The following is a 72,089-nucleotide window of genomic DNA, read 5'->3' on the forward strand; positions in this document are numbered from 1 at the left end:
TCGATGCTTATTTCAGACGAGTTTGCTTCGTCTTCATCTTCTTGGTGACTTGCTACTAGTGCAAGTCCGGCGAGAACTTCTATCTCCGATTCAGATGATGTGTCGTCCCACGTCGCCTTTAGATTAAACTTGGGTCAGACTGACTTCTTGTTCTTTTCCAAGTCCTTGTCCTTACTCTTCAACTTTAGACAGTTATCTTTTTTTTCATGCCCTTCTACATTGCAGTAGTAGTATCTTACTTTCCTTTTTATTTTTGTACCCTACACTTGATTAAATTTATTAGATTTAAATAATTTTTAAATTTTCTTACTATGAGCGTTGTTTCATCGTCATCGAGAGACGATTCAAAATCTCGTTCATCCATCTTTACCTTTAAAGTAATGTTGTACTTTGGCTCTTTCTTCAGATCTATACATCTTGTTTCATGGACTTCAAATGTTGAAAATAATTCTTCTAAAGTAGTTAATTCTAAATCCTTAGATGTATAATAAGCATCTACTAATGATGCACATTCAATATTTCTAAGGAATGCATTAAGCGCGTAACTTAGCGAATCTTGGTTGTTTACCTTTTCTCCGAGATTCGTGAGTCCGGTGATGAGCTCCTTGATCCTTGAGTGAAGGTGTGCAACGATTTCGTCTTCTTCTAGTTTGATGTTGCTGATATGGTTTCTAAGTAGATCTCATCTCGCGAGTTTCGCCTCCGAGGTTCCTTCGTGTTGTTCCAAGAATTTCTGCCAAAGCTCCTTGGCAGACTCGTAGGCTCCGATCCGGTTGACTTCTTATAGCGGTAAAATGCTTAACAGATAGAACTCTGCTTTGTCATTTGCCACGAAGTCGGCTTACTCCTTCTTAGACCATTGATATTTTTCTTTGCCTTCGGGTGGTACAAAATCAAATTCCATTATTAAGAGTAAATCAAAATCTGTCTTGAAGAATACCTCAATCCTTTTCTTCCAGCTCATGAATTTCTCCTTGAACTTTGGTGGGAAGATGCTCAGACCGGCCATCTCGAGTGCTTCGTTTGGCGGTCAGTTTTCCTGAAGTTGTTGGTCTCTGATACCACTTGATAGTCCCTTGGCGACCGGCTAGAGGGAGGGTGAATAACCTGCACAATAAAACGAAAAGACCTTTCTCGACTTATAACTTTATCAAAATAAACACTCGCATAAAAAGTATTAAAAGACTAAAAAGGGAAGAGGCTCAGAAAGAATTACTGGATTACAACCGGAGAGGTTGTTAATCCAAGGGAAATGAAAAAGCTCAGTAAAAATCTCCTTTGGGTAGAGAAGCCTCTTACAGCAATTAAAGTTGTCTATAACTTCTAGGATCAGGGTTGTATTTATAGCCTTGATCGGAGAGCCTGAAAGGGTTCCAGACACCTGGGGGGATAAAACTTTATCCTTATCGCAACGGATCGCGTTTGACGTGTTCCGGATAAAAATCCTGGTCCGGGCACCCGGACCAAGAAAGTCAACATCCTATTGACTTTTAGTCCTGGTCTTCGGCTCCGGTTCCGCTCAATTTGGTCCGAGTCTTCCGCTCCGGCTTCACTCGCTTGGGTGATCTCGACCTTCGAACAATCTTTCGCTCAGACTTCTCGTCCCTCGAAAACCCCACGCGCCTCCTTCTCGTCCGCTTGCGTACTCTTCCGCCACACCTTGTCCCTCAAACACACCGAGCTCGTCGGCTCTCTTCCGCATCGTTCTTCTCGCTAGCTGCGTCTTTTGCTTGACTTCCTGTGCTCATAAATTTCTATACACTTAAGACACAAATTAAAAATCAATAATACTTAACATGACTTAGTTGATCATATTAAAATTATCTTATAGTATCGTTAAGAGCAATTTATTAAAATCGATGCAAATCGATGCTAAATTCATTCGAAAAGATATGGCAATAGAAATAATTTAGGTCAGATGAATTCTGTTATTAGATTTTCAAGAAGTTAAAACTGCTCCTAATAAATCCCTTCTAAAATCACATGTTCTTTTTAGTGATATGATCGAACGAAACAAGACAGGCTCGATTAAGAAGAGAAGTTACAAGATCATTTCCGACTTGCTCCCTCTTTACATGGCTAGAACTTTAGAGACTCGTAATGGAGGGAACGCATGAGCTTGTGCTTTATCTAAACCCAAACAATAACCTGGGTCATAAACGAGCTATGAACATACAAATCGAGATACTCTTCGCCGTGGGCAAATTCATGCACTGTCAATCTCGAGGCCGCTCAGCGAGTGACTGAGCCCATTCCGGCGGTCACCGATCTTGTGCAGCTCCGTCTCGATGGTCTTGACAATCTGGATCCCTTCTGGGTCTGGCTCAGGCACGTCTACATGAAAAGACCCTTGCTTTGACGGTGGGACTAGGTTGTCCGTCGCGGCTTGCTGCTTGATGTAGTCGTAGAGCTGTTGGTGGAAGGGATGGTCCAGGGAGAAGCAGTCGTCAGGACCGGAAGATGAACGACGCGATGAGCCGGAACCCTCTCTCGTGCAGAAATGGGGTAGAGATGCATAGTCCATTATCTGCATTGACAGAAAAAAATGGACTTTCTAATCTGAAATCTGACCAAATCCGAGCCATCATTCAACATAATAGAACCTTCTCTTACCTTGAGCAACTCATCTCTGCCACAGCCTTGCAACACTTTCACTTTCCTTCTGGTTCTTTCTTGCAATAGAGGCTTCACCACCTGACAATTCAAAAGAATTCAAATATGCAGTTAAGGTATAGGAGGTAAATAAAAATGTCTTTTTGTTATAAAGAAAAGATGAAGATATATAGTATTCTGAAAAGAAATCTTTGATCTTTTACCTTCCAACACGCCGAGAATATATATGGAGCGTTGACGATGTAATAAGTCTCCGTCTTCTCCGGATAATTTAGGTCGTCAATAGTGAATACGGTGGTTAGTAACTGGACGCAAATACACAAACAATGTGAGGCGGAAGATTGTGTTAATTAGTAACAAAAATACCTACTTAAAGAAGCACTAAGCAGTTAATATACCGTTTACAGTTTTGACATTTACACTTGGAAGAGTTGCCATAATCCAATTGACTGTGTCTTAAAAACTCATAACTCCATAATTTCTCAAGCCTATATAAATGAATAAGTGTAACGCATCTACAATGTTTGATACTTTGATTTGTGAAATAGAATTAAGAAAGAATAATAACAAATTATTTTTTAAATATGATTTAAGAAATAAATAAAACATAATTATTTTCTTAACTTGCTCTAACTTCGACCAGTTGGTTCACCTGACTAGCCCAATCAAAAGATCTGACCCCCATTGGCTGCCTCGATTGATCATTGATCCAACTGATTTAACCAGATTGTTTGACGCAACTGACACATCCAAACTGATCGACCAATCGAGTATGTCTAGACTGATCAGCTAAGTTGGCCTATTCAAAATCTAGCCGTCCAACTGATAAGCAAATCTGGTATGCCCGAACTGATAAGGCAATTTGACCCTGCAAACCAAACATGTCTAGACAATCTGACATGACTACTCTATTAAGGGCAATCGAAATGTTGTCTAAAGGATGAAATAGTTAAGAAATAATTATTTTATGAAAATTTATAGAGAACATAGCAGTTATTTTTATTTAAGGAGTTTAACCCTAAGTATTCCCCATGTTCCCTAGCATAATTGTATTTCACATTTAGTTAAGGATTTGCACACCACTTGCCAGTGTTTGTGAAGCAACCGTGGGTGGAAGATTCAACTGTATATAACTCACGGCAACTAGAATAATTGTCATAAAAAACCCAGATTTGACCTGAAACAAATAAACAAAAATAATGCAAGAGAAGAGGACAATACCTTTATTTGACTCAAAGCTGAAAGTTTTAAACCAGTCATATCCAAAACTTTCACACACGTCCCAATATGCCGCCCGTACTTCTTACTTGCAACAGGCTATAAGAGAAAAAAAGTAGTGAACATGAGTAGGATAGAGGGTTTTTTAAACAGTCAGAATAAAATAACAGCTCACCAAGATAACGCGATCCCGATACTCATTCATTTGAAGGTGTGATTGCACATAGTAATGAACCTACATGGAAATGACATGAATACTAAGCGATTGTATTTGTAATCTAGAATTGGAATTTTTTTGGGTAAAATATTATATTAGTGTAAAATATATTTTTAGGAAAACATTCACAAGAAAACCAAGTATTTTTTACTGTTTGGTATCATACAAGAAAAATAATTTTCTATTACTCATTCTTCTCCAATCTTGATCTTGGTATAGGCCGCAGTGTGCTCAAATAACAACCATTGACTCCATTGCCTAAAATCACCACCGCCCACGTACTAATGTCATACTATCCAACACACCTATCTAAGAGCATCCACAATGGTTGGAGCTCTCGAAGAGTTCCTTTGTTGCCACATTCCCACCGCGTCAAAAGTAAAAAACCTTACACATCTCTCCACTATAAAAAAAAAAAAAAAATCTCTCAACTCCTTCATGGGTCTCACTTTTTATTATATATATTTCTTCTCTCCTTCATATTTACATTTTATATAATTAAATTTTATAAAATTTAAATTCATAAATTGCTAACATGAAATAACATTAATAATTAAAAAAATTACATAAATATTACAGTACATCAAATAAAAAGACATAAATTATAATAATATATAAAAATAAACTTAAACACATCTACACCAGGCTATGTCTCTGTTTAATTTTTAACTATTTTCTCATGTAAATGAGATTGTTCTGGTGTCATCTGACTAGTATCCTTCATAAGAATTTCATAATCCTTATGAAAGATCTCGGCTTCCTGTAAAATCATTTTTTGCATTTGATATTCTTTAATATCTTGTCATTCTTTGTCGATGTTATGTTCCATTGTGTCGCCCTCTTTGACTTTGGATTTGTCCTTCCTCTTCGCTGCCTTTTGCCCTATCGAACGAATGTGGATTTCAAAGTCATTCAAATCAACACTCGAATCTAGATTTGATGTTGAAGTGTTTCCCCTTGATTTGGATGTCCTTGCCTTCTTGTTAGAGTAATGAGCTATTGATTGTAGAGTATATTTCTCATACTCTCTGAAAACACTCCACACATGCATATCCTTGAAATTCTTATTATTGTTGTTGACTTTTCACATATTTAGTACATTCTCAAACACATTCTCGTCACTCCAACCGTTTTGATGATGAGCATAAAAATTATTATAGGTTGCAGAAATTCATTTACCATCGGTGCAAACCTATAATAATGTGATTCCAACCACTGATAGCTTCTTATCATAGATCCAGTGGGTTGATGCTTGTTGTAGTAAACAACTATATGTTTTCAAAAAACTTGATCCTTCTAGCCATTACCAATGATTGCATCAGTGTTAATAGTTGCCCATGACTTCACAAAGACCACATCAGAGACCAAAATCTTCATTTCGATTCATCTTTCTCCGGTTCAACTTCACGCTCTTCTTGTGATGAGTGTGGTGGCCACTGAGTTGCTGGAACAAATGATGACGTTAAAGATTCTTTGTCGTTGATAGATGGATCAATAGTAGCCCTTCCTGATTCATTTGAAAGTATGACTGGTGGTTGAGTAAAAGAAAATACGTAAGGATAAGGCATCCCAAGTTGGCTACTCATGGCTGACCAATTTTGGGATAGATACATACCAAATGGAGCTGGAGCGGCGTTATTTGGATTCATCAAAAAATTTCAAGAACTTTGGGAATTTGGGAAATTTGGAGGATATTGTGGAACATATGAAATATTTTGAAAATTTAGAGGATATTGTGTGTGAGAAAACAATTGAGGATATTGGACATTTGGAGAAATACGAGTATTTTGAGAAGATGCATTTTCTTCCGTATTTGAAGAATTGTATTGAAATTTTCATCCATCTCAAATACAAATTGGGAATAAAAGGAAGAAATAAGAAGTAGAGAGCGAAGATAACGATGGGATGAATGAAAAAAATGAAATCGATGATATATTTATAGATTTTTTTTAAAAATTAAAAATTTTAATTTAACCATTGAACAACAGCTAATTTTATTAGCCATTGTCTGTTTTTTTAACAAATATTAAAAAAAATATATTTTAATATTAAAAAAAAACTAAAGAAGCGGCTATGTAACCATGGAGCCGCTTCTTCAATTAAACCGAAAAAGCTCCCTCCAACTACAGGAGAGAGCTTTTTCGGCATTCCCAACTCCATAGACCCGGCATGGCTACAGAGTCAACACAGCCAACAACTCCTTCCATCGAGTTATAGCATCAGAGGCCAATAAGAGCAAAGTGCACATAAGTAAATCTCTTTGATTCCTGTGTTACTTCCAATTCCAAGCTAAAGAAAGCTACGGAATTCCCAGAATTCTCCCCTTTTTCTGCATTTTGAGGTCCACTCTTATAGGGAGTAAATATACAATTGTGTTTCTTCCAAATAATATATATGTCGAAATAGGAAAATAAACAATAACTGGATTTATTTTCTTTATCTGCCTGCTAATTCTACACTTCTGTTAGTATGTTGGGTTGATGTTGCCATTTTAGATTCAAAACAGAAGTATCAGTGGAGAATGATCATCTTTAACAATTCATGTTCGTCATTCATTTAATTTTAGAGCTAAAATTAACAGATGTCCATCTCCCTGCCTCTATTCTACTGTGAAGATTATGAAGCAATTAATCAAAAATTGATTGCAACAAAAACATTTTACAGAACTTACTGATGCTTTATCGTATGTGCTAAGGCCAACTCCTATTGCAAAAACAGGATGACCCTGTTCAACAGGAAGGTAATAATAAAATTAGGAAAGCATCATTATACAAACAAGTTAACTAAAGCAAAACCACTTTTCCTCAGTTTAAGACAATGCAATTACCAAGTAGCTAATGAATGAAGCAACAGAAGACAAGGAAGAAGGAACATAGCACATTCAAAGGAAAAAATATATTAGATGGATTTTAACTTATTCTTTATACTCTGAACAGAACACACTTACAATATTGTAGTGACTCTTAATTAATACTACTCAATGTGCAAATAAATAATCAGTTTTTAGCATTGACTTGTAATCCAAAACTAAACCTATTTGATAAAGTTCCCCCTTTATAAAAAAATAAAGATAAAAAGAAGTGATCTTCTATCCACTCGCAGACATTGAAACTAAGGAAACAAAATGGAGAGAAAAAAATGTAATGCATCTACAGATTTTATTCCTTCATTATCCTTTCGAATAGCATTAGTCTCCCTAAGTAGACACCTCTTGATGAAGGAGCTGCCTCTAATTTGCAATGACACATGTTACAAACTAAAGATAGACAACTCATCCAAAAAAAATAACCACCAAAATATTTTTTTCAGACTCTGTTTCGTTAAATACAGATGCTTACCCTTTTACAAAATGACTACAAAAATGCAGGAAAACATTTGGCTTGACTCTTTCTATTACAGATGTTCTTCATGTGCCGGACTTGCATTCTTGCAATTATTTGATATACAGAAACAATTAACCTTAAATAAAAATGCCTAAGAAACTAAAGAATGACATTAAACAAGGTTTTCAATTATTGAAAGAAAAAGATAAACAAACATGAGTGCTTGCCAAAAATCATTAATAGGTGGGTACTTAGTCCAGCATCTGATAGTAAAAAGGATTAATCACTAGGAAGGCACTACGTGTGCCAGGAGAGATGGATCTGTAACTGACTTTGGCAGAGACGAACAACAATTAACTAAAATAGCAGTATTTAGTGTGGATAAATGAAACCAATAATAAAAAAAAATGTAGTCACAGAAAATGAGCATTACCTCCTTAGTGTATCCTGGCATCCCTATAAGCTGTGAATCACGAATCTCTCTGTACAAATCAACTGGAGTTATAGGTTTCTGCACAGTAAAAAAATCATCAGAGAATGGGATCATATTCGCAGCAGCATATTTAATTTAGTGCAGTTGGCATTTGAATGCTTTCTTATATGAACCTTCCAGCTCATAAAGGCTCTTGTTGTTCTCCTAGAAACTATTTATTTCATCCTGTAAGAATCATGAGTGTGGCATGTGAGAAACTTACAGACAGAATGTCATCAATATGATTCTGGATTCTCCAGCTTAAAGAATCTACCAGCTGCAATAGAAGTGGACAACTTGAAATTCAAAACTGACAAGAGGGTGTTTTTACTTGTGCAGATAAAAGAGAATAAATATGCATGCAGTCATTATACTGAATACCATCTTCTGTGCTTTAGGAACACTCCACTCTCTGGCTTTAAGAAAGCGTACCAGGGTTTCATTTGGATACCCTTGATGCACATTCTGCAAATTGAAAAATGCAAGAGTCATGATCTTATGGAAGAAAAATTTTAAAATTGTACCACTGCCAAATAAAAACACTACCAAAGGAAGAAAAGGCTGAAGAATTTATGAAAAGGGGCATCAAGAAATATGGATTTCCATCCTTAAGAGGAAACAATTAAAGGATAATTCATCTTGCTCTTGATGTCGTTGATCATGGTTTGGAACTGAATTGTGGAACAATATTAACCATTTCTCTGGAATTTCTTCTCGCATTGTAGGATCTGATGGTTTTGTATTATGAATTAAATGTAGCACATGTCAAGAAGTTACTTATTCTCAGTTGAGAAAAGGAACTTTGTCATCCATACATCTGAGAAAATAGAGAACTTGCACGACACATACAAGTGGTTTAACTTTTTTTTTTAAGAAAAATGCAAACATCCTACTCAGAGCCTCTTTAAAGAACATACAAAATTGTCCGACACGTCCATTAGTAAGCACAGCTAGAGACTTTGAAATGTAATAGTATGAACATACATGACAATTTCATGCAAAACTCCTTTTCTCCATAAGCAGGAATTTTATAACTTAATAGAAATACCCCCTTGGAAGTAACACTACAAAAAAGAACATGTTCGCTTTAGAACTTCGCAAGCAATTAGACTCGTTTCTAGACTAGGAGAAAACTCGCAAGAAAAATATCTAACACGAGTGCCATTTCAATCCATCACCTTTGAGGATACAATAGAAGCTACAAAACCAGAATATCCAAAAATTTGATTTCTTTTTTATCATATGAAAGATCTAAATAAACCGCAAGTCATTCGATATCAACTGATAAAAATCCAAATTACTTTGCAGATTATTCTAATAAGAAAAAATATCAGAATGAAAAGCGCAATTCCCTCTCATGTCCATTAGTGTTCATTTTTAAAATAAAGACTCGTATATTTCTTCGTAGCCAAACTGTTAGTTTCGTTGAAGAGGCTTAAGATGAAGTAAAACTACACATAGATCAAACGCAGACAGTAAAATTCCATTGAAACCAACAAAGGATCTACGCAGATCTAGAGAGACACGTTCAAACCTGAAATGTAACCTTCAACGGCTCCTCCGCTGCCAAATCCCAACCAGTTCAAGTATCAAAACCAGATCAGAACGAGACGATTAAGGAAGAAAGAAAGGGAAAGACACAGACCTCCGTCTACCACCCGGGATAGCTGCGTGATCGCGTCCTGGGAGACGATCCCCATTGTGATGGCTACGGATCCGATGGAGGAGGAAGAGCTAAATCTAGGGTTAGGGTTCAAATCGGCGACGGAGTGAGCGATTTCGAAGTTAGTAGAAGTAGAATTCTTCGTCTTCTCCTCGTTTCTTCTCAAATTTCGGCAGTGTATTTATAATGGAAAATGAGAAAGAAAATAGGATTTTTTTTTTATTTAGAAAAATATCATATTTACTTATATATTTTTAATATTATTCCATAACAAGCTTTATAAATATATTATAAAAAATATCTACTTTATCAGCCGTTGGCGGTGCGCAATACGAAAATAGAAAAATGTGATTATTACCTTTGTATAAGAGCATGCCACCATGAAATAATATTTAAATAAAAAAATATTCAAAATAATCAAAAAATATAAATAATTTATATGATAGTTGATTTGTAATAGTAATGATTAAATTTGTACGGATATGTATTTTAATTTATCAGTAAATGTATAAAAGTTTATGAGTTAATTATAAACACTCAAGCTAATACGATATTATATTATTTAACTTTTTTATATATATAATTTGTCATTATCATACAGTGACAAAACGAGTGTGCATTAATTCTTAAGAAAAAAAAAGAGGGAAGGTGTAAATATATAGAATATTTAGCTAAAAAATTTGTGATGATTAAACTTTGCAGAGTGGCCCCCATATTTTTTTAAATTTGGGTGACGTATAATTGAGTCAACTACCACTTATGATGGGAAATGGGAATATTCTTCCAGCTTGGAAGTGGATACCTAACTTTGAGGGAGATTAGTTAATATTTAATAAGAACTAAACCCCTAAACAAGAGTGGTGATTTTGAGATTAAGTGGGTGTTAATATGATTAATTAAAATTATAATTAATTTAATGCTATGACTTTTAATAAGCATCGAAGACATTTTGTCAAACAACTCTGAGGCATATTTCCGTATGAGCATTATCATTATTATTATTTAGTAAATAATTAAGATATAGGCGATAGAAGATATAGATTCCATTACGTAAGATCCGGAAGCTTTCGGCCGAGAGAATGGTTGACATCAGCTCAGCGTGGATATATTCTTATTCACCATCTACTAAAGTGAACCATATCTGTCTCTCTATCTTCTTATTTTCAATGGAAAAAAAATACTTAAGATTTAAAAATATACATTATATATAATTCAAGGGCACTATACAAAATGTGAAATTATCTCTCTCTGGAATGCCTATTATGCGACAATAAAAAAGAGTCTATCTAATACTGATCAATTATTATGATATAGGTTAAATTTATGATGGTCAATTCCATGACTTAAGTTAGGCCGACTTGAACGGGAAGTGACTACAACATTCAATTGGAGAAATCATTGTTTGATCGACCGTCTGAATGAATTAGTGTCTAGTCAATCCAGTCGGCAGGAGAATGGGCCGAGCGGGTCACCCGTCCGGCTCGAGGTATGGTGTTGGCATTGTACATATTAATAATGAACCGATAAAATAATAAAAGAGAAAAAAAATAGATACTTAATAAGAGGAAGAGAAAATAAAAAAGAACACTCCATCTAACATTGAATGCGAAAAAGTCAAAACAAATATGTCTTCTGTCGATAATTAATATCATTAAACAGAGAAAGATAGAGAATTACTAAAAAAGGTATAAAAGAGTATGTTAGGTATAAAGAAAGGCAAGATTCATCTCTATTGCTATTATTTTTAATTTCTCTTCCTACTATTGTTTCTAACTTGAGCGTTAGAGGGTCAACACAAGGGACCTCTTCCCTAGTTTGGTTTGTTTTACAGAGAGGAGCGAGATCTTCATCCAGTTAGTGAGCTGCCACATCCCCAGCTTTCCAACTTCACACTTATGGACAAGATCATTTTGCCAACACCAGGGACCTCTTCCCTAGTTTAGTTTGTTTCGTAGAGAAGAGCAAGATCTTCATCCAGTCAGCGAGTTACCACACCCTCGGCTTTCCAGCTTCACGCATTTGGACAAGATCATTTTGGCGCCGTCTGTGAGAATTGTAACCTGCATCCAAACGCGAAGATGGAAGACGTTGGACGATTTACAATGGTGACGCTAATGCAAGAGGAGCTCGACACGTTGCTATTGGCCCGAGTGGCGAAGATAATGGAACAATAGTAACAACAGGTGTTAGTCGAACGCCAACAGGCACTGGCCGAACGCCAAGCACAGGACCCTACAGCCTCAACGGTAGGTCGCCAGGATGAGCGAGGAGATTGAGCGGAACAAATTTCCACTCGAGAACCGAACAAAAAGCCGATCAGCACCAATGGAGAAGTCCCTAATGCGCTGGTCACATACCACCGATCACTGTTATGGACTCCAGCAGAAGAAAGGGGTTGAGCGGATAGAGATCGGTATCTTCCTCGGATGAGGCGCCCGCTCGAGATGTAAGGAAAAGGAAGGCACCCAGAGGATGATTCGCCCGAGTGGGTCAATCAGCAATTTTCGGAGGGGATTCTAAATAATCCTCTACCGAAACATTACATCCCACTAACGATCAGAGAATATAATGGAGCGACCGACCTTGACGACCACTTGCCCAAGTTTGATAATGCAGCCACACTTCACCAGTACACGGATGGGGTGAAATGTCGAGTCTTCCTCACTACGCTAGTTGGATCAGCACACCGTTGGTTTAAACGATTACCGAGCAACTCGATCCATAGCTTCAAAGACTTCTGAGCGACCTTCCTGCATCACTTCGCTAACAATTGCCGCCACCAGAAGACGAATGTGAATATATTCTCGCTGAAGCAGGGGCCCCGAGAGGCATTGAGGGCTTATATCCAACGCTTCAATCAAGTGGTGATGGACATCCCGGCGGTCTCCTCGGATGTATTGGTGAATGCTTTCACCCAAAGGCTCACCGAAGGAGAGTTCTTCCGGTCGCACATTCAGAGGCCGCTGAGGGACTTTGGCCACCTACAAAAGAATGTCAACGAATACATCAACGTGGAAGAAACCCAAGCATCAAGGAAGAAGGAGATGCCCGCCAAGCCTACAGGATCGTTTGAACGGCGGTAGCCAAGCAGTCATCAACCCCCCCAAGGGGTCTCGATCAGGAGGAGCCCTGCCACACGAGCCCAAGACATATATTATGCAGCATGTGGCGACCGCTCGTCTAAAGGCTGCAAATGGCAAGATGTGGGCGTCGATGTTCTGCTCCTTTCACCAATCAACGACGCACAACACCCGAGATTGTTGTGACTTGACAGCTAGCAAGCTGGCCCCGCGAGGATATCGTCGTCGATCTCCATCACCTGATCAGTGACAAAGGCGTTGATCAACTGTCCGAAGAGAAGAAGAAAGGACAACAGCCGAACCACGCTACCATCAGCCTCAATATGGGAGCAATCAAAGTCCCACCCGAGTCTTTGTCGAGTGGAACAAACCATCAGCACGGGAGGAAGAGAATCGGAGCAACACCACTCAAGGAGAGATAGGAATGATCGTCGGCGGGCCGACCGACGAAGATTCTAACCGAACAAGAAAGTCGCATGCTCGACGACTCGATATCCACACTGTTGGCTACAGCAGGGAGAAAGCTGAAGGACCTGAGATTAGTTTCGGCCTTAGAGATTTAAAGGGAGAGGAAATTCCTTACGACGATGCACTGATCATTCCAGCGGTAATTGCTAATTATACAATCCATCGAACTTTTATTGATACAGGGAGCTCAATGAACATCATATACAAGAAGACATTCGATCAGTTGTAAATCAATCAGAGTGAACTGCTGCTAATGGCAACTCCGCTCTATAATTTCATAGGCAATGAAGTGTTGCCGATTGGCCAAACCAAGCTGCCATCTCACTTGGCGAAGAGCCCTTGAAGAGGACAAGGACCACAAACTTCATTGTGGTAGATGCACCGTCGGCCTACAATGTTATATTAGGTCGACCGACCCTCAACGAGTTCCGAACAGTAGTGTCCACCTACTGCCAGAAGATTAAATTCTCGGTGGACGACAAGGTGGGAGAAGTCAAAGGTGATCAATTGGCTACTCAACGATGCTACGTCGAGATGGTCAGATCAGAGGCAAGGACCGCTTTGAAAAATCTTCTCTTGGAGGTTAACGTCATCATTGAGAGCCCCCAGAGATGGTTTATAACGAAAAGGAAGAGGTTCAGATTCACCCGAGCCAGTCGGAAGCGACCACCTTCATTACAGCTGATCTGGAGAGTGAGAGAAAGGCAGAACTGTCCGCGTGTCTTAGGCAGAATCATGGCGTGTTCGCCTGGTTAACTCACGAGCTCCTCGAAATCTTGCCAAGCATCGCCTAGCATGAGCTTCATATTTGACCAGATGCTCGATCCGTGAAGCAGAAGAAAAAGGATTTCAGTGCAGAGTATAACCTAATAATCTGAGCAAAAATAGAGAAATTACTAGAGGCATGCCACATCCGGGAAGTCCAGTTCCCTAGCTGACTGGCTAATGTCGTGTTAGTCTCCAAGCCGTGTTGGTTGCTACTCGGAAAACCTAGAGGTTCCACTGTACAAAAATTTTGTACAAAGGTCTGAACCTTTTCCTAGCTACCATGTGTTCTTTTAAATTAAATTTTGGATCGCCTGCGGAACTTAACACGTTTGATCCAAAACTTAATCTATTCGTTCTTTTAGGTTTTGACTTGGGTCTCCTGCAGAACTTAACACGTTCGACCCAAGTCACCTTAAGTTATTAATTCCATTAAATATTAATTTCCATAATCGGTTCCCAGTACTGACGTGGCGAGGCACATGACCTTCTTGGATATGGGAGCAACCACCACCGACTAGACAAAACCTTTTATAGAAAGCTAATATTTAATTTCCTAAAATAACTTTAGGTTAACCGAAAAGAACAATCAAATCACAAGGAAAAGAAAAACAAAAGAACACTATATCGAAAACGAATTCGAAACTCTAGAATCGTATGCCTCTTGTATTTAGTATTATTTCCATAAATAACTAGCATGATGCGGAAAGGAAAAATTACTAGTTATACCTTCTAAAAGACCTCTTGATCTTCTACCGTATTCCTCTTCTAACCTCGGACGTTGTGTGGGCAACGATCTTCCGAGATGAGAACCACCAAGCACCTTCTTCTTCCTTACAAGTTTCGGCCACCACAACTTCTCCAAGGAAGTAGAGGTCCGGCCACCACCACCAAGCTCCAAGGGATGCAAGAAACAAAACCACCTTTCTCTCCTTCTTCTCCTAGCTAGAACCGGCCACCATCAAGAGCTCCAAGAGAGGTTGCCACCGGCCATAAGAAGAAGAGAAGAGGAAGAAGCTAGGGCCGGCCACCAAGGAGGAAAAGAGAGGAGAAGAATAATAGAGTTGATCACCCATGAAGGCACCTCTACCCCCTCTTTTATAATCCTTGGTCTTGGCAAATAAGGAAATTTAATTAAAAACTTCCTTAATTCTTTTGCCATGAAAAGGAAAAATTTATTTAATTAAAACAATTTTCCTTTTCTCAATTTACATGGTCGGCCACCCCAAAGCTACAAACAAGGAGAGTTTTAATTAATTAAAACTTCCTAATTTGTCTCCAGAAATTTATAAAATTTCTTCAATAATTTAATCCCTTCATGATTGATTTATAAAAAGGAAATTTAATAAATTAAAATCTTTCTTTTAAACATGTGGATAAAAACCAAAAGGAAAGTTATCTCTTAAAAATTAAAATCTCTTTTCAATCTACAAATAAGGAAAGATATCAAATCTTTTCTTAATCTTTTGTAGAAACTAATAAAAGAGAATATTTAATTTTTAAACTTCTCTTTTAAATTATTATCATGGTTAAAAATGAAAGTTTTTCTTAAAAATAAAATCTCCTTTCAATCTACAAATAAGGAAAGATTTCAAATCTTTTCTTAATCTTTTGTAGAAAGCTTTTAAAAGGAAAGATTTAATTTTTAAACTCTCTTTTAAAACTATGATATCCACATAAGAAATAATTTTAATAAAAAATTCTTTTTAATATGATGTGGCCGGCCACCTAAGCTTGGGCTCCAAGCTATTGGCCGACCACCTTAAGGCCAACTTTTAGGCTTGGCCGGCCCTAAGCTTGAGCTTCAAGCTTAGCTTGGCCGGCCCCTATTGGTTGGGTAAGAAGGTGGGTATGTGGTGGTATAAATATCTATATACAAGAGGCTATGATAGGGACCGAGAGGAGGAATTGGTTTTGGTCTCCCGATAAAATTAAGCATCCCGTGCTCGCCCCGAACACACAACTTAATTTTATCAATAATAATTCATTCCACTAGAGAACTATTATTGAACTACCGCACCAATCCCAAATTACATTTTGGGCTCCTTCTTATCATGAGTGTGTTAGTCTCCCTGTGTTTAAGATATCGAATGTCCACTAATTAAGTGAGTTACTGACAACTCATTTAATTAATATCTTAGTCCAAGAGTAGTACCACTCAACCTTATCATCATGTCGGACTAGGTCCACCTGCAGGGTTTAACATGACAATCCTTATGAGCTCCTCTTGAGGACATTATCAACCTAGTATCTCTAGGACACAGTTTCCTTCTATAATCAACAACACACACTATAAGTGATACCATTTCCCAACTTATCGGGCTTATTGATTCATCGAACTAAATCTCACCCATTGATAAATTAAAGAAATAAATATCAAATATATGTGCTTGTTATTATATTAGGATTAAGAGCACACACTTCCATAATAACCGAGGTCTTTGTTTCTTTATAAAATCAGTATAAAGGAAACGACCTCAAATGGTCCTACTCAATACACTCTAAGTGTACTAGTGTAATTATACAGTCAAGATAAACTGATACCTAATTACACTACAACCTTCTAATGGTTTGTTCATTTCCATTTTGGTCGTGAGCTACTGTTTATAATTTATAAAGTACTGATAACATGATCCTCTGTGTGTGACACCACACACCATGTTATCTACAATATAAATTAATTGAACAACTACATTTATCATAAATGTAGACATTTGACCAATGTGATTCTTATTACTAGATAAATGTTTATACCAAAAGCTAGGCTTTTAGTATACACCCTAACAATCTCCCACTTATACTAAAAGACTAAGCTGTCATATCTGCTGCCATACATCTGATTCCTAACCCTTCAACATGTCCATCAAAAGCTCTTGCCTTAAGGACCTCGGTGGAAGGATCTATAGGTCATCACCTGATGTAATCTAGGCAGCAACAACTTCTCCTCGTTTATACGATTTCTCGTATTGGGTGGTACTTGCGCTCTATTGTGTTTACTTGCCTTTATAGATTTATGGTTTCTTCGAGTTTGCTACTGCACCAATATTATTACAATAAATTGTAATAATCTTTGGACAAACCAGAAATCATATCTAAGTCTATTTTGAGATTATTGAGTCATTCAACTTTTATAGCTACCTCAGAGGCTTGCCATATACTAAGCTTCTATGGTGGAGTCCAGAAAAACACCTATGCTTATCACTCTTCCATAGTTATGACTTTACCTCCTAAAGTAAACACAAAACCCCGAGGTTGACTTATTATTGTCCCTATCCGATTGGAAGTCAAAATCCATGCAACCCACAAGGACCAAAATAACTGTCTTGTAAGCTAGCATATAATCTCTAGTGCCTCTAAGGTACTACAATATATGCTTTACTGCAGTCCAATGTCCTTGTCTAGGGTTACTTTGATATCTGCTAACTATGCCCTTGGCAAAACAGATTTCTGATCTCGTGTATAGCATACATTAGGTTGTCTAACTGCCGAAGCATAAAGAACTGCCTACATGTCCTCAATCTCTTTTGATGTCAACGGAGACATCTCTTTAGATAGAGACACTCCATGCTTAAAAAGTAAGAAACCTTTCGAGGAGTTTTGCATGCTTAAAACGAGCAAGGATTTTCCGATGTATCAAGCTTGGGATAAGTAAAATATATTTTTCTTTCGATCCCTTATTATTTTGATCTCAAAAATATATACATTCTCCCAAGTCCTTTATATCGAATTATTTGGACAACCATACCCTTACTTCTGACAACATTTTGATATTGTTTCCAACTACCAAAAATGTTATCTACGTATAGTACAAGAAATACCACCACGCTTCCATCACACCTTTTGTATACACAAGACTTATCCAGTTACTAAATAAATCCATAGATCTGGATTACTTTGATAAACCGGATGTTCCAAGACCTTGAAGCTTTGCCTCAGTCCATAGACTGATTGAGCTTACACAAGATGCTCTTAGCCCTTTGCAATGAACCCTTCTGGTTGCTTTATATGGATGCTTTCTTCAAAACTTCCATTAAGGAATGTTGTCTTGACATCCTCTTGCCAAATAGATAAAAGAATCCGGATAGACTTAAGCATGACTACCAGTGAAAAAGTTTCCTTTTTCATCAAGCCTTGCTTTGAAAGTTACTACCTTCCTGTCTATCCTCTTTCCTATTATAGACCTTTTTATACCCAACGGCTTTTACACCATTTGGTGATTCTACAAGCTTCCAGATTTTATTAGAATACATATATTCTAATTCTTTTATTCATTACTCTTTGCCAAGATGCTGCATCTTTATCTTGGAGTGCTTCATCATATGACCGGAGATCAGGTTCATGCCCTCCAGGGATCGAGTCCAAAAACTCTCCCAAAACATGAACCTATTTAGGTTGCATAACAACCCTCCCACTACAATAAGACACTTTCTATAATTGTGTATCAATTTGTAATACGTGTTGCAGTTTTCTTGTGGTATCTCATCTTGTACAGTTGGTACTAGGTTAGACATGTCCTTTATTATTTCCTTAAGAACAAATTTACTTATGAGCACGTGGTTCATTATATAGTCCTTTTCTAAAAAATCAATCATTGATGCTAACAATGACCTTCTATTTTTAAGACTATAAACTTACTTTTGTTTATCTAGGATAACTTACAAACAAGTGAACTCCTATCCAACTTATCATTGTCTCTCTTTAACATATGTGCTGGATTACCCGAATCCGAATATACTTCAAAATAGGTTTTCACCTATTCAGCAATTCTATATGAGTAGAGAGTTCTAACTTGGAAGGTACTATGTTCACTTTTGTTATCAGAGTTTATCCTTAAAATAAATTTGGTAATTTTCTAAATAACTCATCATCTATCTAATTATTTCATAAGAGTCCTTTACCTTCTTTCTACTACACCATTCTGTTGGGGTGTACCAGGTGCAGTTAGTTGGGATTGAATCCCTACTTTTGATAAGTGACTCCTAAATTCTCCCAAGAGGTACTTGCCACTACGATCTTACCATAGTGACATTTACTTTAACATTTCTCCGCATCAGCCTTGTACTCTTTGAACTAATCAAAGTACTTAGTCTTGCGGTACATTAAGTAAATTTATTTGTATCTTGAGTAGTTGTCTATAAAATAGATGAAATATTCAATACTACCTCTTGTCTGGATAGTCATAGGATCACACAAATCAGAATGAACCGATTTCAACATATCTTTGACTCCATACCCCTTGGGCTTAAAAGCTTCTTGGTTATTTTCCTTCCAAGTAAGACTCGCAGGTTGGAAAGATTTCCACTACTAATGAACCCAAAAGTTCATCAGCTACCAATGAATCCTACTTAAGTTAATATAACCTAGCCTTAGATGTCAAAGATATAATTGGTTCATTTTCGAAGGTTGCTTTCTCTTAATTGGTTCATTTTCGAAGGTTGCTTTCTCTTAAGATATAATTGTCAAAAGTTCATCGCTCGGTGCTTGGCGTTGATTGTTTCTTCAAGAATATGCAGCGGAAAATACAGAAACAAATACACCCACGCTAACACTAGGATTTTACTTGGTATCCACCTCCAAAGGAGGTGACTAATCCAAGGATCCACACCACGCACACACCCTCCACTATGAAACACTCCTTTTCGGTAACTACCGAGGGCGGAGAAGCCCTACAAGACTCTCGGTACAAGAAGAAGGAAAGGGAAACAAAATACAAGCACAAAGCTTACAATGAATGCAGAAAACCCTAACCCTAGCTTCTCTTCTTGCCTTTGATTCGCCCCTTGACTCGGAGAGCTTCCAAGAACCTTCAAGAACTGGCGATCACAAGCTTTGAGAGTGCTGTGGAGGAGCTGGCGAAGATCTGAGATGAAACCGTGAAAAGATATATCGCAGCCATCACACGCCTGCAGCTATAAACGACGCCAACGGTCGGATCCCGATCGATTCGAATATTCCCAATCGATCGGGGAGGCTTTGGATCGATCCACGGATCGATCCAGAGCGCCTCTGTGCTCTGGAAAAGCGCCTGGATCGATCCACGGATCGATCCAGCGCTTATCGCGCGAAGCAGCCGCGTCCCAATCGATCCACTGATCGATTGGGACCTCTGGATCGATCCACGGATCGATCCACGGATCGATCCAGAGGCTCTCTGTTCGCTGGGACAGGTCTGGATCGATCCACTGATCGATCCAGCACTTGATTTTTGTCCAAACCAAGTCCCAAACCTCCCAAACCAACATCCGGTCAACCTTGACCTGTTGGTATATCATGCCTAGCATCTAGTCACTCCCTTGACCTGCTAGGACTCCCTTACCAAGTGTCCGGTCAATCCCTTTGACCCACTTGGACTTTTCTCTGTGCCAAGTATCCGGTCAATCCCTTTGACCTACTTGGACTTTTCTTTCATGCCAAGTATCCAGTCAATCCTTTGACCTACTTGGACTTCCCAACACCAGATGTCCAATCATCCTTGATCCATCTGGATTTTTCCTTGCCTGGCTTCACTCACCAGGACTTTCACCTAACTTCACTCACTAGGGTTTTCCATCTGCCTAGCTTCACTCACTAGGACTTTCACCTGGCTTCACTCACCAGGATTTCTATCTGCCTAGCTTCACTCACTAGGACTTCCTTCTGCCTGGCTTCACTCACCAGGATTTTCCATCTGCCTAGCTTCACTCACTAGGACTTTCACCTGGCTTCACTCACCAGGATTTCCATCTGCCTAGCTTCACTCACTAGGACTTCCTTCTGCCTGGCTTTACTCACCAGGACTTTTCTTCTGCCTGGCTTCACTTACCAGGACTTTCCTTCTGCCTGACTTCACTCACCAGGACTTTCATACTGCCTAGCTTCACTCACTAGGTCTTTCATTTTGCCTAACATCCCAGTTAGGACTTCCCAGTCAAGTATCCGGTCAACCTTGACCTACTTGACTCTTCTTCAATCAATATCTTATTGTCAAACATCTAAACCCAAACCAAGACTCAGCTTGGTTACCCAGGTCAACCTTGACCTGAGGGATATTGCACCAACAATCTCCCCCTTTTTGATGTTTGACAATACCACAATAACACTTACAATCTCATATGTAAGTTAGGCTAATCCCATAGCCTCCTTCTTCATGCCACTAGGTAATGAAAGCATAAATTAAGCTCTTCATTCTCCCCCTAAGAGGGCAAACTCCCTCTAGGTAATGAAGGCCTAACTTACTCCCTTTCATGAGTCCTTTCATTCTCCCCCTATGACCTTCCCATAGGTAATGAAGGCCTAAGCTTAACCATACATTCTCCCCCTATTGGCACACATCAACCCATCGTTGGACACACATCAACCTATGCTCTGGGCACACTTCAATAAATCCATTTGTTGAAAACTCTCCCCCTGAAGAGTTGCTCATCGTGATCACAACTTCACTCATTGTGATCACCCGATAATGAGATCCCATACCCGTCATTATCACCTTAACTTCTCCCTCAATGTTGACAAATACCCAACCTTGAGCATTTTCAACCACTTGAGTGTCCACTTGAAATAATGAGGATATCCACTCCCCATTTCTCCCCATTTCAAGTTTAAATGCTCAACCTTGAGCAAGTTCACAACAGAAGGTTAACCACCTTCCAAGGTTCATGAAAAGTAATTTTTCATGTTCTTTAAAGAGTCCCTCCCCCTAAAGACATGGTGGTAACTTCTGTCATTGCACCAACAATGACTTGGAATTCCTAAACTTTTAGGAAACCCAAATTTTAGAAGTTTTGAGGTTTAAATGTTCAATAATTGAACCAACCTCAACCTAAACTTCTACTTAGTCTTCGTTAACCAATCCATCCTTGTTTTCAACATGAAAACACCCTTTGTATGTATACAAATGTATTTTAGGGGTTTGGAATGGTTACCTAGACTCAAAGAGGTTCAAAGATGCTGAAATCAAGCCTTCCCAGCCAAAATCAGCAACTTGGATCGATTGGAGTTGGGTTCCAATCGATTGAACCTTTCTGAATCGATCCACTAATCGATTCAGACTACCTGGATCGATCGGCTGATCGATCCAGCGAGCTTCTGCTCGCGGGAGACTCCATGGATCGATTCAAGAACTCCAATCGATCCATGGATCGATCAGAGCTCTGATAGTTGCTGAAATTCCATTTCAGTCAACTTCAGAAACCCCTAGAAAATTCTACAAAAATCCAAAAATCATGAAATTTCGTGTAGACATTATTTAGGGCATACTTAATCATGGAAAAATAGCTTTCTATGAAAATACATAATATTTTCAAAGATTGACACAAACTTGAAAACTTGCAAAACTTTAGTGTTTTTCTTCAAGTTTGTGTCTAACTATTCAATGGTGATTACTATCAAAAGATAGCCTTCACCAAGGTTTTCCAAAAACATTTTAAAAACATTTTCAAAACCAATATCCCATCATGTTCCTTGGGCATAATGCACATGACTTGTACATTAGCTTTCCCAATGATGAGAAAACACATAACTATGTGTTTTGATGAACCTAAAACTTAAAAGAATGCACTAAATCAACATCTTGAGTTTTGTTCATCTTCCTAACATCTCACTTGTATCTAATGTGCACTAATCACATACAAGTCACCTTATAGTCTTTGTGAGATGTAGATTTTGGTTTTTGCCCTAATCTAGGGATCATGCATATCTATCTAGGCATTTTAGAAATATTAGACATCCACCTAGGATGTCACTTGTCAATAAGTGTCGTTAAATGCCATTTGTCCTTAATTACAAGGAATTAAACTTAATGCATGATTATGTTATGGCATACATCAAAAGAAAATATCCTATTACTACATGATGTATGAATGTCATGACATGGTATTTTTGGATTTTTCATAATAAAACATGAATGCAAAAACTAGACATGATGTCATGGCATATGATGGGCAAACAATCATGGCAAGATTTAGCATAAATAAAATATACCTAGATTAACTATCTAAGTATCCTTAAAGTCTTAGCTAAACTTACACCTTAAACCTAGATTGCCCTAAAGTGCTACAAGAGAATGCCAGAGCCTAAATTGGCATTTCTAATTTCCTTGATTTAATGTATGCCAATTGAAAATAAACATGTCCTCAAATGTTGGCATATTCCATTTTTCCTCAAGAGTAGCACTTTTAAATTAAGGCCCGGATTGCCTTAAATTTCCAAGAGAATACCAAAATCCCAACTTGGTATTTCTCAAGGTTTTCCCAATTTTTACCATTTTAGATTAAAGTCAATTCTTCCACCATTAGGCACATTTTACTCTTTCAAGGAGTAATCAATAATTCCATTTCATTTTCAAAGGTTAACTAAAACCTTGAAAATGCTCCTTGAGTGTCAATTTCCTCAAAGTTGGGTTAACTACCCTTCTAATCGGAGTTGACACTCTCTAACCCATCTATGGGGTAGAGAAGATGCTCCTAGGAACCCAACACCTATTGGTGCTCCTTGGATGCTCTAGGTACTTACTAGGGATAACTTCCCTAGATACCTTCCTAGTGACCTTGTTGGGCTTCTTAGAAGCCTTGGTCATATTTTCTAAGTCAACTCTAGGGATAACCTCCCTTGTGACCTTGTTTGTGACTTTCTTAGACTTCTTAGAAGTCTTAGTCACATTTATTGCAAAAATACTCTTAGGGATGACTTCCCTAGTATTTTTGGCTTGACCACTAGACCTAGGGTTTGTTCCATAACTATATGGAACTCTATGGTAAGAGGGCACATCCTTCTTAGCCTTTGGTTTGTATCCCAAACCTCTATGGCCATTGGATGGCTTTTGTACCCCTAACCCTAGGTTATGCTCATTTTGCCCTAATAGGATATTTTCCATCCTTTTTAGGGTCTTTTCCATTTTATCAAGCCTTGATCTCAAGACTTGATTTTCTAACACTAAGTCCTTAGTTTTAGATTTTTCATTTGATTCATGAGCATATTTGTTCTTGGGATTGTATCTAAAATCTTTAGAGTTACTGCCCAGACTTTTACCTACATTCCTAGCCTTAGGTGTAGTGGTTTTAGCATGAAAAGCTATATGTTTTTCTTTAACGCTATCATGCTTTCTATTTTCATGGTAAATAGCATTAAAATGATATAAGTTAGAACTATCATGCTTTTTACCATAATGTAAAGGGGTAGGCTCAATAAATGTTACCTTCTTCTTTACCTTGGAGGCTCCCCCTTGACTAGTGCCTCCTTGAGCCTTGACCACCTTCTTCCCCTTGGGGCATTGACTTCAGTAATGCCCCTTTTGATTGCAAGAGAAGCATATAATATGCTCCTTGCTCTTCTTTGTGTTGGGGATGATCTCCTTGGGCTTCGCCTTGCCCTTTTGTGCCACTTGGCCCTTCTTCTTGGCCAATTTAGGGCACTTGCTCTTGTAGTGCCCATGTTCCCTACACTCAAGGCATATAATATGATTTTTATTTTTAATTGAAATATTTATACCTTTGCTTGTAGGGGTGGCATCTTTCCCTTTGGATCCGGAGGTAGAAGCTTCCTCTTGATCCGATCTTGATTCTCCTCCATTTGATTTTTCTTGACTCGTGGAGGTAGAAGCTTCTTCAATCTCTTCATCTCTTGACCCGGATGTAGAAGCTTCTCCTTCTTCTTGATCCGGTGTCACCAAGGATTGCTCCCCCTCAATCCTAGAGGTGGAGGCTTCATCATCTTGAATATGAAACAAGGAGTATGCTCCCTCCTTGTTCCCTTCGTTGCATTCCCTTGAGGATGAAGCTTCTTGGATTTCTTCTTCTTCGGAGGTTGAGCATCTCTCAACCTTGGAGTCCTCCTCTTGATCTTGCTCCAAAGAGTCACCCTCTCCGGATTCTTCATGATCTTATACAGTGGAGGAGATCTCTTCATGAAGCTTGGCCAATTTGCTCCATAGTTCCTTTGCATCTTCAAATTCTCCAATTTTGCAAAGGATGGTGCTTGGCAATAAGTTGACCAAAAGCTTGGTCACTTTGTCATTGGCCTCGCATCTTTGGACTTGCTCTTGGCTCCACTTGCTCCTCTTGAGAACTTTGCCCTTTGAGTTTGTTGGAGTCTTGAAGCCTTCCATAAGAGCAAACCATTGCTCTATCTCCATCATAAGAAAATTTTCGATTCTTGATTTCCAAGAATCGAAGCTCGTGGAAGTGTATGGAGGAGCCACCCTTGTGTCAAATCCAAGTCCATCTTGGAATTGCATCTTGAAGTTGAGCCTTGTTAAGTCTTGAACTTGAAGAATTTGCTCCAACTTTTTCACCCTCTAGCTTTTCTTGTTATACTTGACCCTTCCGGCGATGATTCCGGTGAAGAGCGGCCTCGCTCTGATACCACTTGTTAGGACCAAAAGTAGCTAGAGGGGGGGTGAATAGCTCGTCGCGTTCGCTCGGTGCTTGGCGTTGATTGTTTCTTCAAGAATATGCAGCGGAAAATACAGAAACAAATACACCCACGCTAACACTAGGATTTTACTTGGTATCCACCTCCAAAGGAGGTGACTAATCCAAGGATCCACACCACGCACGCACCCTCCACTATGAAACACTCCTTTTCGGTAACTACCGAGGGCGGAGAAGCCCTACAAGACTCTCGGTACAAGAAGAAGGAAAGGGAAACAAAATACAAGCACAAAGCTTACAATGAATGCAGAAAACCATAACCCTAGCTTCTCTTCTTGCCTTTGATCCGCCCCTTGACTCGGAGAGCTTCCAAGAACCTTCAAGAACTGGCGATCACAAGCTTTGAGAGTGCTGTGGAGGAGCTGGCGAAGATCTGAGATGAAACCGTGAAAAGATATATCGCAGCCATCACACGCCTGCAGTTATAAACGACGCCAACGGTCGGATCCCGATCGATTCGAATATTCCCAATCGATCGGGGAGGCTTTGGATCGATCCACGGATCGATCCAGAGCGCCTCTGTGCTCTGGATCGCTCCAGCGCTTATCGCGCGAAGCAGCCGCGTCCCAATCGATCCACTGATCGATTGGGACCTCTGGATCGATCCACGGATCGATCCAGAGGCTCTCTGTTCGCTGGGACAGGTCTGGATCGATCCAGAGCCTGGATCGATCCACTGATCGATCCAGCACTTGATTTTTGTCCAAAACCAAGTCCCAAACCTCCCAAACCAACATCCGGTCAACCTTGACCTGTTGGTATGTCATGCCTAGCATCTAGTCACTCCCTTGACCTGCTAGGACTCCCTTACCAAGTGTCCGGTCAATCCCTTTGACCCACTTGGACTTTTCTCTGTGCCAAGTATCCGGTCAATCTCTTTGACCTACTTGGACTTTTCTTTCATGCCAAGTATCCAGTCAATCCTTTGACCTACTTGGACTTCCCAACACCAGATGTCCAATCATCCTTGATCCATCTGGATTTTCCCTTGCCTGGCTTCACTCACCAGGACTTTCACCTAGCTTCACTCACCAGGATTTCCATCTGCCTAGCTTCACTCACTAGGACTTTCACCTGGCTTCACTCACCAGGATTTCCATCTGCCTAGCTTCACTCACTAGGACTTTCACCTGGCTTCACTCACCAGGATTTTCCATCTGCCTAGCTTCACTCACTAGGACTTTCACCTGGCTTCACTCACCAGGATTTCCATCTGCCTAGCTTCACTCACTAGGACTTCCTTCTGCCTGGCTTTACTCACCAGGACTTTTCTTCTGCCTGGCTTCACTTACCAGGACTTTCCTTCTGCCTGGCTTCACTCACCAGGACTTTCATACTGCCTAGCTTCACTCACTAGGTCTTTCATTTTGCCTAACATCCCAGTTAGGACTTCCCAGTCAAGTATCTGGTCAACCTTGACCTACTTGACTCTTCTTCAATCAATATCTTATTGTCAAACATCTAAACCCAAACCAAGACTCAGCTTGGTTACCCAGGTCAACCTTGACCTGAGGGATATTGCACCAACAGACTCTCTGTTCGCTGGGACAGGTCTGGATCGATCCACTGATCGATCCAGCACTTGATTTTTGTCCAAAACCAAGTCCAAAACCTCCCAAACCAACATCCGATCAACCTTGACATGTTGGTATGTCATGCCTAGCATCTAGTCACTCCCTTGACCTGCTATGACTCCCTTACCAAGTGTCCGGTCAATCCCTTTGACCCACTTGGACTTTTCTCCAGATGTCCGGTCAACCTTGACCTACTGACTTTCTTTCATGCCAAGTATCCAGTCAATCCTTTGACCTACTTGGACTTCCCAACACCAGATGTCCAATCATCCTTGATCCATCTGGATTTTCCCTTGTCTGGCTTCACTCACCAGGACTTTCACCTAGCTTCACTCACTAGGGTTTTCCATCTGCCTAGCTTCACTCACTAGGACTTTCACCTGGCTTCACTCACCAGGATTTCCATCTGCCTAGCTTCACTCACTAGGACTTCCTTCTGCCTGGCTTCACTCACCAGGATTTTCCATCTGCCTAGCTTCACTCACTAGGACTTTCACCTGGCTTCACTCACCAGGATTTCCATCTGCCTAGCTTCACTCACTAGGACTTCCTTCTGCCTGGCTTTACTCACCAGGACTTTTCTTCTGCCTGGCTTCACTTACCAGTAGAGCTGTCAGACGGGCCAACCCATGGCGGGGCGGGTCGGCCCGTGGCGGGTTAACCATTTGGCGGGGCGGGGCGGGCCAACCCGCCAACTTGGCGGGTTGGGAAATTTTCAACCCAACCCATTCTAAGGCGGGTTGCGGGTTTGGCGGGCCAACCCGCGGGCCGATCAAAAATTTAAAAAAAAATTAAAAAATATTTCACATCTTCAACATTTTACTTTGAAAAAGTTTTCTACAATTAAATGTATACATAAACATGTATTTTAGATATAAATGAACACAAACGAGTACTTATGTTGGATGAAAAATTTTATTTTTATTTCAAAATTGTAACAAAGAAAGATAATAAATTAGCTTAAAACTTAGCTTACATGTGTTTTTCAACCCGCGGGCCAACCCAAGCCCGAGCGGGCCGACCCACGCGGGTCGCGGGCCTAGGCGGGTTGGCCCACGGCGGACTTGGGTTGATAAAATTCCAACCCAACCCGCTTAAATTGTTTGGCGGGGCGGGCCAACCCGACGGGCCCAACCTAAATTGACGGCTCTACTTACCAGGACTTTCCTTCTGCCTGGCTTCACTCACCAGGACTTTCATACTGCCTAGCTTCACTCACTAGGTCTTTCATTTTGCCTAACATCCCAGTTAGGACTTCCCAGTCAAGTATCCGGTCAACCTTGACCTACTTGACTCTTCTTCAATCAATATCTTATTGTCAAACATCTAAACCCAAACCAAGACTCAGCTTGGTTACCCAGGTCAACCTTGACCTGAGGGATATTGCACCAACAGACCTGGGTGACCCGACTTGAGTTGACCTGACTCGAGGTATATTTTGATGGTTGACAAGAATGGAGAAGTTATACTTTGATGTTTGACAAGAATAAGAACTTGGGGGATTGTGGATGCAACCTTTGGTCAAGGTTGACCTGGTTGACCCGACTTGAGTTGACCTGATTCGGGAAAAGTCCAAGTATGGAGACTTGGCACGGAAAAAGTCCAAGCAGGGAGCTTGGCACGGGAAAAGTCCAAGTATGGAGACTTGGCACGGAAAAGTCCAAGCAGGGAGCTTGGCACGGGAAAAGTCCAAGTATGGAGACTTGGCACGGAAAAGTCCAAGCAGGGAGCTTGGCACGGAAAAGTCCAAGCAGGGAGCTTGGCACGGGAAAAGTCCAAGTATGGAAGCTTGGCATGGGAGGTCAGAGAGGGCTCGGTAGCTCGTTCTCTGAACTGGATAGAGTCGGAGAGGGCTCGGTAGCTCGTTCTCCGGACTAGGTTAGAGAGGGCTCGGTAGCTCATTCTCTGGACTGGATGGAGTCGGAGAGGGCTCGGTAGCTCGTTCTCCGGACTAGGTCAGAGAGGGCACGGTAGCTCGTTCTCTGGACCGGACGTGGAAGTCGGAGAGGGCTCGGTAGCTCGTTCTCCGGACTAGGTCAGAGAGGGCTCGGTAGCTCGTTCTCTGGATCATGAAGACGTTAGGGTTTAGGGATGGGAAGTTCTAAAACCAACAGAGGCATTGGATCGATTTGTTGACTGATCCAGTGATACTTTGGCTGTCTGGATCGGTCTGTCGACCGATCCAGTGATACCTTAGTTATCTGATCGGTCTCGTGACCGATCAGTAACCACACAGTAGCTCTCTGTGGATTATCTCATCGGTCTAGTGACCGATCAGTAAGAAGAGAACTATAGGGGGATCAATAGGGGGATCGGTCTGTGGACCGATCCACCTATGGCCTGATCGGTCCACAGACTGATCAGGGCTCGGCAACCCCTCATTGTGAAGAGTTGGGATCGGTCTGGGGACCGATCAGACTAGGGCCTGATCGGTCCAGGCCTAGCCGTTGAGACACAACGGCTAGATTTCTGTCTTCTTCGCAGGTTCATATAAATCTGTGGAGGGCCTCTACAGATGCGTTCTTCTTCTTCTTCTTCCTCCTTGCGATCTGAGCTTTGTTGAGCTCTCTACTGCTGAAGCTTCGTGTGAGCTTCCCTCGGCTGGGTCTCCAACAACAGTTTCGTGAAGTTGCTGCTTCATCAACAGTCGACGAGAAGGCAAGCAAACTAGTGTTTTTACATTCATATTATTCTTGCTTCTTGCTATATCTTTGTACTCCGATCTTGCTGTTGCAAGAGAGATTGTGGCGAGGTTTCTCCACCCAGAAGAAGTTTTCATTAGCCAGTTTTCCGGGGTTTCATCCACCGACGGATTGATAGGATTCGTCCACCTTACGGACATGCCCGAGGAGTAGGAGTATCATCTCCGAACCTCGTTATATCGTCGCGTTTAAGGTTTGATATTCTCCCATTTCGTTTCTATCTTTTATTTCCGCTGCGCTAACTCAAATTGTAGGAAGAAACGAGAATTTGGGGTCGGCTATTCACACCCACCTCTCTAGCAGCATCCGAAGGTCCTAACAAGTGGTATCAAAGTGAGGTCGCTCTTCGTCGGATTAACACCCGGGGGAGCACGAGCTAGAGAATGGATCAACTTGGAGAAGACGTCACGATTCCACCCTTCTACGATCGAGACGACTTCGCGTATTGGAAGGTAAGAATGAAGTATTTTCTTATGACTAACCTAGTAAATTGGAATTGTGTACAAGTAGGTTTTATTCCTCCGGTGGATAAAGAAGGAGAACCTCTCGAGAAGAAGAAGTGGACGAAGGAATAAATCCACCAATCCATAATCAACGACGAGGTAACGAAAATCTTTGAATTTTCATTACCTAATGATATCTTGTGTAAGATAGGTAGATACAACAATGCCAAGGAGTTGTGGAACAACTTGGCTAAGTTCCATGAGGAGAGCTCCAATTCAAGTCATGAAGATGAGTCAAGTGAGCCAAGTAGCTCACATCATGGAGGTATGGAATTAGAAGTTGAGGGCTACTCAACATCTAAGGAAGAAGAGGAGGAGAGTTCTTCTTCAAGACTGGAGCAAGAAGAAGAAGCCTCTACCTCGGGAAGGGATGAAGGAGAGAGCTTATATCCATCCTCAACCCTAGGTAACTCAAGCAACTTAATTTCAAGTAAATTACATATAATGTGCTTTGAGTGTAGGGAATATGGGCATTACAAAAGTAAATGTCCAAAGAGGATTAGGAAGACTCCACCGGAACCAAAAGTCAAGGAAGTCGGAGTCCCGATACGCAAGGACAAGGAGCACGTGGTGTGCTTCCAATGCAAGCAAAGGGGACATTATAGGAGTCAATGTCCAAGGGGGAGGCAACCTCACAAGGACAAGAGACCAAGCACATCTATAGGGGGAGCTAAGGCAAACCCTAAGGTATCCTTTAAGGCACATTCTTGCAATTCTAATAAGACACATGCTAGTAGTTTTATTGCAATTGTCAATAATGATAAGCATGATAACTATAGAAACCGATACATGTCCTTAGGTGCCAAACATGTTAGCCTAGATAAGGACAATGCTAGAAATGCTAACATTAGAGTTAACTCATCTAAGGTTAAGGAAAACCTAGATAGGAATCCCAAAACAACTAGACATATGCCTAGGAATACCTCAAAGAAAAATGAAAAATTAAAGCTTGAGGTATTAAAGAAGGAAAATCAAATCTTGAGGTCAATACTTGACACTTTAGAAAAGACTCTTAAGAAGTTGGAGAAGCCAACTCAAGGGTCTAAGGGTCAAAAATCAAAGCCCAAGGACATGAGAGGTTTGGGTCACAAACCTAAGTCTCAAGTGGTCAAGCCCGCTTACCATAATGTTCCATTCGATTATGGAACAAGACCTAGGGCTAAGAAGACCATCACCTAGGTCACAAGGGGAGTCACCCCTAGAGTTGATCTTGATGAGTCCCAAATGACCAAGGCTTTAAAGCCTAGGAGGGTCATTAGGAGGGTTGCTAGGGAAGTCATCCCTAGTGAATATTTAGTGAACTCAATGAGCTCAAATAGGTATTGGGTTCCTAGGAGCGTGATCCCTTCACGCTAGATGGTTTAGGGTGTGCCAACCTTAATTGGATAGGTAGTTAACCTACTCATGGCAAAAGGTGGCATTTTAGGAATTTTCAAGGTGTAGTCAAGCCTTGAAATTGAAATTAAAAATTATTCCTAAGGTGATTAGGATGTGCCAACCACATTTGAGGAGTTTCCTAGGATCAATCTAATTGACACATAGAGACCTAAAAATCTTTAGTATATGATTTTAGGTCTATTACATTTAGGAATATAGAATTTATGGTAAAATGATCAAAATTATCAAAAATGACAACTAAGGCTAGAATTAGGTATTTTCTATACCTTTATATGTTATTTGTCATACATTGTTTGTCATATGCCATGTCATGACATCATATTTATTATCATTTGAAATGTCATGATAATGCTTAGGTTAGTTATATGTCATGCCTTATTTAAGTTTCATACTTTATGCCATGACATCATGACATTGGCACATATTTCCACTTATGATATTATTTTATGCCATGTCATCATCTCTTGCATTTATGATCAATTAAATTGATTTAAGGATAGAAACACAATTTGATATGGAGATCAAATTGTTGTTTAGAAAATGCATGAGAACTTAGCTTAAGATGACCTAAACCCATATCTCACATCAAAATTGACTTGGATGTGTTTGATACACCTTAGATGTGTGTGAGATATTAGGATTATGAGTTAGGATCAAGGTGCATAGTTCTTGTACCTAGATGAGCCTAATTCGAATTTGAGGATCATAGGGAAAACTTGTGTACAAATCATGTACATTTAGCCCTAAGATTGTGGTCCTGAATTGAATGGTTTAAGATCATTTCAAAATTGATTTGAAAAACCTTGATGAAGCTTTTCTAGTGATAGCATTCATCATTGAGCAAGTTGATACAAAGATGGTTTAACCTTGAGCTATTTCAAAGTCTTTCGAACTTTGTATCAAGATTAAAAAATGGGAGTTATTTTCATAGAAAACTATTTTTCCATGATAATATATGTTATGAGGAATGTATCCTCAAAATTTTATAATTTTTAGAATTTTCTGTAATTTTTTAGGGGTTTTTGAATTTCGGGAGAAAAATCAGAAATTCTTATCAGAGAATTGTGGACCGATCAGAGGAGATCCTGATCGGTCTAGGGAAGTTTGGATCGGTCACTGGACCGATCCAGGGCAGTGTGGGTCGGTCTGGTGACTGATCCAGTGGAGCTCTGATCGGTCTGGTGACCGATCAGAGCGTGCCAAAATGATGATTTTCGACTGTTGTCTGAAATTTCAGCTGTGGAAGTTGGTGTTTTAGATTTCTAAAGGGTTGAAACTCTCCAAGACATTGTTGGTGCAATGGTCAAGGAGGAGTTGACCTTTAGGGGGAGTTTTACCTATTGGTCGAGTGGGAGTTGACTTTTAGGGGGAGTTTTTACTCGTCAAGATTTCTGAGGATGAGTGATATGGGATTATCACTAAGTTAATTATTGATTTTAATATCAAGGGGGAAATTAAGGGTTTTAATGAAAGGTATGGGACTTTCATTAGAAAGAAACTCTTGACCTTGATTCACTCCTTTTTTATGTGTGTCAAAAAGGGGGAGAATGTTCAAGGAAGAACATTGAAGTTTGGGGAGAATGTTCAGAGAATGTTCAAGGAAGAACATTGGAGAACTATTGGAAAACCTAAGTTAGGTTATCGGGTTAACCTAACTTGATTATGATTTTTGTCAAACATCAAAAAGGGGAAGATTGTTGGTGCAACCTTAGGTCAAGGTTGACCTGGGTGACCCGACTTGAGTTGACCTGACTCGAGGTATATTTTGATGTTTGACAAGAATGGAGAAGTTATACTTTGATGTTTGACAAGAATAGGAACTTGGGGGATTGTGGCTGCAACCTTTGGTCAAGGTTGACCTGGTTGACCCGCCTTGAGTTGACCTGATTCGGGAAAAGTCCAAGTATGGAGACTTGGCACGGAAAAAGTCCAAGCAGGGAGCTTGTCACGGGAAAAGTCCATGTATGGAGACTTGGCACGGAAAAGTCCAAGCAGGGAGCTTGGCACGGAAAAGTCCAAGCAGGGAGCTTGGCATGGGAAAAGTCCAAGTATGGAAGCTTGGCATGGGAGGTCAGAGAGGGCTCGGTAGCTCGTTCTCTGGACTGGATGGAGTCGGAGAGGGCTCGGTAGCTCGTTCTCCGGACTAGGTCAGAGAGGGCTCGGTAGCTCGTTCTCTGGACTGGATGGAGTCGGAGAGGGCTCGGTAGCTCATTCTCCGGACTAGGTCAGAGAGGGCTCGGTAGATCGTTCTCTGGACTGGATGGAGTCGGAGAGGGCTCGGTAGCTCGTTCTCCGGACTAGGTCAGAGAGGGCTCGGTAGCTCGTTCTCTGGACCGGACGTGGAAGTCGTAGAGGGCTCGGTAGCTCGTTCTCTGGACTAGGTCAGAGAGGGCTCGGTAGCTCGTTCTCTGGATCAGGAAGACGTTAGGGTTTAGGGCTGGGAAGCTCTAAAACCAACAGAGGCATTGGATCGATCTGTTGACCGATCCAGTGATACTTTGGCTGTCTGGATCGGTCTGTCGACCGATCCAGTGATACCTTAGTTATCTGATCGGTCTCGTGACCGATCAGTAACCACACAGTAGCTCTCTGTGGATTATCTCATCGGTCTAGTGACCGATCAGTAAGAAGAGAACTATAGGGGGATCAATAGGGGGGTCGGTCTGTGGACCGATCCACCTATGGCATGATCGGTCCACAGACCGATCAGGGCTCGGCAACCCCTCACCGATGAGGGATCGGCAACCCCTCTCTGTGAGAGTTGGGATCGGTCCGGGGATCGATCAGAGATTTCCTGGACCGATCAGGCCATAGCCTGATCGGTCCAGGCCTAGCCGTTGAGACACAACGGCTAGATTTCTGTCTTCTTCGCAGGTTCATATAAATCTGTGGAGGGCCTCTACAGATGCGTTCTTCTTCTTCTTCTTCTTCTTCCTCCTTGCGATCTGAGCTTTGTTGAGCTCTCTACTGCTGAAGCTTCGTGTGAGCTTCCCTCGGCTGGGTCTCCAACAACAGTTGCTGCTGTGGTTGGCATCCGTGAAGTTGCTGCTTCATCAACAGTCGACGAGAAGGCAAGCAAACTAGTGTTTTTACATTCATATTGTTCTTGCTTCTTGCTATATCTTTGTACTCCGATCTTGCTGTTGCAAGAGAGATTGTGGCGAGGTTTCTCCACCCAGAAGGAGTTTTCATTAGCCGATTTTCCGGGGTTTCATCCACAGATGGATTGATAGGATTCGTCCACCTTACGGACACGCCGAGGAGTAGGAGTATCATCTCCGAACCTCGTTATATCGTCGCGTTTGAGGTTTGATATTCTCCCGTTTCGTTTCTATCTTTTATTTCCGCTGCGCTAACTCAAATTGTAGGAAGAAACGGGAATTTGGGGTCGGCTATTCACACCCCCCCCTCTCTAGCCGCATCCGAAGGTCCTAACACTGGGAAGAGTCTTCCTAAACTTAGAGGTGTCCGAACGGCTAATTAAATAGACAATCGAGCTAAGCGAGTTTGATATTCGATATCAACCCCGAAACGATTATCAAAGCTCAGGCCTTGGCTGATTTCATCACAGAGGTCTAGAACGCCGAGCCAGCAGCAACTTGGAGAATATATGTCGATAGTTCGCCCACTCTACAAGATAGCGGGATCGACATCCTGCTCATCTCACCACGAGAAGACCAATACAACTTCCCGTTTGACTAAATTATTAGTCCACCGACAACGAAGTCGAGTATGAAGTCTTGATAGTCGACTTACAAGCAGCACAGCATGTCGGAGCCACAAAAGTCCTTATTCACTCAGACTCTCAGTTGGCTGCCCAACAGCTATCAGGGATGTTCGAAATTAGCAACTCCCAGCTCAAGTCATATGCAGAAGCCTTTGAGAAGCTGAAGGTAAATTTTTAAGAGGTCACTGTCCAAAAGATCTCCCGATCAGACAATCAAACAGCGGACAGACTAGCTAAGTTAGCTAGTTCATTATCACCGATCTTGATTAGCCAGCTGATCGAACAAGTTTCGTTGGTTGCGTACATCAACTAGATGAGGGAGTGGTCTTCCCGAATGATTGGAGAACATCGCTGATTGAATTCCTCCGATCGGATAGCATGTCGGTCGACTAGGAGGCAGCACGACTATTAAAGAAGAGGGTCGGGTGATTCACCCTGATCGGAGAGCAACTTTATAAGAGATCTTTCTCAAGGTCACTGCTCAAATGTGTGGGCCTGAAGGACATGAAGTATATACTCCAAGAAGTACATCTCGGCTCCTGTGGAAGCCATCCGGGCGGCTGTTCACTGGCTCGAAAGCTTCTCCTAGCTGGATATTTTGGCTAACTCTCCAAAAGGATGTCACTCAGGCAGTAGCTGTATGTCTGTCCTGCCAAAGGTATCACAACATCTCGTACCGATTGACTAAGGAGATGAAGACATCCACGGTATCTTGCCCGTTCGACCAATGAGACATGGACATTGTGGGACCGTTTCCTATGGCGACTAGTCAGTGTAGCTTCCTGCTCGTCGTGGTGGAGTACTTCTTAAAGTGGATGGAGACCAAGCCATTGTCAAAGGTAAGTGAACATATGGTCATCAAATTCATCTGGCAAAACATCTTGTGTCAGTTTGGCATCCCTCACCGGATCGTTTCGGATAACGGGAGGCAGTTCATGGGTCGAAAGCTCAGGGAGTGGTGCGAAGGCTATGACATCCAGTAGGCCTTTACCTCAATGGCCTACCCCTAAGTAACGGCCAAATGGAACTCATAAACCGAGAGATCCTTAGATGCTTACGAGCTCGACTCGACCACGTCGGGGGCAGCTGGGTTGACGAGCTCCCGAGTGTCTTGTGGGCACTTCGCACGACACCAAAAGAGGCGACCGACGTAACACCATTCCAACTGGTGTATGGAGGAGAAGCGGTGATCCCCATGGAAGTTGGGGTAGAATCCGACCGAGTGCAACTCTACGATGAGGGAAACGCCGAGCGGAGGTTAATGGAGCTCGACTTGGTGGATAAAGTACATGATAAAACTATCGTTCGGCTAATGTCATATCAACAGTGGATGAGGTAGTACTACAATCGAAGGGTGATCCCGAGGTCTTTCCAGGTCGACGATCTGATCTGGAAGATAATCAAGTCAGTTGGGGGCGTCACCAAGCTCGAGGCGTCATGGGTGGAACCTTACAAGGTCATACAGAAACTCCGCTCGGGAGCCTACTACTTGGAGGACGAAGATGAAAGACGACTCGAGTGGCCATGGAGCGTGAATCATCTCCAATCCTACATGCCCGGGTGAGAGGTGCATGAGCAAATATAGATATATTTGTATATATGTCTTCTGGATGCAGGACGGACATGAATAAAATGCAAACTGTTTCAGACTCTTGAACCGATCGACTAAATTTAAAGTCTAGCAGCGACTATAAACCCTTATCGTCATCAACGATCGAGCGGCGACCTTAAACCCTTATCGTCATCAACGGTCGAGCGATGACCTTAAACCCTTATCGTCATTAACAGTCGAGTGACGACCTTAAACCCTTGTCGTCATCAATGGTCGAGCGATGACATTAAACCCTTGTCATCATTAACAGTTGAGTGACGACTTTAAACCCATATCTTCCACCTATCAACGGTCGAGTGACGACCTTAAATCCTTGTCTATATCAATAGCCGAGCGGCAGCTATAAACCCGAGATCGATGGAAAAAGGCTTGTCTTCATAGACTGGCTTAATCTTGAGCAATGACGTAGTGAAACAAAGCGAAAAATATGAAAAGGAAAAGTCGATTAGCGCAGAATCGATATTAAATAAAAAGGTATGACGAACGGGCGACCATTCATTGATACTCGCATAAAATTTACAAAGCACATGAAAGGCAATACAAAATAACTCAACATTCGCTCAAGCAAGCTCACTCCAAATAATCCAAAACATCATCGGGCAGCGACTCAGTCAGCTTATCCCAACTGATGACCTTGCTTGTTAGGTCAGTGGGGATGTAGCCACATTCCTTCAGTTGGCCGAGCATCCCGTCGATAGCAAGGTTGAATAGACGGAGTGCCCGATCGGCGACCTTGTCATTAAAGTCATCCAAGCGGGGATAGGCCCGCTTTATGAGATTTAACCTACTAGACTCGACCCCTTGATACGTCACTAGGGTCGATCGGGAAACTTCCAGTTCTGCCTTCAACGTCGTCAGCTCCTCATCTTTCGAGGCGAGCTCTCTATCTTTCGTCGCAAGCTGGGTCTTCAGGTGGTCTGCTCGGCCTTCAGTGTGACCTTAGTCTCCTTCAGGTTTTGAGCCAACACCCGAAAATCCTTATTTTTGATCTCCAATTCCTCGATGGTCCGGAGCTTCCTGGTGTTGGCTAAGTTAAGCTTGGACTTGAAGGAGCTAACCTGTTTATCTAGCCGAGCCAATTGTGTAGCTTGCTCGGCACCCCTACTCTTCTCTGCCTCCAACTGCTTGAAGCTCTTACTCTGATCAGCTCTTAATTGAGCCATCTCAACACTCATTTGCTCCAATTGCGCTTGAGAAGCCGCTTCCTGGCGCTCGGAGTGCACAACTATTTAACTTCTTGCTCCAAAAATGTGAGCCTTTGACACATGACCAAGTTCTCTACCCAATACTATGAGAAAGTAAAAGTTTATTAGGGTCGAACAGCTATAAATAGGAATATACAAGTAAAATACTTACCCCAGTGGACATTTGGGTATGATTGTAGGCGAGCGCTCCTGGAGGCATGACCATCGCGTGGGCCCGTGCGTTGACATATATCTGTGCGAGCGGCTCCTGGATAATTATTTGGTTCTCCGGGGCTCGGGATTCAGCGTTGTCAGAGTTGCGCCACTTGTCCATAGGCAGATGAATGACTGCCATTATGTGGTGCCAACCACTCGGAGCGGACTGGGCTGAGGTTTCTCTGCTAAGTGATTGGGATGCCGACGTTGGTTGGATTCGAGACTTCTGAGCCTTCGACAGTGGAGGCGGCATGAAAGCAACCGACAATGCGAAGATTGTTTTTTGTGGCAGCCCGGATAAAGAAGGCGTCCGATCGGATAAAAGTGAAGTATGTGGGACTGCCGTCGCTTGTTTGGGCGCAGGTGTGGAGGTCTCGCCCCGATCAGATGGAAGGAATAGGCTGGTCCTGGTTGGAGTCTGCGTAGTGGAGGTGGCGAATCGGGCAGTAATCTCCACGCAACGCCTCTTCCGGATTATCAAAGGCTCCCTAGAAGAAGCCGACTCAGAGGCCGAGTCGCCCGACAGTGTTGGAGACCACTCTGACGAAAGTTCGATCGGCGAGCGCTCTTGTGCTCCATGGCCAGCTATCCGGCTTGCTCCCCCTTCACTCCCCTTTGTCGGCGCTCTTTCGCTCTCTCCGAGCAGATCTTCTTGCGAGCTGACCAACTGTGACCCTCGACTCTCCAACTCGGCTACGGTCGCCGCATTGATCTCTGCGTCCGCAAGTTTGGATTTGCCGGCCAGACATGCGCGCAACATAACTCAAGTTGCAAAAGAAAGAGAGAAATCAGTTAGATTCAAAAGTTAGACTGAGAAAGAGCATACCTAGGCTGGATGGAAGCTTCATACGGATCGGACTCAAGCCAAATACATAGAGGACACCCTCCAGCAGCAACTTATGAATGTGATTTTTCTGTCCAACTAAGCTTGAGGCTGCTTAGATATTCCGCTCGACCTTTATACTTATCGAGCGATGGCAAATTCGCAATCTCTAGCTACCAGCCGGTCAAGAAATCTGGCCGCTCAGGAAACCGTACGAAGAAAAAGTAGTCCTTCCAATGCTTATTGGAGGACGACATCTTATCGAAGAAGACCGAGCCCACTCGGGCTTGGAATAGGAAGGTTCCTGACTTGGATAGTTTAGGATAATAGAAGTAGTGAAAGAGCCGAGGAGGTCAAAGGAATGTCGTGCAGGAGGAAATGGACAACGACCTCATACAACAACCTAAAAGAGTTCGGGACTAATTGGTGGAAAGAAAGAAGAAAGTATTTACAAACTACGAAAAAAATGGGTGGACCGGAAAACACAGACCGGTAGTGAATTGATCTCTAAAAAAGTATAAACAACTAGGCGGTGTTTCACTCGGCCGATCAAAAGAAGAAGGGAGAATAATTTCATAGCCAGGGGAAGCTCATAAGCAGCTTGTAAACCCTCAGCATCGCTCCAGTCGAACCTAGACTCGATGGAAGTATACCATAGTCCAAGGACAGGGGCAAGGGGTCACGAGGTACTTGCCATCAAAAACTAAGAAATCGAAGAGAAATGAAAGGATTCGATTGAAAGGAAGAGGGAGCTTACAAGGAAGATCGTTGGAAAGGAAGAAGGACGCAACGTCGCCGGGAAACTCGAAGATGAAGACGTGAAGTGAGGAAGACGGCGACGCACACGAGGTTTATAAACCTTGCGGCCGATCGACCTTAGCCGTCTGATCCAGAGTTACGGAAACTTAGAAGCAGATCCAATCGTTGAATTTGAAAAGGCGCACGTCGCGCCGCGAGCGGATATCCGCCTGTCACATCAAGCGTGCGGCGGCAGTGCGAGGCACGTGCCCTTAAGTCACCGGATAGCATTTAATGAACTTGATTATAAAGGTATGGTCGCGTGCTCGGCCATAATTATCAGGGATTTGTATAATTTTCGAGAAATTTAGATGACGTCAGGCAAGATCGTGCCCACCCAAGGACACACAAGGAAAGGAAGTTTAGTCGCCAAGTGCTGCTACCTATCGTTCCGATCGGCATAGGGGACGGGGTTAGTACTGTCTATCGTCCCGATTGGCAAAGAGGACGGGTCACAGGGCCGAACGTCCTAGGCACCATCTACCCCAATCACGACCCAGAGATCTACAAGCACATGGCAAATGAAGCCGAATGACTTTGTCTTATACGTCGATAAGCAATTAAGGACCGAGCACTGTCCGATCGGACATGGACATCACCTAAGGCCCCACCTGTCCAGTCAGTCGGGCTTGCAGTCTCTTTTGACTAGACTTGAGGGGAGACTTGTGATGCGGCGATAAAGAGGAGCCTACCTGGCACAGGTCAATTGCCATATTGTAGGTCAAAGTCAAGGCGATCAACTCCATGACTTAAGCCAAGCCGACCTAAGCGGGAACTGGCTACAGTAGTCGATCAGAGGAACCATTGTCTGATCTGTAGGATCGAAAAGAATTTAGATATCTCCACATTTGCATGATATTGTCCACTTTGGGCCTAAGCCCTCATGGTTTTGCTCTTGGGCTCTCCCCAAAAGGCCTCATGCCAATGGAGATATCTTTCTCTTATAAACCCATGATCTTTTCCATGTGTTTTCAATGTGGGACTATGTTTGCAACCTTGCAACCCAACAATCCCCCCCTCAAACAAAGGACCATGGGCTTCTCACGTCCGATCCTCGACCCACCAGATCTTCCTGCCCCTCGGTCTACCTGACCTACTAGGACTTCCTTGCCTAGCTGCAACTAGGACTTTCTGCCCCTCGGTCCACCCGACCTACTAGGACTTCCTGCTTGGTGTCTGGTCCTCTTGATCCGAACATAGGAGCCCCCACTTTCTTTGTTCGAGGTCAATATTGTACTCACATGGTTTAATCAGACCATAGCTCTTGTGCATTAGATATCTCCACAATAGCATGATATTGTCCACTTTGGGCCTAAGCCCTCATGGCTTTGCTCTTGGGCTCTCCCCAAAAGGCCTCATACCAATGGAGATATCTTTCTCTTATAAACCCATGATCTTTTCCATGTGTTTTCAATGTGGGACTATGTTTGCAACCTTGCAACCCAACATGATCGACCGTCTGGATGAATCAGTATCCGGTCAGCCCGGTCGGTAGGAGAGTGTGCCGAGCGGGTCACCCGTACGGCTCAGGGTATGGTGTTGGCATTGTACATATTAATAATGAACCGATAAAATAATAAAAGAGGAAAAGACAAATACTTAATAAAAAGAAAAGAAAACAAAAGAGAATACTCCATCTAGCATTGAATGCGAAGAAGTGAAAATAAAGATGTCTTCTGTCGATAATTAATATTATTAAATAGGAGAAGATGGAGGGTCACTAAGAAATGTATAAAAGATTATGCTAGGTATGAAGAAATGCAAGATTCATCTCTATTTCTATTATTTTTAATTTCTCTTCCTACTATTGTTTCTAACTTGAGCGTAGGAGGACCAACGTAAAGGACCCCTTCCCTAGTTTGCCGCCACACCCCCAACTTTCCAGTTTCACGGTTCCAGACATGATCATTTTGCCAACACCATGGACACTTTTTCTTATTTGATTTATTTTACAAAAAAAAATGAGATCTTCATCTAGTCAATTGAGTGTCACATTCTCAACTTTCCAACTTCACACTTTTCAGATAAGATTAGCCTCCATATTTTCTTTATAAAAAAATAATAAATTTTGAGGAATTTTATGCCGCAACAGTAAGATAGCGGAAATAATTAGTTTATATCAGTTGAAAATTGACTCCAGATAGCTGTGACAACCATCGGTGCTAATCCACAGGGCTATAAATCTATCTCCACGCGGCGCCGCGTGATGCCGCATGAAGTCCGCAACCAACACGATGAATTGAAGACGGTGCAATAATAGCGTTTGGCGGAGAAGAGGAGACAGGTGTCCACAACTAATAATGAACGTGATCGAGAAGCACTTGTATCGGTGGAAGGCCATCGGGTGGGCTGAGCGGCCCATTAATAATTTCTTTTATAAAAAGAAAGCGTAGCTCTTGGAAGACCCGGCCCATTTAAAGGATTGCCTTTATCACATTGCCCAATCCATCGGCTAAGTCCTCTTCGCCTCGCGTTCTGGTCGTCTCATTTTCCCCGCGGCGCGTTTCTGAGGGCGTCCGTAAGGAATTGAAGGTATCCTCCTCGTTCCTTTCGATCTCGTGGTTCTTCCCCAATATCGATTTTGAAACAATCATTTATTGTCACCACAATAGTTCCTTTTGATAGATCGATTCAGTTTATCCTTTCCTTTTGGTTTTTTTTTTTCTTTTTCTAGGAAATTGATTTTTATAGAAATTAGACAGGATTGTGATCTGAACTTGTATGCCCTAGTGCCCTATGAGCTGGGGCGGTGACTTAATTTTTCTGCAACCGTAGATTAGGGGATTTTGCGGTTTGGGGCAATATTAAACAGAAGGGGAAATAAACAAGTTACATAGGGATCAATTGTTTGAGATAGAGATTTTGGAGCCCGTGACTCTATTTTAATTCCATTATGGATTGTATCGAGTTACTTCTAATTGTGTCCCCTTGTTTTAATTTTGTACTGATGGTGCTCGCATGCTAGTCTTCTGCAGAGTTTCCAATCGCATCATGTCTCTAACAGGGGCAATTGCGCCTACTCTGGCGACTGCAGTTAAAAACTTTCAAGGTACAACCACACTAACATGAGCATATGATGATTTTGTGATAAGCATGATTGTCTATTTTCAGAGTGATATAATATTTTGATTTTGCCCATGGATCTTGGTTTTTTTTAATAAATTGTAAAGTAAATGGAAAACTGTTGATGTCATAAACTAGTTGTTTTTGATATTTGTGAGGTATTTAAAACATTAAGGTAGGAGAAATTTGTGAATACATGTTTTAAAGAATATATAGGTCTGAGAAGAATGCTGAGGTTTAAATTGTAGAGGTGTTACAGTTGGTTCACAACCAATTAAAGTACCAGATTCAATAATTAGGCTTGGATCATAATAACAGTATATAGCTGAATGAGTACAAGTTAGGCCAAGATGGAAGCTTATTGGGGCTTATGTAACTTGTCCAAGGTGATAGCAGTTTGGCTTAGGCACTTTGTGAGATCATGAATTTGGCCAAGTTGAATGTAGTCTTGGGACCGAGGCGATGTAGCTTCAAGGTTCCACTTTGCTGGCAAAGACTGCGTGCATGGTTGCAACCCGATGCCTTTATAGCAAGTAGTGGAAGTGTCTCATATCAAGAGGAAATGGAAGTATAGCAGGAACTATGAAAATTTTAATAACATAGAAAAGAATCTAAGGGAAGGCTTGGTGGTATACTCTCTAATTGTTTTTAGCAAAACATATACAATGGAATGTCTCTCAAATTTACCAGTTGACCCACTAACCAGTCATCTGAAAATTTTTCAGTCCAATTTTTATGAGTATGATGCCATCGAAGCTTCTAGGTAGTTATAAAATGAGGATTCTGTGTTTTTTACAATTTTATGACATGTCTTAGCATTGCTCTATTTGTTTGCCCTAATTTTTTGCTCTGTGCATGAGTTTTCTGATCATATATAGTGAAATGCTATATCTCGATGCAGGGATAGGAGAATCAAGATGGATCCACCTGCAAGGTTCTCCTCTCTTGATGCCAAGAACCACCAAATGCCATCCATTAAGACAAACATTGGATGCTCGGCAACTTGGCTCTGCTGCAGTGATTTGTGCTGCTGCCTTGGTATGTCTATTTAACTCTATTCTGAAAAATTTCTACTGTGCTATAAGGTTTGTTTGCCTGCATGCCATTGGAATGTTGAAAGATAGAAGCCTTAGGACATTAGTTAGGTACTGTTTCTTCTGTGTTTCCCGAACTTCTGATATTTCTTCTAGTACGAATCAGATTTTGATCTAACGTCAAGTCAGTAAATGGTTAAGTTTTGCCACAGATCTTGTTTGCTGAGTTCTCTTTTAAGCCACACGATCAGTGATCTGTGGTTGCTTTGTCCAGAGCACAGGCACAACTAATGGCCTACATGAATACAAACTGATGTGATGTTTGCTAAATCAGCTTCCTAAAACTCTCTTTTATCTTCGTCAGAGTGTCGACACAGATAATCTTTGCAGACATTTGATATTTCTATTGATCACGCGTACAAATTGACAAATAGTAATGCTGGGCACTTATCCATATCCACAACAAATATTAACATCCAAATCTAAGTTACACAGACATTTTCCTTCATTATGTTCTACCTGTGTCTCACTTGCAGAATGCAAGATGTGCAGCGGAGCAAACGCAGACAGTTACGCGCCAATCGTCCACGATAACAATTGCTCCTGTCCAAGGTAACCAACAAAGCTCTAAAGCCAAAATCTTCAAATCATGCCAAGTCAATAACAGTTTGTTTCATGGTTAAAACACCTTATCTTATTCTTTTAGGAAAGGAGAAATCACCAGAGCTTGACGATGGAGGAACAGGCTTCCCTCCTCGTGATGACGATGGTGGTGGGGGTGGGGGTGGAGGAGGGGGCGGCCACTGGGCTGGTGGTTTCTTCTTCTTTGGCTTGCTCGCTTTCTTAGGGCTAATGAAGGATCAAGAAGACGAGGGGTCCTACGGCAAACAAAAAGCAAGATACTGATCCTCGCCCATGTTTTAGTTTATTAAATACATAACCAGTTTGTTCTCCAACATCAAGATTTGTTTGTTTGCATGAATTCACCGTATGGACAACTTGTTTCCTTAACATCAACGCCCGACTAGATAAATATAATCAGGTTAAAGATCTAATAGAATTTCCTTACTTATAAATCACTAGTAAAGATCTAATAGAATTTCCTTATAAATCACTAGTAAGATGAAAACAAATGTGTATATCTAATCTCTTGTTTAATAGGAAATCATTTTCCAAATTTTTATGACAATTTTTTTTCTAAATTTATAAATTAATTATGAAGTTAAGTTTAAAAATATTTTTATATTAATTTGTATAAATCAAATAGCTAAATCATTATAAGCGTCTTTATTTTTGAACCAGAGAAATTTATGTAAGGTTGTAAATTTTTTTTTTGGATAATAAGAAAAGAATGATAAAAATTTTATAAATATGATTTGAAAATAAAAAGAAGTTGAAATTATAATAAACTTTAAATTGAAATTATTTTCGATATGAAAAGAAAAACTAATATTAATGTAACTTTAATTAAATAAGATTTATTTATCATACTAAATTTATTTTAATATTTAATAAACTCCATATCATAAAATTTTAATTTTTTAAAATCTAAAATTATGTTAATTTATTTTTAAAACATTTGTAGTAATGACAATATAAAATAGATATTCTTTTAAAGTCAACTTAATTTCTAAAATTCTCAAAACAACCAAATAATCAAAATTTTAACTTACTTATTGATAGAAATAAGTACTGTTAAAAAAATTCAAATACATAACATCCAAAAAAAAAAAAACTTTATCATTTACTTTACATAAAAAATAAAAAATAAACTTGTAAATTGAAATGAAATAGGAAAGATATCAAATTATTGTTCCACTTGGGATTAAGGCATCTTTTATTATAGTGACAATGCCACTTTTGATAAAGTATCCATGGGCCTCCCTGGATGCTTCTTGCACATTTTCAGTATTAATGATCTACAATAACAAATTCATAAAAAAAGGTTACAATTTTTTATATTTTATATTTTAAAGGGAATCATAAGTCATAATTGTTGAAGGATGAATGAATTTAACAGCACCTTAACATTCTCTCCCATTCGAACATTCTTATCAATGATGGCTTTTCTAATGTGAGAATCTCTTCCAATTCCGATTGGAAAACTACCTTTCGCAGCTAATATAATCTTGTCAGCTTCTGTCTGTATATAAGAAAACGATGAATTACATTCACAGACAATGTTTTATGAATTCGTTCATAAGCAAAATGAAAACACAAAATAAAATACTGAAAATGCTACTTCTAAGTATTAACTTATCAAACTCTGATCAACAACCATATGTAAGTTTTACCTCATAATAATCAGCTCCCATTAGTAAAGTATCTTCTACCACTGCACCTTCCGAAATGCAAGACCGAAGGCCAATTACAGAATGGTGAATCTTGCATTTCTACAAATACAAAAGTATACGACGAGTATTTAGCAAAGTTTGTAGGGAAGAAAATGTGTTAAAATGAAGAATCTCAAAAGGTCTTACTTGAATCATACATCCCTCGCCAATGACACTATCGGTAACATCAGTATCAAGCATTATAGATGGAGGCAAATATCGAGCTTGAGTATATATTGGATATGAAAGGTCATAAAAACTGCAATTGAAGAGCACACTCTAGTAACTACAATTAAGAAAATTATAAGCAAATAAATCCTCTAATTATCTTAATTTACCTGAAATCAGGTACGGGCTTCTTCGTTATCCCAAGGTTAGCATTGTAAAATGCTTCTATGGTACCAATATCTTCCCAATAACCATCATATAGATAAGTTTGTACCTTTGGTTACAAATTAATCGTAAATTAGCATCTAACAAAGCAGAGTACTTAACAAGAATACTAATAACATCATTGATAGATCAAACAAACAATTAGAAGGGGGAGACATACTCTCAATCCAAGGTTGCAAGCCCCAGGAATTACTTCGCTACCAAAGTCATTTGCTGAAGGGAACTTATCGCGAAGCAACTTAAGCATTATGTCTTTGCTGATAACATAGATGCCCATGCTAGCAATAAAAGGCATCTTTTTTGCTCTTTCTACATCGAGGCCCAAAATAGTAGTATCCACCTGTAATTTGTGAACAATGAAATTACTTAATATTAAAACCAACTAATTCTTGATAATTTGTAAATTCAGATAAAATTACTTCACCTGCATTGCCTTCAATTGCTCGCCTTTCGGCTTCACCGCAAACTCAATGATCCGTCCTTCTTCATCGATTTTCATGAGGCCAAAGGCAGTCGCACGCTTTTCATCCATTGGCAGTGCAGCCACAGTGATGTCAGCGCATGATTCTCTATGTGATTGAATGAATTTCTCATAGTCCATACGATACAAATGATCCCCGGCAAGAATCAAGAATTCCATCACGTTATGCTCCTCAAAAAGCCACAAGTATTGCCTTACAGCATCAGCAGTACCCTGGATATGATATTCAAATACAGTATTGAGCAAGCCAGTGATATCTAAACTTGTACGAATTTTGAACAAAATTTCCTTAATATAGACAATCGAATTATGTATTATAATACCTGAAACCAGTTGGGATTCTCGGGACTTTGTTGGGCAGCAAGAACTTCGACAAATCCTTCATTTTGGTAACCACCCATGGTGCTTCCATAAGCCCGTGCGAGGTGGCGATTTAGCGAAGCTGAATTGAACTGTGTCAAAACATAGATCTTGGAGATGTTGCTGTTCAAGCAGTTGCTAACGGGGATGTCGATGAGCCTGTAGTTGGCACCGAGAGGAACTGCTGGTTTAGCTCTCTTCTTTGTCAGTGGATACAGCCGCGTTCCTGCGCCACCACCTAAAATAATACCCAACACACTCTGTCCACGAAGGGAGACAATAAGTTTAGTTCTAAATGAGTTTTGATTAATCACATGCACCAATCTTGAAATACTGAAAAGAAAAATCCACGAAGGAAAGGAACACCTTTTTCCTCAATCTACTAGTAATTTCAGAAATTTGAAATCAGATAATTCACAAGAAGAGAAGAAAAAGGGATCTAACCACAACAGATCAGTTTGTGCATTGAGAACAAAAGCAATTCGTAAAAAAAAAAAAAAAATCGGAAAGCGACTACAAAATCAAGGAACCCCTATCAGATTTCAAGTATTCAAAATTCCAGAACCACAAGTAAAAGGATCAATCGACTCACTCGACTCGCGTCGGGGAAGAGGCAGGTCTGCGAGTTCTTCGAATCGTTTACAGCCTTGGGGGAGACGACCAAGGGGCTCCTCGTCCTCGCCTCTCTTCTCGTCGCAGCCACCGGCCTCTGGCGGACTAATTTCGCGCCAGAGAGACTGTCGGAGAAGGAAAGGCGGCCATTGCGGCCGCCGAGGAAGGTGCGGTCCTCTGCGAAAGGCGAGGGCTTGGAACGAACGGCGAGAACGTTGGGGGAAGAGAACACGACGCCGATCGAGGAAGCCATTGCGGTTTGGCCGATGGATTTCGAAGAAAAAGGATGGAGTATCGAAGGGCCTTCTTCTCTCGAGTTTATATAGATCCGAGAAAAATTATAATTTTTTTATTTATTTCCATCTCTCATATTTGTTTTATTTCGGAAAAAATAAAATAAAATAATTTTAAATTAAATTAAAATCCGGTAATTTAGATGAATTGGCATCTTTGACCCCTTATTTAAAGTATTGTTAGATTATCTAAATTAAGTTTTTCTTAATTTTAATTTAAGAAAATTTTTTATTAAAATTTAGTATTAGATTTGATAAATCCAATACCTTAATTATTGTTTTTTTTGAAGATTCATAATTTCAAATAAATACATAAATTAATAATTTTTTTTTAAAAAATATATTAATTAAAGTTATAAATTTACTAAATACATGGATTAATGAAATTCTTTATTTTTTTCATAATAATCAATTAAAGTTTTTAATTTAATTTGGAGAAGTATAATTTGACTTTTCAATTTTAATTGTCAAAATAAAAATTCAAATTATTAATTTTATTTTTAAAAGAATTGTGTTTTAACAGATCAAGCTTTGAATTAAGAATAGCTTAAATTGTTTAGATTAAATATTAAAAATTTAATTTAAGAAAAAACATATTTTTTTATTAAATAATAGTTAATAATTTTTTTTTACCAAAGTTAATATATTATAATTTTGAGAGTTAAAATATATATTACCAAATAATTTAAGATATATTATTTCCTTATATACTTTAGTATTATGATATTAGTACAAAGTTATAATTTATTTCTAATTATAAAAGTTAATATAAAATTAATTTAGTATTCAGTTTTTTACAAACTGTCTCAAATACCTAAATCGAACTCTATTTTAAAATTATACACACTCAATATTTTTTTTTAACTCTTCACATTTATATTCGGGTTAATATTCTTTTTTAAATGCACATATTTTTATTAAAATATCTGATTTATTTTAAAAAAACACATTATTCTCAATATATTATATCAAATTAATATTTAGACGCATAAATATAATAAAAAAATAAATAAATACATAAGATTTAATTTTATATTATTCTGAGTTATTTAAGTTCATCAATTAATTTTAACCAAAATCGACTGATGGGCATAAAGAGCACGGAATGACATATAACCAGGTTCTATGTTCGTCTAGTTCTCCGGATTATATTTATGCCCTCAAACATCAATTTAATATAATGTATTGAGAGCAATAATTTGGTCAAATTAAAATTTGAGACCATAGATATAATCAGGAATACTAGAAAAATATATATAATCTGATTTCATGTCATTTCAAACTCTCTAGGCTTATATACTGATTTTATCTAAAATTGGTCAAATCGATTAATTAACCTAAAAATTTTGGAATGACATGAAAATATGTATTACATGTTCATCTAATAGGCCCCAAGATTTTTTCCGTCAAGTTATTGATCCCTCTTGCTGATGGCATGACATAATTAGATTTTTTAGATACATGTATATTTAAAAAATTATTGTTCTCAATATAATATATCAAATTAATGTGTGAGACATGAATATAATCAGGAAAACTAAAGAAACACATAAAACAATATATCAAATTTCATGTCATTTCAAGCTCTCTAGATCCGTCAGCCGATTTTGATCAGTTTTGGACAAAATCGATAAATGAATCTAGAGAACTCGGAATGATATAAAATCATGTTCTATGTGTTTCTCTAATTCTCATGATTATTGGGATTCAATTAAAGCCCCACATGAAATATTTGGAAAATATCATGGGTTTAAAAGGATATATGATATCTTTATTGACATGAGACCGTTTAAGTAAAACTCAAGAGCAAAACCATGAGAGTAGTGATGGTTAAAGCCTATGCCTAGGACCCCAATAAATTTGGGGCCCCTAATTTTTTATATTTTAGTATTATTTATATATATATTAAAAATATTCACCCTTAAGTTTCGATTAATTTAAAATTATTGTAATTTTGTTTTTTATTGATTTTATAATTGTATATTTTTTTTCAAAAACCTAATTGATTTTTTTTTAGATTGATCTCTAGGCCTTCACCATTGTCGGTAATTTTGTACTCTTTTCTCATTCGCGTTTTCATATTTTTTTCTCCCACTCTCACTCGATGATTCCATATCTTTCTTCTTCCTCATCAATGATACTCTCAAAAAACATCATTTTCCTTCCTCACTATCTCATTGATGATCTATTTTTCACGTTTTTTCTTTCTCTTTGAGAGGAAAATATAAAGTAAGGGTTTTTTATTCATTCAATTCAATGTAAAATAGTATATTAATTTTTTAAACATCGATTTCGGATATTAAAAATATATAAAAAAAAATAAGAAGAATTTATTTAATTAAAAAATAAACTATATAGATTGCTTATTAATATTAAAAATAAAAAACTAAAAAATAATTAAAAATTTAAATGAAAAATCAATTGAATTTTTGTTAAAAGATACTACTTTAGAAAAAAAATAATAAATCTAAATTAAAGTCATATATTATAAAAAATAATACATGGATAATTTATAGAATACTATTAATAATATTTGTTAATATAATGCTATAAAAGAATTTAAATTAAAATCAATAAAATTTTATTTTGGTTTAAAATAATTTAACAATTTTATAAAAATTTATTATCAAGCTTAAATATAAAATTTTAATTAATCTTTATATAACAAAATAAAAATATAAATTTTATATTTACTAGGGCCTCGAAACAGGTTGAGATGACCCTGCATAAAGACCTATGCCCAAAGTGGATAATATAATTTCATTGTAAATATATGTGAACATCTTTTAGGCACAACAAATGTTATCAAAGTCATGCTCCAGACCTGATGACATGTGAGACGACCTTGAACGAAGTTGAGAGTGGGCATGGAATAGGTCAAGGTGACTAGATGCTCGCGGGGAGACCTGGAATAGGTCAGGTTAATAGGATGCCTGTGGTGACCGGATACTCGTGGAGAGACCCGAAGAAGGTCAAGGTGATCGGGTGTTCATGGAAAGGCCCGGACTAGGTCTGGTTGACCAGATGCCTGTGAGTAGGCCCCAGAGCAGGTCAGAGTGATTAGATGCTTGTGGAGAGACCCGGAGCAAGTCAGGTGATCAGATGTTTGTGGAGAGCCTTGAAGCAGGTTATGAGTGATCGGACGCAGATGCTTTCGGGGAGGCTCGAAGCGGGTCAAGAGTGACCAGATGCTCACGGGGGGCCGGACCATGAGAGTAATGACGATCCTTCATTTGAGAGGAGGATTGTTGAGATTCAATCAAAGTCATACATTAGAAAGATTTGAAAAACATCATGGATTTAAAAGAATGTATGATATCTCCATTGGCATGAGACCTTCTGGGTATAGTCCAAGAGCAAAGTAATGAGAGCCTAGGCCCAAAGTAGACAATATAATGCAATTGTGAAGATATGTGAACATTCTTTAGGTAATATCAATTTGGCCTAATATATTAAACGCAGTGATTTTTTGAACACATTCATGTTTAAAAAATCATTGATCTCAATATAATAATCCAAAATTAATGCTTGAGATATGAATATAATTAGGAAAACTAAAGAAACATATAAAACCTGATTCCATATCATTTCAGACTCTCTAGATCCATCAATCGATTTTGATCGGTTTTGGACAAAATCGATAAATGAATCTAGAGAACTCAGAATGATATAAAATCATGTTCTATGTGTTTCTCTAATTCTCGTGATTATTGGGATTCAATTAAAGTCTCACATTGGAAAGATTTGGAAAAGATCATGGGTTTAAAAGGATATATGATATCTCTATTGACATGAGACTGTTTCAATAAAACTCAAGAGCAAAGCCATGAGAGCAGTGCTGGCTAAGGCCTATGTCTAGGGCCCCAATAAATTTGGGGCCCCTAATTTTTTATATTTTAGTATTATATATATTCACCCTTAAGTTTATTTTTAATTTAAAATTATTGTAATTTTGTTTTTATTAATTTTTTTAATTGTATATTTTTTTCAAAAACCTAATTGATTTTTTTTTCAAATTGATCTCTAAACCTTCATCATTGTCAATAATTTTGAACTCTTTTCTTTTCTCATCCGTGTTCTCATATTTTTTTCTTTCACTCGATGATTCCATATCTTTCTTCTTCCTCATCAATGATATTCTTAAAGGGCATCATTTTCCTTCCTCACTACCTCATTGATGATCTATCTCTCACGTTTTTTCTTTCTCTCTGAGAGGAAAATATAAAGTAAGGGATTTTTATTCATTCAATTCGATATAAAATAGTATATTAATTTTTTTAAACATCAATTTCAGATATTAAAAATATATTAAAAAAAATAAGAAGAATTTATTCAATTAAAAAATAAACTATATAGATTGCTTATTGATATTAAAAATGAAAATCTAAAAAATAATAAAAAATTTAAATGAAAAATCAATTAAAATTTTGTTAAAAGATAATACTTTAGAAAAAAATAATAAATCTAAATTAAATTCATATATTATAAAAAAATAATACATGGGTAATTTATAGAATACTATTAATAATATTTGTTAATATAATGTTATAAACAAATTTAAAATTAAAATCAATAAAATTTTATTTAGGTTTAAAATAATTTAACAATTTTATAAAAAAATTATTATCAAGCTTAAATATAAAATTCTAATTAATCTTTATATAACAAAATAAAAATAAAAATTTTATATTTGTCTAGGGCCTCGAAACATGCTGAGATGGACCTACATGAGGACCTATGTCCAAAATGGATAATATAATTTCATTGTAAATATATGTGATTAATTATTGTTTTTTTTTTTAACTTTTCTAGATTCATAGTTTCAAATAAATAGATAAATTAATAAAATTCTTTTAAAAAATATATTAATTGAAGTTATAAATTTACTAATACATAGATTAATGAAATTCTTTATTTGTTTTCATAATAATCAATTAAAGTTGTTAATTTAATTTAGAGAAGTATAATTTGACTTTTCAATTTTAATTGTCAAAATAAAAATTCAAATTATTATTTTTTTATTTTTAAAAGGATTTTGTTTTAACAGATCAAGCTAATGGAGTTAAATTGTAACATATAAATGGTTCTTTTACGATACCGTGGAGGTGGAGGGATTAAATAAAAATGAAACATCCAAAAGCCTTGTTTAAATATTGCTGAAAATATTGAAATTTAAATTAAATTTAAAGGTAAAAGAAAATAAATTTTAAATTAAATTGAGATCTGATATATTAAGTGGTTTGGCATGCTTCAAACAAGTATTTGTTAACTTTTATATTCATAAAAATATGATTTTTCTTTAAGTTTAAAAAATATTTTTAAAAATAATAATATATGAATTTGAGATAGATAGTAAATAATTACGATTGAGATGGATATAGATATAGATATTAAATTAAGAATTACTTAAATTATTTAGAATAAATATTAAAAAATTAAATTGATTTTTAAAATTTTAATTTAAGAAAAAAGATATTTTTTTATTAAATAATAGTTAATAATTATTTTTACCAAAGTTACTATATTATAAATTTGAAAGTTAAAAAATATATTACCAAATAATTTAAGATATATTATTTCCTTATATACTTTAGTATTATGATATTAGTTCAAAGTTGTAATTTATTTTTAATTATAAAAGTTAATATAAAATTAATATGCTATTCTTTTTTAAATGCACAGATTGTTATTAATACATCTGATTTATTTAAAAAACACATTATTGTCAGTATATTATTTCTAATTAATATTTAAGCACATAAATATAATCAGAAAAATTAAACAAATAGTATATTATTTCTAATTAATATTTAAGCACATAAATATAATCAGAAAAATTAAACAAATACGTAAGATTTAGTTTTATATTATTCTCAGCTATTTAAGTTCATCAATCGATTTTAATCGAAATCGACTGATGAACCTAAAGAGCACGAAATAACATGTAACCATTTTCCTGATTATATTTATGCCCTCAAATATCAATTTAACATAATATACTAAGAGCGATAATTTTTTAAAACACGAATATATCTAAAAAGTCTGCTTTGTATTAAAAAGATTATTGTATTCAATATATTTGGTCAAATTGAAATTTGAGAACATAGATATAATCAAGAGAATTAGAGAAATATATATAATCTGATTTCATTTCATTTTATTTCGAACTATGTTTATCTACTGATTTTGTCTAAAATTGTTAATTTATTTATTGTTTTGTCAATTGAACCGGAGAAATTTAATCTAAACTAGTATTTTATCAGTGCATCAAATGTTATTTTTTTCTAAAGAGATACATATGGTTGTAAGTTTTTTTTGAATAATCGATAAGATATAGATGATTTAATGTGACTGCATAGATGGATTAATATGTTGTTATATAAAAGAAAATAAGAAGAAAGTTAGCAAAATTGGAAAGGGAAGGATTTGGGAATAAAAAGAAGTTGAAATTATAATAAGCTTTGAATTGAAATTATTTTGGGCGTGAAAAAAAATATTAATGTAACTTAATTTTAGATTTCACAAATCAATTGAAAGTTAGTTATTTAAGGTCCAAATTATTAATTAAATAGAAAGATTTATTTATCATACTAAATTTATTTTAAAATTCAATAAATTCCACGTCATAAAATTTTAATTTTTTTAAATCCAAAATTATGTTAATTTATTTTTAAAACATTTGTAGTAATGACAATATAAAACAAATATTCTTTTAAAGTTAACTTAATTTCTAAAATTCTCAAAACACAACTTAATAATCAAAATCTCAACTTATTTATTGATAGAAATACATACGGTTAAAAAAAAAAATCAAATACATAACATCAAAAAAAAACTTTATCATTTACTCTATATAAAAAATAAAAAATAAAACTTATAAATTGAAATGAAAGAGGAAAGATATTAAATTGTTGTTCCACTTGGATTAAGACATCTTTTATTATGGTGACAATGCCACTTTTGATGAAGTATCCATGGGCCTCCCTTAATGCTTCTAGCACATTTTCAATATTAATGATTTGTAGTAGCAAATCAATAAAAGAGTGTGTTATAATTTTTTATATTTTAAAGGGAATCACAAGCAATTAAAGGATGAATGAGTTTTACAGCATTTTAACGTTCTCTCCTATTAGAATATTTTTATCAATAATGACTTTTCTAATATGAGAATCTCTTTCAATTCCGATTGAAAAACTATCTTTCGCGGCTAATAAAATCTTATCAGCTTCTGTCTGCATATAAAAAAAAATGATAAATTATATAGATCCGAGAAAAATTATATTTTGTTTATTTATTTCCATTTTCCATATTTATTAATTTAAAATTAAATTAAGATACGGTAAATTAGGTGACTTAACCACTTATTTAAAGTATTGTTTAGATTCAATATTAAAAATCTAAATTGAGTTTTTCTAAATTTTAATTTATGAAAGTTTTTTTATTGAAATTTAGTATTAGATTTGATAAATCCAATACCTTAATTATTGTTTTTTTTTAACTTTTCAAGATTCATAGTTTCAAATAAATAGATAAAATTAATAAAATTCTTTAAAAAATATATTAATTAAAGTTATAAATTTACTAAATACATAGATTAATGAAATTCTTTATTTTTTTTTCATAATAATCAATTAAAGTCGTTAATTTAATTTGTAAAAGTATAATTTGACTTTTCAATTTTAATTGTCAAAATAAAAATTCAAATTATTATTTTTTATTTTTAAAAGGATTGTGTTTTAACCGATCAAGCTAATGGACTTAAATTGTAACATATAAATGGTTCTTTCGCGGTAGGGTGGAGGGATTGAATAAAGCTGAAACATCTTAAAGCCTTCTTTCAAATTTAAATATTCCTGAAAAAATTGAAATTTAAATAAAATTTAAAGGTAAAATAAAATAAATTTTAAATTAAATTGAGATCTGATATATTAAGTGGTTTGGCATGCTTCAACCAATAAAGTTACTATACTAAGAGCAATAATTTTTTAAAACATGAATATTGCATTCAATATATTTGATCAAATTAAAATTTGAGAACATAGATATAATCTCATTTCATTTCATTTTGAACTCTGTTTATCTACTGATTTTGTCTAAAATTGTAACTAGTATTTTACTCGCATTAAATGTTATTTTTCTTAAAGAGATACCGATATATGTGGTTATAAGTTTTTTTTGAATAATCGGGGGCAACGAGAAGAAGCGCTATAGATAAATTGGGAATAAAAAGAAGTTGAAATTATAATAAGCTTTGAATTGAAATTATTTTGAGCGTGCAAAGAAAAAGAATATTAATGTATCTTAATTTTGGATTTCATAAATCAATTGAAAGTTAGTTATTAAGGGTCCAAATTATTAATTAAATAGAAAGATTTATTTATCATACTAAATTTATTTTAACATTTAATAAATTCCATGTCATAAAATTTTATTTTTTTTTAAATCCAAAATTATGTTAATTTATTTTTAAAACATTAGTAGTAATGACAATATAGATCAAATATTTCTTTCAGTTAACTTAATTTCTAAAATTCTAAACACAATCAAATAATGAAAATCTCAACTTATTTATTGATAGAAATAAGTACTGTTAAAAAAAAAAATCAAATACATAACATCCAAAGAAAACCTTTATCATTTACTCTATATAAAAAATAAAAAATAAAAAATAAAACTTGTAAATTGAAATGAAAGAGGAAACACATCAAATTGTTGTTCCAATTGGGATTAAGGCATCTTTTATTATGGTGACAATGCCACTTTTGATGAAGTATCCATGGGCCTCCCTTGATGCTTCTTGTACATTTGCAGTATTAATAATCTGCAATAGCAAATCCATAAAAAAAGTGTATTAGAATTTTTTATATTTTATATTTTATATTTTATATTTTAAAGGGAATCATAAGTCATAATTGTTGAAAGATCGATGAGTTTAACAACACCTTAACGTTCTCTTCAATTCGAACATTGTTATCAATGATGACTTTTCTAATGTAAGAATCTCTTTCAATTCTGATTGGAAAACTACTTTTCGTGGCTAATAAAATCTTGTCAGCTTCGGTCTGTATATAAAAAAATGATGAATTACATTCACAGACAATGTTTTATGGACTCGTTCATAAGCAAAATGAAATCACAACATGAATAATAGTTAATATATTTTTTTTAACAAAGTTACTAGATTGCAATTTTGATGAGTTCAAAGATATATTACCAAATAATTTAATATATATTATTTCCTTATATAATTTAGTATTATGATATTAGTTAAAATTTGTAATTTATTTCTAATTAAAACTTATTATAAAATTAATTTAGTATTCAGTTTTTTGAGCGCATGCAATTATCTAAAATACTACGTTATTTTAAAATTATCAAATGACATACTCAATACTTATTAAAAAAATCACAGCATTCAATATACTGAGTCAAATTCAAATTTGAATGTATGAACATAATGAGAAGAACTTAAAAAATATATATAATCTGATTTCATATCATTTTAAACTTTATATATCAATCTACCGATTTTATTTAAAATTAATTAAATTGCTAGTTTAAAATTACATGGAAACATGTATTATATGTTCATCTAATAGGTCCAAGATCTTTTCAGCCAAGTTTTGATCTCTCTCGCCGAGGATATTGTTGGTGCAGCGGAGATCGGCAAGAGGGAGTGAATTGCTGAAAAAAAAACAAACTATACCCTCCTCGGATTTCAACTCATAATTTAAATCAGCAATAAAATAACAACTAAATTAAGGAGACAGAAAAAGAAACAGAAACATAATTTAACCTGGTTACAACCAAGGAGGTTGTTAATCCAGGGTGATGAAAAGCTCTACTATGAGAATCTCCTTTACTGTAGGCGGAGAAGCCTTTTTACACTTAGAACGCTCACTTAGTTGCTAGGAATTGAGTACAGATTGATTGCTTGAGTTGTTTGTTAATTCCTAGATCCAGGGGCCTTTTAATAGCTCCTGGAAAGTCTATCCCGAGGGTTCAAGGCGCTTCCAACAAGGTTTAAGGCGCCTCCAGCTCGGTCAGCGGATAAAACTTTATCCGCAGCACAAACGGTCAAAACAGACTGTTGAAGGCGCCTTGAACAGGCTTGAAGGCGCCTTCAAGCTTGTTTAAGGCGCCTTCAAGCTACAGTAACTTTCTGCTACAGTAATTTTCAGCCTCTTTTGACTCCTTTTCTTCTTCGCTTTGGCTTCCGAAGCTCCGTTCTTTTGGGTGATTGCGGCCAACCGAAATAGGGCTCACCCAAACCCAATTCCCGGCCTTCTCCTCGAGCAGCCTTCAGTCCCGGCTTAACGTCCCTCGAACGCCGCGCACGCTCTTCACGCCCACCGGAGTACTCTTCCGCAGCTCTCTCGTCCTTCGGACGCACCGAGCCCGTCGGCTCCCTTCCCGTGTCGTCATTCTCGCTAGCTGCGTCTTCTGCTCGACTTCCTGTGCTCCTAAGCTCCTGCACACTCAGATACAGGGATCAAAACACAGCAGGACCTAACTAACTTGGTTGATCACATCAAAACTACCACGGGGTCCAACAATCTCCCCCTTTTTGATGTGCATCAACTCAAGTTCAAGTTAGGGTTTAAAATAGACATAAAGAGTAATTTTAAAGAAAAAATTACTAAACTAACAAGTTAAGCATAATTTTTACAATTAGTAAAATTGCAACACTTTTTATAAAAAAATAATAACAGAAATTTTAAATTTTTCTAACTCCCCCTAAACTTGTACTTTTCTCTCCCCCTTTGATCACAGCAAAAATGGGGTCTTAAGAATTCTCAAGTAAGATTGAAGTTTTTTGAAAATTTTCTAAGAAAAAAAATGAATTTTTTTTTGTTTTTTTAAAAAAATTGCTAAGTTAAAACCAATTTTCCAAAAAAAAATTTAAGTAAAAAAAATCCTAAGTAAATGTTCAAATGTTCCCAAAAAAATTCCTAGGTCAAGTGAATGATCTTTTAGAATTTTCCAGAAGAAAATTTCTAACCCAAAAAAAATTAAGTTAGAATTTTTAAAAAATTTCTAAAGAATTTTTGTTTATTTTAACAAATATTTGATAAACTTTCAAAGCATTATTTAATCTTTTTTTTTAATGCTTTTTCAGAAAATTAATTAAACATTTTCTTTCAATATTTTAGCTTCCAGGTCGTGGCGAGGCACTAGGCCTTCTTGGTTATTGGAGCAACAACCACTTCCTTAGACAAAGCTTCCATAAAGAATTTCAATGTTTAATTTTCTCACTGTAAGCTTTTAATTTTTAAAAAAATTAATTAAGCACAGATTTTGGAACCCAATAGAGGTTCCTTCCTACAGGATTATTCAAAAATCTAGGGGGTACATAGTTTCTTGGTATTTTCCTAAGTTGACCTTGATGCTTCCTTATATACCAATTTAATTTACCATAAATTCTTAATTTTGAATTTGGAAATTGATTTAAGCATGCATCAGATTTCAGTTTTTCAATTTCTAATTTCAAATTTTCATTTTCTGATTTTAGATGATCATACATTTCTAACGGGCATGCTCTTGCTAGGTTCAACTTTAGTTCAACATTCTCTTTTTCTAATTGATCTAACTCTTTAGAAAGAGACTTGATAAATTTAAAAGATTGAGTTGGGGTTAGATTGCATACCTTACTTACCTGGTCTGGTGACGCTCCCCCTTCACTGCTGCTTTCTTCTTCTGATGCTCCTCCCCCTTCATCGATGCTCATTTCTGAGCTCGAGTCTTCTTCCGGTTGATGGTTCGCCAATAGCGCTAACCCTGAGAATTCTTCGATGTTCGACTCAGAGGTTGACGAATCTGACCAAGTAACCTTCAGATTCTTGTACTTGGAGGGTTCTGGTTTCTTGTATTTTGACTTTTCCTTTTCTTTCTCCTTTCTCTTCAATTTTGGGCAGTCCTCCTTGATGTGCCCTTCTTCGTTGTAGTTGTAGCAACGAACCGTCCTCTTCTTTCGATGATGCCTCTGCGATTTAAATTTATTAGAACTGAAAAACTTATTGAAGCGTCTTACCAGTAGTGCCGCTTCGGATTCGTCGACTGAGGCTTTGGAGTCAGAATTGTTCATCTTTGCCTTTAAGGCAATGTTCTGACTTGTCTTCTCTGCTCCGTTGGGTTCTGAAACTCGAGATTCGTGAAGTTCAAAAGTCGAAAATAATTGTTCTAACGTACTTACCTCGAGGTCCTTAGAGATGTAGTACGCATCTACTAAGGAGACCCACTCTGGAGTTCTCGGGAAGGCATTGAGCGCGTATCGGATAGAATCCCGGTTGGTTACCTCTTCTCCAAGGTTCGTTAGTTGCGTTATTAGCTCCTTGATTCTCGCTTGGAGTTGCGCTACCTTCTCGCCTTGGTTCATCCGGAGGTTCGTTAACTGGTTCCGGAGGATGTCGCGCTTCGCTAGCTTCGCTTTGAAGCTCCGAGAATTTTTCCCAGAGATCTTTTGCTGAGTCGTAGCTTCCGATCCGATTTACTTCTTGTGGTGGCAGCACACTGAGCAGGTGGAACTCTGCCTTTCCGTTGGCGACGAAATCGGCTTGCTCCTTCTTGCTCCATGTGTTTTCTTCTTTGTCTTTCGGCGCTGCAAAACCATATTTCATTGTAATAAGAATATCAAAATCCGTTTTAAAAAAAACCTCTATTTTGTGCTTCCAAGTGGCGAAGTCTCCATCGAACTTCGGGGGATGGATGTTCGCTCCGGCCATCGTCTTGATCGTAGTGCTTCAGTTGGCGGTTAATCATTCTGAGGCGATCAGGCTCTGATACCACTTGTTGGTGCAGCGGAGACTGACAAGAGGGGGGTGAATTGCTGAAAACAAAAATAAACTATACCCTCCTCGGATTTCAACTCAGAATTTAAATCAGCAATAAAATAACAACTAAATTAAGGAGACAGAAAAAGAAACAGAAACAGAATTTAACCTGGTTACAACCAAGGAGGTTGTTAATCCAGGGCGATGAAAAGCTCTACTATCAGAATCTCCTTTACTGTAGGCGGAGAAGCCTTTTTACACTTAGAACGCTCACTTAGTTGCTAGGAATTGAGTACAGATTGATTGCTTGTCACGCCCCAGGTAGTCCCTGTCCGAAGAAATTTCGGCAGCATCTCCCCTGTACGGCGGACAATATGAATCTCAGTATACATATATCTATACCTCGGCCACACTCGGCCGGAACAATACGATACAAATAAGAAACAACCACGCAGTTTATATCAATATTCCACACAGCTCAACATATAATCAGTCCACGCAGTTTAATAAGGAAGAACGATATAAAACCAACGAAGATATACGTACACATCCTACTCCACTACAACGAAGAAAACAAATCCACGAAGTAGTGTGAAAATCTGCAGCGGAAAACAAAAGCAGCAACCCAAAGGTTCGACATAAAGTCCACAATACAAACCCACAATACAAGTATATAAGATGCAAAAGCAAAATATAATCCGACAAAGAAAATCCTCGCGATAATGGGGCTAGCGACTGGAATCTCTCCTGACGGCCTCAACCTGTAAAATAGTAACAACGGGGTGAGTTCAAAGAACTCAGCAGGTAATCCAATAGATATGTACAGCAACATATAACTACCAGTAATATCCTAAGGTACAGTCTCCTAAACCATAGGACCTACAGTACAGTCTCCTAACAATATAACAGGTATGCATAGCTGAATAAACTGTAATGAGTAACCAGAAGCATGTAATACAGTTTACAGCAAGAATAATAAGAAATGCATAACTGAAATAAACTGTACTCACCTGCGAGGCTTGGGCGAATGACTGTGGACATACACAGATAAAGATAGTCAGGACAAATACGCATGTATCCTGTATGCATGTCAATCATATGCAGTCACCCAAGTGCATCATCCAATATGCAACAATCACAATAAATGCAATCTGTGCATATGATGCAATATGACATGGTCACCCCTGACGCCAGTCTGTATCTCACACACAATGGTGAGACCGCGTGGGTAGGGCTGTGACACCGTGCACTCTGCCGTCACTACCCCTGAAGAGTGACCGAGTGGACGGGATGCTGTCGGAGTACACCTATCCTCCTACCTCAAATATAGTGAGGGAGCGCAATGCTCTCAACTCCCGGTACGCGATGACGGGGAGGGATCCCGGCTGCAACCCCGCTGTATCGTGCTACCCATGAGCACCCCGGCGGTGCACCACCGAGCAACCTGCCATACACACCCTGAGTGCTGTGCCACTACCCATGCAGTAGACACGTTGTGTGCAGGCCCTCATGTAGCCGGCCGACGAGCTCAACAATAATGGAGTCGTCAATCGCCCAGCATGCAATCATGCAGGATGGTGCATGATGCTACAGTATGTCATACCTGAACATAGCCTCCTCCATATATGTGTGTGTCCAAAAGGTAAACGCATATATATATAACCATGATAAAAACAGCATAAATCCAAAGACATCACATATAACAATGATGTAAGTAACATGAATCCAAGAGCATGTATCACACATGTAAGCAACCAATCCAGTAGAGTAGAGCACTATAGATATGCATCTCAATGAACATATATACACATGGCAAGAGGTAAATATCCAATCCTGAAGTAAAGCAACTAACAGATGAAGCATGCGATAGGTATCAACTAGCTAAGACCAGGGAAGAAATAAATCTACCACCTATCACTAGTAACTATATATAAACTATACATATCATAAGACAGTATCAAAAGATAAGTCAAAGGGTACCCGCCTCAAATAGAAGGTACAATCCCAAATCCGAAGTCAACGTCGAGACGCCTGTCTCGAATCAGAATCCTGTGTCAACAAACAATATATATATTTTATTTAGCTAAATCCAAATGAATAGCTAAATAAAATCTCTAAACCTAAATTAGGGCAAAACCCTAATCAGCAATCTCAACCTATCTAATTAAACCTAACGGTCAATTAGGGTTAGTTACCTAAACCCTAATCACCAATTAGATCAGATATATAAACTTAAATTAAATCCAATAGTTGACTAGGGTTAATTGTCTTAACCCTAATCATTCCATTAGATTAAATCTAAGCAAATATATCTATCATAACATGTATCATCATCTAAATTAAATCTAACAGTTGACTAGGGTTAATTATCTTAACCCTAATTATTCCATTAGATTTATCTAGGCAAATAAATCTAATTACACTTTAGCAACTAAATACAACATGTATCAACTAATGATACACTAACCATCTAGTATTCAAATCATACCATGATCTACAACTAATCATGTACCGAAACATACCTAATCCTTACCTAAATTTACAGCCACTGCTGGAACGAAATGAGCTGCTGGAAACCAACTGAGCTGGCTGGAAAGACAAGGTGATCTGTTGGACAAGGTTACCACAGAACACTACTTCACCTCCAATCAAAACTAATTCCTCTAGAACAATCAAATTACACCATACCTCACGCTTAGCCCTCCCTTCTGTTGATCCACCCTGAGAAGTATTGCTCTCCGGAAGGTAGCTGCCGGAGCAAAGGGTGCTGAATCAAGAACACCACAGAAGATCACCCTACTGGATCAACCAGACCAAGAAGGAATCAAGCACAGATCATTGATCCAAACACCAACCAAAATAACAACCTACCTTACCCCAATCGGCTGTCTCCAACAGAAATTGCCCAATCTGTGGCCCAAATCAACCTCAAGGAAGAGGATCAAGATCTGACCCCGTGAGGTCAATAGGAAGAAGATCAAGAACTGCCAGCAAGGAAACGATCCTTGCCTCCAGGATCGTAGCTAGGGCACGGCTGGTCGACGCTGCGACGACTGATCGGAGCCGCTGGAAGGGATTTAGGGCACGGTTGCACAAGGAAGAAGGGCTCAGGTGGAACTAGCCCTACTCTCAAACCTCCGGAAGCAAACCCTCGCCGGCGATCGGGTGGATCTCTCTCGATCAGTGGCGTCGGCTCATCCCCGTGAAAGAACCAGTGGCGAGGAGAAGAGATCGAAGCTAGGATGAGAAAGGTCTCGGCTGGATCTGGGCTTACCAGGCGTCGATGCCGGCAGAGGAATCGCCGGAGCTGGTCCCGTCGCCGTCGCTTGTCCGCAAGAGGGAGAGGACAGAAAGAACAGAGAGAGGAGATCGGGGAAAAGGAAGAGGGGAAGGGATTCGGTGATCGGCGATTTGGGAAGGGAAATAAAAATAAAGGAAAAGAATTTATAATTACAAACTTTTCCTCACTTAAACGGGTATCCCAAACAGGCTTTATCCGTATCGTAATTGATCCCTCAAAATCCATCGTACGAGCTCCGAAAAATTCCCAGAAAATTTCGGAAAATTCTATAAGGCTATTTCTCAAATAACCCTATTAATTAAATTTTCCGAGATCTCACATCCTCCCCTACTAATAAAAATTTGGTCCCCAAATTTCGCTATAACTAACAGCAAACACTAAAATATAACCAAACAGTATAAATGCCGAAAGAAACTCTAACCCACATACCTCAAGTCAAAAGATGGGGGTATCGAGCTCGGATCGTATCCTCCAGCTCCCATGTAGCCTCCTCGTCAGAATGATGCTGCCATCCGACTTTAACCAGTCGGACAGTCTTGTTCCGTAGCTGACGCTCCCTGTGGTCCAGAATCCGCACCGGAACCTCCTCGTAAGTAACATCAGGCTGAATAGGAACAGATATATCTGACAGAACATGTGCCGGATCGGATACGTATCTCCTCAGCATAGACACATGGAATACATCATGAATGCCAGCTAGAGATGGTGGTAGCGCCAGACAGTAAGCTACTGCTCCAATCCTCTCCAAGATCTGGAATGGTCCAATATATCGGGGAGCTAGCTTACCTCGGAGACCAAATCTCTTCACCCCTTTCGTGGGTGAAACTCTAAGAAATACGTGATCACAAATGGAGAACTCCAGGGGTCTCCGTCTCTGATCAGCATAACTCTTCTGACGGTCCTGGGCCTCTGACATCCTCCGTCTGATAGTGCGAACCAGCTCTGCATCCTGCTGAGCTCTCTGAGGTCCTACCAACTGAGCCTCCCCAACCTCTTCCCAGAGGACGAGTGTCCGACAAGGCCTACCATACAACGCCTCAAACGGTGCCATCTGGATAGCCGAATGATAGCTGTTATTGTAGGCGAACTCCACTAATGGCAGGTGGTCCTCCCAACTACCTTCGAAGTCCATGACACAAGACCTCAGCAAGTCCTCCAATGTCTGAATAGTCCGCTCTGACTGCCCATCTGTCTGCGGATGGAATGCCGTACTGAAACGAAGCTGTGTGCCCAAGGCCTGCTGCAGACTCTGCCAGAATCGAGACGTGAAATGTGGGTCTCTATCAGATATAATGCTCAACGGAACTCCATGCAATCTGATAATCTCTCGACAATATAACCCTGCTAATCGATCCAGAGAATCAGTCTTCCGGATCGCTATAAAATGTGCGGATTTGGTTAATCGGTCAACGATTACCCAAATCGCATCATGGCCTCGTCGAGTCCTAGGCAATCCTACCACAAAATCCATAGTAATATGCTCCCACTTCCACTCTGGAATAGGGATCCTCTGAAGTAAACCAGCAGGTCTCTAGTGCTCAGCCTTCACCTGTTGACAGACAAGACATCTAGCTACAAAATCTGCAATGTCTTTCTTCATACCGTTCCACCAATAGGAACGCCTCAAATCGCGATACATACGAGTCCCATCTGGGTGGATAGCAAATCTAGAACGATGAGCCTCCTGAAGTAACTCCTCCATGACCGGGTGAGACTGAGGCACACACAATCTGCCTCGGAAATAAATAATACCCTCATCATCTCGTGTAAACTCGGTCTGCTGTCCGGAAGCTATCTGGCTGCCAATGAACTGTAAATGCTGATCTCCGGCCTGGGCCTCTCGAATCCTCATCCTGATCGACGACTGAGCAACCATGGTAACAAGAATACCCTGCTCTGTCCGTCCCTGCTCCTCAAGGCCCAACTCGGAGAATCCCTGAATCAAGTCCGTGACTAAAACTCGGTGACAAGCTAAAGTCCCTCTGGACTTCCTGCTAAGTGCATCAGCAACCACATTAGCTTTACCCGGATGGTAGCTAATAGTACAATCATAATCCTTCAGGAACTCCATCCATCTCCTCTGTCGGAGATTGAGTTCCTTCTGGGTGAAAATATATTTGAGACTCTTATGATCAGTAAGAATCTCAAAAGTAATACCATAAAGATGATGTCGCCAAATCTTCAAAGCAAAGATAATAGCGGCTAGCTCTAAATCATGTACTGGGTAGTTCTTCTCATGCTCCTTCAACTGACGAGAAGCATAGGAGACTACCCTACCGTGCTGCATCAAAACAACGCCCAAGTGCGTGTAAAGTACGAATCCATCATCACCAGAAGGTAAAACCAAAACTGGTGCTGATACTAATCTCCGCTTCAGCTCCTGGAAGCTGGTCTCACAAGCCTCTGACCACGTGAACTTCACGCCTTTCCGGGTCAGACGTGTCAACGACATAGCAATGCTGGAGAAACCCTCAACGAATCGTCGGTAATATCCAGCCAAGCCCAAGAAACTACGGATCTCCTGGACTGACTTCGGCTGCTCCCAGCTAGTGATAGCCTCGATCTTCTGAGGATCCACAGAAATACCTCGGCTAGACACCACGTGTCCTAGAAAACCAACTGAGGGAAGCCAAAATGCACATTTGCTGAACTTCGCATACAGATGATGTCGTCGAAGAGTCTCCAAGACTATGCGAAGATGCTGCGCATGCTCCTCCTCGGAACGCGAATAGATCAATATATCATCGATAAACACAATAACAAACTGATCTAGGTACTCCAGAAAGATACGGTTCATCAGATCCATAAATACTGCTGGAGCATTGGTAAGCCCAAATGGCATTACCAAAACTCGTAATGTCCGTATCTGGTGCGAAATGCTGTCTTCTGAATATCAGAATCTCTAACTCTCAGCTGATGATATCCAGACCGTAGATCAATCTTAGAATACACTGATGTATCTCTGAGCTGATCAAATAAATCCTCAATCCGGGGCAAGGGGTACTTATTTCTGATAGTCACTGCATTCAGTTGCCTGTAATCGATGCACAACCTCAGAGTACCATCCTCCTTCTTGACGAATAATACTGGAGAACACTAAGGTGGAATACCGTGGGGTTCTCCACAAGGACACTGGAATGCTCCTGCCCGTGCATGCTATATGCAACTGCTGCAGGGGGAGTTGTCCTCTGCTGACGATGCGAAGATTGGGCTTTCGGCCCCAGACTGACCAAACTGTCCTCCCGGAACAGAAATCCCGGAAGCTACATGCTGAGCCTTCAGCGAACAGTCTCGGCTCAAGTGCTCAGGCAGTTTACAATAATAGCAAACTGACTGTCCCAAGGTGCATGCACAGGTGATGTGATCTCGGGATCCGCATCGGGTGCAGTGTCACCGGTGGGTTGTTTCCGGTTCTGCTTAGAAGACCGGGAACGTCCAGATGAAGATCGTCCTGACTTCCGGGGTCGTCCAGTTGACCCAGAAGTACCCTGACCTATCTGAGTGCGACTGCTCTGCTGTTGTCCCGAAATCTGTGGCTGCTGGGTTTGTCCGGAAGTCCGATCAGTCTGCTTCCTTTTCTTGTCCGCATTTACTCTCTGATGAGCTAACTCAATCATAAGAGTTCTACCAGTGCCTCTATGTATGATGAACTACCAAAACCGGCAATCTTCACCTGAAGATGCCCGTCTAGTCCCTGGACAAACTGAAGCATACGAGATCTATCCTCGACAACTAACTCAGGACAGAATCTGGCCAACCGATTAAATTCGACATTATACTCCATCACTGAGCGATTATTCTGCCGAAGACTTAGAAAATCCTACCGTCGTGTCATCTGATACGCCCGGGGAAAACACTGACTCTCGAATGCCTCTCTAAATCTCGTATATATAACAGGCTGCTCGCCTATAATCGAGCGTTGTGTGTCCCACCAGATCTCTGCCCCGTCTCGTAAGTGGTAAGCAGTCAGCTCAACCTTCTCCCACTCGGAGCAGGCCATGTAAAAGAATGTCCGCTCCATAGACTCTATCCAAGATTGAGCCACGCTCGGATCAGTCTCCTCGCGAAATGGCGTGAATTGGCTTTTCACCAACTCCGCCAAGGCTGGGATCCATGCTCGTGCCACGACCATATCCGTAGATATCGCTGCGGTACTGGGCAGAATCACTGGAGTTGATCTTATGGGTGGTACTGATGGATAGGTTGGAAGAGGTACCACTGGTGCTGCCACATAAACAGGGTAGGAACCACTAGTGGAACGACAGAGTAGGCATAAGTAGGGACGACTAAAGGTACGATGGGCGGTACCGGGTAAGATGTAACCGGTACTGCTGGTGCGGGTGCCGGGTGTGCAGTAACCGGCGCAGGTATCTGGGGTGCCAAGTACGTAGTAGCAGGCGCGGCTCGAGAAGGTGCCGAGTACCCTGTAGGTACTACTGGTGGTACAGTCGAGGTAGGTACCTCGGAAGTCGGAGCTATCGGGGTCTGATAAGCACCCGTACCCACAATGACCTGAGGAGTCTGCCCCTGACGGACAGGCTCAACCCTACCAGACCTCTCTGAAGACTCTGTCTCAGGAGAATCTAACGGCCTCTTACGTGGCCGCCCACGTCTCGGTGCCGGTACACGTGTAGGTGGCATATCTGTAAAGAAAATGTTACCCAGATATCACTACAGGTATAAGAACTGAAAAATTTCCTAAATTACCTATTTGCCGTCTGGAGATGTCCTGTCGCTGCTTAGCCCCAAATAAAACCAATAAAACCGCGTCAAAATACCTCGGAATTTCGAAACGATAAAATCGACGAAAATCCGTACAATCCGAAATACCGAGAAATGCTTACGAAAGTAAGCCTCGTAAATCCGAAACCCGACAAGTAGGTATCGCAAAACCTGCTCTGATACCAAAAATTGTCACGCCCCAGGTAGTCCCTATCCGAAAAAATTTCGGCAGCATCTCCCCTGTACGGCGGACAATATGAATCTCAGTATACATATATCTATACCTCGGCCACACTCGGCCGGAACAATACAATACAAATAAGAAACAACCACGCAGTTTATATCAATATTCCACACAGCTCAACATATAATCAGTCCACGCAGTTTAATAAGGAAGAACGATATAAAACCAACGAAGATATACGTACACATCCTACTCCACTACAACGAAGAAAACAAATCCACGAAGTAGTGTGAAAATCTGCAGCGGAAAAAAAAAGCAGCAACCCAAAGGTTCGACATAAAGTCCACAATACAAACCCACAATACAAGTATATAAGATGCAAAAGCAAAATATAATCCGACAAAGAAAATCCTCGCGATAATGGGGCTAGCGACTGGAATCTCTCCTGACGGCCTCAACCTGAAAAATAGTAACAACGGGGTGAGTTCAAAGAACTCAGCAGGTAATCCAATAGATATGTACAGCAACATATAACTACCAGTAATATCCTAAGGTACAGTCTCCTAAACCATAGGACCTACAGTACAGTCTCCTAACAATATAACAGGTATGCATAGCTGAATAAACTGTAATGAGTAACCAGAAGCATGTAATACAGTTTACAGCAAGAATAATAAGAAATGCATAACTGAAATAAACTGTACTCACCTGCGAGGCTTGGGCGAATGACTGTGGACATACACAGATAAAGATAGTCAGAACAAATACGCATGTATCCTGTATGCATGTCAATCATATGCAGTCACCCAAGTGCATCATCCAATATGCAACAATCACAATAAATGCAATCTGTGCATATGATGCGATATGACATGGTCACCCCTGACGCCAGTCAGTATCTCACACACAATGGTGAGACCGCGTGGGTAGGGCTGTGACACCGTGCACTCTGCCGTCACTACCCCTGAAGAGTGACCGAGTGGACGGGATGCTGTCGGAGTACACCTATCCTCCTACCTCAAACATAGTGAGGGAGCGCAATGCTCTCAACTCCCGGTACGCGATGACGGGGAGGGATCCTGGCTGCAACCCTGCTGTATCATGCTACCCATGAGCACCCCGGCGGTGCACCACCGAGCAACCTGCCATACACACCCTGAGTGTTGTGCCACTACCCATGCAGTAGACACGTTGTGTGCAGGCCCTCATGTAGCCGGCCGACGAGCTCAACAATAATGGAGTCGTCAATCGCCCAGCATGCAATCATGCAGGATGGTGCATGATGCTACAGTATGTCATACCTGAACATAGCCTCCTCCATATATGTGTGTGTCCAAAAGGTAAACGCATATATATATAACCATGATAAAAACAGCATAAATCCAAAGACATCACATATAACAATGATGTAAGTAACATGAATCCAAGAGCATGTATCACACATGTAAGCAACCAATCCAGTAGAGTAGAGCACTATAGATATGCATCTCAATGAACATATATACACATGGCAAGAGGTAAATATCCAATCCTGAAGTAAAGCAACTAACAGATGAAGCATGTGATAGGTATCAACTAGCTAAGACCAGGGAAGAAATAAATCTACCACCTATCACTAGTAACTATATATAAACTATACATATCATAAGACAGTATCAAAAGATAAGTCAAAGGGTACCCGCCTCAAATAGAAGGTACAATCCCAAATCCGAAGTCAACGTCGAGACGCCTGTCTCGAATCAGAATCCTGTGTCAACAAACAATATATATATTTTATTTAGCTAAATCCAAATGAATAGCTAAATAAAATCTCTAAACCTAAATTAGGGCAAAACCCTAATCAGCAATCTCAACCTATCTAATTAAACCTAACGGTCAATTAGGGTTAGTTACCTAAACCCTAATCACCAATTAGATCAGATATATAAACTTAAATTAAATCCAATAGTTGACTAGGGTTAATTGTCTTAACCCTAATCATTCCATTAGATTAAATCTAAGCAAATATATCTATCATAACATGTATCATCATCTAAATTAAATCTAACAGTTGACTAGGGTTAATTATCTTAACCCTAATTATTCCATTAGATTTATCTAGGCAAATAAATCTAATTACACTTTAGCAACTAAATACAACATGTATCAACTAATGATACACTAACCATCTAGTATTCAAATCATACCATGATCTACAACTAATCATGTACCGAAACATACCTAATCCTTACCTAAATTTACAGCCACTGCTGGAACGAAATGAGCTGCTGGAAACCAACTGAGCTGGCTGGAAAGACAAGGTGATCTGTTGGACAAGGTTACCACAGAACACTACTTCACCTCCAATCAAAACTAATTCCTCTAGAACAATCAAATTACACCATACCTCACGCTTAGCCCTCCCTTCTGTTGATCCACCCAGAAGTATTGCTCTCGGAAGGTAGCTGCCGGAGCAAAGGGTGCTGAATCAAGAACACCACAGAAGATCACCCTACTGGATCAACCAGACCAAGAAGGAATCAAGCACAGATCATTGATCCAAACACCAACCAAAATAACAACCTACCTTACCCCAATCGGCTGTCTCCAACAGAAATTGCCCAATCTGTGGCCCAAATCAACCTCAAGGAAGAGGATCAAGATCTGACCCCGTGAGGTCAATAGGAAGAAGATCAAGAACTGCCAGCAAGGAAACGATCCTTGCCTCCAGGATCGTAGCTAGGGCACGGCTGGTCGACGCTGCGACGACTGATCGGAGTCGCTGGAAGGGATTTAGGGCACG

The 72,089-nt window shown here is 39.1% G+C and overlaps 3 protein-coding genes across 5 annotated transcripts; 1 reads left to right on the forward strand and 2 right to left on the reverse strand.

The window, feature by feature from the left end:
• Nucleotides 1–1,999: 1,999 nt before the first annotated feature.
• On the reverse strand, nt 2,000–9,689 carry LOC122043171 (phosphatidylinositol/phosphatidylcholine transfer protein SFH2-like). 2 transcript variants are annotated; one of them, XM_042603656.1, is made up of 11 exons: nt 9,489–9,689; nt 9,378–9,406; nt 8,225–8,308; nt 8,067–8,120; nt 7,805–7,882; nt 6,720–6,773; nt 4,007–4,066; nt 3,835–3,930; nt 2,817–2,918; nt 2,614–2,694; nt 2,000–2,527 (listed from the first exon to the last, which is right to left on the reverse strand). In XM_042603656.1, exons 1-11 carry the CDS (start codon nt 9,541–9,543, stop codon nt 2,207–2,209), a joined length of 1,014 nt encoding a protein of 337 aa, XP_042459590.1. In that variant the 5' UTR covers nt 9,544–9,689; the 3' UTR covers nt 2,000–2,206. The 2 variants fall into 2 exon arrangements, with proteins under 2 accessions (XP_042459590.1, XP_042459591.1); XM_042603657.1 differs by lacking the exon at nt 9,489–9,689 and having other exon boundaries at nt 9,374–9,398.
• A 32,479-nt stretch (nt 9,690–42,168) lies between these two features.
• Nucleotides 42,169–44,913, forward strand: LOC122043172 (protein YELLOW LEAF 1, choloroplastic-like). 2 transcript variants are annotated; one of them, XM_042603658.1, is made up of 5 exons: nt 42,169–42,293; nt 42,727–42,810; nt 43,726–43,862; nt 44,395–44,470; nt 44,565–44,913. In XM_042603658.1, the coding sequence occupies exons 2-5, from the start codon at nt 42,753–42,755 to the stop codon at nt 44,762–44,764; spliced, it is 471 nt and encodes a 156-aa protein (XP_042459592.1). In that variant the 5' UTR covers nt 42,169–42,293; nt 42,727–42,752; the 3' UTR covers nt 44,765–44,913. The 2 variants fall into 2 exon arrangements, with proteins under 2 accessions (XP_042459592.1, XP_042459594.1); XM_042603660.1 differs by having other exon boundaries at nt 42,190–42,293; nt 42,737–42,810.
• Nucleotides 44,914–45,660: 747 nt separating this feature from the next.
• On the reverse strand, nt 45,661–48,324 carry LOC122043173 (glucose-1-phosphate adenylyltransferase small subunit, chloroplastic/amyloplastic-like). Its single transcript, XM_042603661.1, has 9 exons — nt 48,018–48,324; nt 47,389–47,685; nt 47,009–47,278; nt 46,745–46,924; nt 46,530–46,633; nt 46,339–46,450; nt 46,153–46,251; nt 45,882–46,001; nt 45,661–45,777 (listed from the first exon to the last, which is right to left on the reverse strand). Exons 1-9 carry the CDS (start codon nt 48,288–48,290, stop codon nt 45,661–45,663), a joined length of 1,572 nt encoding a protein of 523 aa, XP_042459595.1. The 5' UTR covers nt 48,291–48,324.
• Between the last annotated feature and the right edge of the window lie 23,765 nt (nt 48,325–72,089).

Source organism: Zingiber officinale, chromosome 2A, assembly GCF_018446385.1.
Source record: "Zingiber officinale cultivar Zhangliang chromosome 2A, Zo_v1.1, whole genome shotgun sequence".
NCBI lineage: Eukaryota > Viridiplantae > Streptophyta > Magnoliopsida > Zingiberales > Zingiberaceae > Zingiber > Zingiber officinale.

Bases quoted from the DNA above. Each gene is read 5' to 3' on its own strand.
- LOC122043171 (XM_042603656.1), bottom strand. From the start codon at position 9,543: ATGGGGATCGTCTCCCAGGACGCGATCACGCAGCTATCCCGGGTGGTA. The intron at 9,407-9,488 runs GTCTGTGTCTTT...GGGATTTGGCAG, and splicing joins ATCCCGGGTGGTAGACGGAG to CGGAGGAGCCGTTGAAGGTT. The intron at 7,883-8,066 runs GTAAGTTTCTCA...TTTACTGTGCAG, and splicing joins ATATTGATGACATTCTGTCT to AAACCTATAACTCCAGTTGA.
- LOC122043172 (XM_042603658.1), top strand. From the start codon at position 42,753: ATGTCTCTAACAGGGGCAATTGCGCCTACTCTGGCGACTGCAGTTAAA. The intron at 43,863-44,394 runs GTATGTCTATTT...TCTCACTTGCAG, and splicing joins TGATTTGTGCTGCTGCCTTG to AATGCAAGATGTGCAGCGGA. The intron at 44,471-44,564 runs GTAACCAACAAA...TTATTCTTTTAG, and splicing joins AACAATTGCTCCTGTCCAAG to GAAAGGAGAAATCACCAGAG.
- LOC122043173 (XM_042603661.1), bottom strand. From the start codon at position 48,290: ATGGCTTCCTCGATCGGCGTCGTGTTCTCTTCCCCCAACGTTCTCGCC. The intron at 46,634-46,744 runs GTATGTCTCCCC...TTGTAACCAAAG, and splicing joins CTTGCAACCTTGGATTGAGA to GTACAAACTTATCTATATGA. The intron at 46,451-46,529 runs GTAAATTAAGAT...CTTCAATTGCAG, and splicing joins AAGCCCGTACCTGATTTCAG to TTTTTATGACCTTTCATATC.